This window comes from Callospermophilus lateralis, unplaced genomic scaffold (assembly GCF_048772815.1).
Source record: "Callospermophilus lateralis isolate mCalLat2 unplaced genomic scaffold, mCalLat2.hap1 Scaffold_83, whole genome shotgun sequence".
Classification (NCBI taxonomy): Eukaryota; Metazoa; Chordata; class Mammalia; order Rodentia; family Sciuridae; genus Callospermophilus; species Callospermophilus lateralis.
The window spans coordinates 1,930,570-2,002,658 of NW_027516368.1; the positions used below are offsets into that span (position 1 = coordinate 1,930,570).

Below are 72,089 nucleotides of genomic sequence, written 5' to 3' on the forward strand. Positions count from 1 at the left end.
ATTTTATTCAAATATGAGGGATACTATAAAGTCAGGCTCGCCCATGTCTTGCTCTCTGCTTCTCACTCTTCTACCTAATGACTTCCATTCTCTGCCTCTGCTTTGTGGATCTCTTATTTACTTATTTTGTACTGAATTTACTCTTTTTTTAAAGAGAGAGTGGGAGAGAGAGAGAGAGAGAGAGAGCAAGAGAGAGAGAGAGAGAGAGAATTTTTTAATATTTATTTTTTCGTTCTTGGTGGACACAACATCTTTGTTTGTATGTGGTGCTGAGGACCGAACCCAGGCCGCACGAATGCCAGGTGAGCGCGCCACTGCTTGAGCCACATCCCCAGCCCCCCTGAATTTACTCTTTATTGAGTCAAGACTCCTAAGCTGGGGTGGAATCACCTGAAAAGGATGCTTTCTGGTGCCTGAATGCTACCAAGCTCTCCGGATACCTCCTCCCCATCTGCAATCTTGTGGTATCTTATCTGTGTCCTTCTCCAAATATGGCATATTCTCAGAGCCTGCATTTTTAGATCTGAAGCTTAATTTTGCTATAAATAAAAATCTTGGTTGGAATCCAATTTCTTTTATAGCATGATATATGTTATTCCAGGACCTCCTGGCATTGAGAGTCTGAGTTGAGAAACCAGCTGAAAACTGAATTGATCCCAAACCATATGTATTTTTTCAGGCTTTAAAATTCTATTCTTATTCTGTTTACTATTCACTCTTATTATAATGTGCCTTGGTGTGGTTTTGCTGTAATTTTGTACAGTGGGAGTCTTGTAAGCCTCTTGTAGTGGATTCTCCATTTCATTCTTAAGATTTGGAAAATTTCTCTGACATTATTTTTTAAATAGTTTCTGCATTAATTTAGTTTGCAACTTCAAGCCTTCCTCTGTTTTAATAAATCTTAAATTTGGTCTTTTCAATGTATTTCATATTTCTTAGAAATCTGTTCATGATTTCTTACCATCTTCTTGGTGTGGTTAACTTTATTTTTCAAGAGTATATACTTTGTCTCATTACCTGATATTTTTTTCCTTCTAAGCAGTCTAGTCTGTTGGTGATATTTTTCACTGAAATTTAAATTTGGTTTATTGTTTTCTTCATTTGAGGAATTCTACTTGATTTTTTTCATAATCTCTGCCTCTTTATTAAAGTGATATTTTACTTCTTGTATTTCCTATACTATATCATCCCTCATTTTAAAGTTTGGCCTAATTATGTATCTTCTAAATTCCTTGTCTGACATTTCTTCTACTCTGTCATTTATGGATTCCATTGTTGGAACATGTTGGTTTTTTGAAGCATGTTGATCCCTTGATTTTCATGTTGTTTATGTTTTTTCCCACCTAGCAGTATAACTCTGAGGCAGTAGTTTCTACCCTGTTATCTTATAGCATCCCTGAAGTCTCCAAGTACCTCACCTTCAAAGGAGAGACCAATATTAATAGCAGCCAATGCAAACAATACAACTTTAATTTTAGTAGCTCCTATTAAAGTAGCTTTAGTTTGTCAGAATATACAGAAATAATGTGTTAAATTGTTATCTACAATACAAATAGTAAGTTAGCTGAAAGGGTTCACACTTTCAAATTATGGGCACTGAGGTAACAGAAGCAATGTAAGATGTGTGGTTTTTCAGCGAGAAGGAGAGAATATAGAGATAAAAATTTACAGTAAGAGTGAGAAAAGAATTACTAGAGGTTTGTTTTAGTATGAGAGAAGAGAGAAAGAGAATCCATGGAGACAAAGAGGTGAGAAAAAAAAATATATATATATACACACACATATATATGCATACAGATTTGGAAAAAAGAGAATATATATATATATATATATATATATATATATATATATATATATATATATATATATATATATATATACACAGAGAGAGAGAGATAGATAGATAGATATAGATAGATAGATATAGATAGACAGCAAAATTTTAATATATTATTAAAACATCCCATTCCTCATGGAGAAAAAGAGGTGAGGAAAAAAATATATATATACACACACACACACATACATGCAGATTTTGGAAAAAAGAAATAGATAGATGATAGATAGATAGATATAGAAAGATATAGATAGACAGAAAATCTTTAATATATTACTAAAACATCCCATTCCTCAATAAATTGATAAAAAATTTGCATTCAAATAACATAGAGATATGAGAGAGAGGGGGAAAGAAGGAAAATTTCAATTTATTATTAAATATTACTTTTTATTGGCTTTTGAAATTTTTCTGAACATTCCTTTTTCACCAATAGGTAGAATTTTCTGAAGTTTGATGGTAGCCCCATTCTGGTGGGTTGCAGACAAGGGGGTATGTGAGCAGATAGCAAGATGCTCCTACTCCCTCTTCAAGTCTTTTCACCCATTGTAGACAGCCCTTTCTCTCCCCATGCATTTTAAGACTCACTGAGCTTGGGAGAGCCTGAGTTTCTCTAGTTTCTCCAACTGAGCTCCCTTGAGGAACTGCCCCTAGTCTCTGGCTCTTCACAGCTTGACAGATTCAGACTGGTCCACCCAAACTGAGTTGCAATCAGGTGAACCTGTTTTTCAGCTTCCCCAGATTCAGCTTTGCTGCAGTTCTAAGATTTCAATGCCATTTCATCTTTCAGAGAGACCAGAGGGATGCACTTACACAAAGGAGTGGCCCTGCAAAAAGGCATTCATATGGTGGCCGCTAGCACACCGAGCAGAAAGACCTCAGATGCAACCAGACCCACAAGTACCATGCCAATATATTTTCAGGCCCTTTCCAGTGTCCCCAGACTGAAGTGGCCATGCCTGGAGGTGGCAGTGTTGATGGCAAATGTGTAGTCTCCAGTGGGTATCCCAAGATGATTGTGGTCATGGGTAAACAAAACAGTGGGTACTGTGACAATGGACTTGCATGCATCAGAGGGCAGTGATCAATGATCCAACTACTTTCTGTGAGCAGTCTTCAGACTAACATTGGGTAATCCATGAATGGGTGGCATGTGACACGTGATGCACAGGCAATAGGCAGGTAAATGGGCCTTGACATAGCTTTTTCATGTGTCCAATCTGCTTCATTTCTTCTGTCCTGTTTTGTCCAAGACTGCCAGTGCCCTATTCCGGGATCTCTGCAAAATCTCCTCAAAACTTGTTTCCACCTTGATCTTTGCTACCCATTATCCACAGGGCAACCAGATTTTATTTAAAGAAATCAGATCATAGCACTCTCCTGTTTTAAAACCTTATCCTGCATCTGAAAAAAATCCAAACCTATGCTGAATGACAAAGCCCCAGGTAATCTAGGCCTGTTTCTCTCAACTGTGCCCACCATCCTCAAAGCACTGCAGCCACTCTGGCTTTGTTTCAGGCCTTGAAATTCACCAGACACCTGCTCACCTTAGCTCCTCTGCAAATGATGTGCCAAATGTCTAGCCCCAATGTTTAGTGTAACTGGATCCTTCTTCAAATTTTGTCTTAAATATCTTATCTTTGGAAAAGGCTTCTCTGATCATTTGATTATGTTTATGTGTTTATGCTTTGCTTATTTTTATCATTTTACCTTTATCAGAGTATTAATTTAGTAACATGGACCAGTGAAATGTGACAAAATGAGGCTTCTCATAAGTACTAGTTGAGAAAAAGTGTGGCTTTCCTTTATTCCACAGAACACAGGCCATAAAAGTAAAAAAAAAAATTGGCTCAGTGAAGAATAAGATGGTGGTCATCAAAAGATAAGAGAAAAGAAAAAGAGCTGATTAAGGCCAAAAATGGTGTTAAAAGGCCATGCAGTGTATGTTCATCTGTATTACATCTTCTGAGTGGAAAAATCAATAAGAAAGAAAAATTTATGGTTCCTTTAGCTAGAGAAGAAGTAAGAATGGGAATGGTTACAATTGAGTAAAGGGTTGTCTTTTGGGGTATAGAAGAATTTCTGATAGACAGTGGTGATAGGTGCACAACAGTGTGGATGTGCTAATGCCTAGAACAAGAACTGGGCACTTCACAAGTGAATTTTATTTTGGGTAGAGTACATCTTAATAATGATATTATTTTTGAAAAAGGGTACATGAGATGAACTGCTGTGAAGCTGACATATATTCACACTAATGGAACCACGAGTCCTCAAGAGTCAGTCAATATTATTGATCATTTTGTCTGCAGAACCTAGTACATAGCTGGTACTTACTGCCTGAATAGTGACTGGATACTTGGGACTGTCATTTGGAAGCAAATACTCTAGCCATTAGATCCAGCAAAGCTTTGTTCAGCTCTGATTTCAACAAAGAGTGAGCCCTCATGAGAAATAATTTCACATTAACCAGATGTGAAACTTAGTAATCCACTAAAGACTCCTAAATCTGTGCCAATATTTGATAATTATGTACAAATATAAGGTCCTCTAAGGTTGGAAGGTGCACTCACTATCCCTGAACTCCACATAGAGATAAAAGAAACTAAGCAAAACTTAGCATTCACCTCTGGAACATGGCTGAGTATGATATCACAATTCCAGAGGCTGGGTAAAGTGCCTTCTGCCATATCTTCACTCTCATTGAAAAGTGGAGATAAACTCTGTCACAAGCATTCACAAAAATTACCAGAAAGATACTATTTGAACACTGAGGACCATACTCAGTGTTAGAGCTCCAACTCTGACATATTCTTTGGCTTTAAATAACGTAGTTACTTTTCTTCCCCATCTAGTAATCCACAGAATCTTTGTCATAAGATTTCTGCTATTTCCCTTCATAGTATACCATGAAAACTGTAGAGCAGTCCTGCAGGCAGGTAAGAAAAGTGTTTGCCTCCAAGTCATTTGCATGGGCCTCATGTTTCCCACATCTTCTTCCAGGATATTAGACTCGTCATCAAAGTTAAACACTAAATTGCCAACTCAAATGGAACCAAGTTTTTCTAAGGTTCCACCCTTCTAGGGATGTTCAGTCTGCACAGAAAGTGTTCCTGTCCTACCATACATCACCAGTAGCATCATGGCTTCAGCTTCCTTTAGTCAACAAGAGAAATTTCTAGAGATCTCCATCACTCCAGGTGCACTCAGCAGTGATGCAGACATCAAACTTAACCATGCACCTACTGCCAGGCAGTGCCCATCACCTGGTCTAACACAGTCAGTGAGGCATCCCCTATCATGCCTCCTGAAAAAAAAATGAAAGAAAATATGAAGTTCTCAGAATAATCTTGGTCACAGAGGCTTTCACTATGCACAGTGGGATTTTGTGTAAATCACATAACAGGCAACTGAGTCAACAGGCTGAATTCTATTGCTTGAACCAACATAATACTTTCAACTTTTACTTACCCACTCCCAGGGACATGATTTTTCTCAGAACATTAGTTCAGACTCAACCTGGATGTGGTCACAAGAGAAACAACCAAAAGAACTTTCTGCACTTTAGAAACCAACACTTGGAAAAGCACTAAGAATATTTTACAGGAGCTGAGGCTACTGGGGCAGAGGAACTGTGCCCTAAGCTGAAGCATATCTTTTACACAACCAGTCTGCTATGAGTCACAGAAGACATGTGCACAGCCATGCACAGAAACCCATCTACAGCAACCTCATGTCTACATGCCTAGATATTAGTTTTTTTTATTTTATTTTTTATCTATGGGGGGTGCATACAGCACAGATTTCACTAATTTGGACTCTAGTAGTCAAATTCCTTTCTTGCTTGGCACCTAGTGGTGAATATGACTACTCTATCTCCATACATCATTCTCCATGCTCTGTAAATAAATCTAGAGTGCCCCTACACACATTGCTCTTTGGTGACATTCCAAGCTGCCAGAGAATGGAATCAAATGCTCACAGAGGGAGTTCCAGGAGGTATTTGGAGCACCTTGTCTACCCAGATCAAGCTCCCACGAAAGTCATGAGCAGGCACTAGCCAGCCCTCTTGCCCTTTCTCTATACAAGTCCCAGATAACTTAAAGCCCAGGAAATCTTGAGTTTCTTCTCAGTGCTGTTTCTTCCAAGGCTCCAAATGCTCCTCTTCCCATTCCATTTTTCTATAGCTCCTGATCTTCACATCCCACTTATTATTATACTCACTCTAACACTTGCTTAGGAATGTTAGACTTCCCACTGCTCTTAACTTTTTCCTCTTTACTACCTAAGCACCTTATTATCATGGTCACTCACTAAAATTTGTCAATTCTTCTCAAGTGCCATCCTGAAGTCCAGACTTCAAATACCCCAAAAGTTATTCTATTCCTGGAAAGCATAACCTTTGCAACAGCCTGCACATCAACTGTTTATAGACATGGTCCCAGAACATCAGGAGGAAAGAGTGAACAACTCACAGGGAAACCTCAGGAAGGGACATGGAGCGAAATTTATTTTCTGATACACATGCATTCAATTGTTCTACTTCTTTAAGGGACGAAATTCATCCATTAAAAATTAAACTCTACCATGTTCCTGGATTCCATCATATGAGCTCTTTGAATGGGGGGAGAGGCCCAATTTCTGGAAATGGTTGAGTGGTCTAGGTGAGAACTCAAAGACTAGGCCTATACACCCAATTTCTGCTCTCTGTCCACTGTAACTAATCATTCAATACACAGGTGCTTACAGTCTTCTACCTGTATCATAGTTGTCTAATTGTCATTTCATCAATTATATAACTCAGAGACAATTGATATATTTAACTCCCTTACAAACTTCCTTAACATTTTGTTCCTGACCCCCTTCATCTGAAACTCTTAACTTCACTGGAAAAAAATTTATCTCCATATAGAGTAATTGCATCAGCACTCAATATTTTGCACAAAATAGTGAGTTCCTTTGTTTAATATAGACTCTGGGTGATTATTAACACTTTCACTTCTCTTCCAGTGGCACATGTCACCCAGAACTCAAAAGCTCTTTGCAATATTCAGAGAGACTTCAAGTCCACAAAAAAACCATTGATTTCTCATGAGTACATCTATCAAACAACATACATCCATTCCTGTTTTCTAATTTCTGATCTGTTCAAGTGAAAGTGTCTCTGACTTTATTAAGTGTCTTAAAGCATGACCACATACAGCTATGAGATTGTACACTTCATAGCTCTCAGATCCTGGTCCTCTTCTGGGAATGGCCTAGTCCCTACCCCACATCCACTTCAAAAGAGTTTTGCTCCTCTTATGTATTCATACTCTCTTGAATCTCCATCAGATAATTTTCATTGGCATACAAAAATCATTGATATCCCTCAACTAAAGGGATAATCACTACACTCACCTTCTTGTACCCACTATGGACACTACATTATACTCTGAGTCTATTCACAAGAGTGCCAAGCCGTTACTTTAATTTTCTATCTCCATCTTTTATATACATATATTTAAATTAGTAAAACTTTTCTAATTACAGAAATTAAATGAAGACCAACATTTCTAACACCATATTATATTCTAAATATAGTAAGTTTCCTCAACCTCAATTTTTCAGTAACCTGCTTAGAAATATAAATTTTCAGTCTTATATGAAAATGTATTCATCTTCTCTCTACTTTTGAATGTTGGTTTAACAGGATACAAAATTCTATTCTTACAGTTACATTTCGTGGTTTCCTGAAGGTATTATTACATTACCTTGTCCATTATTGCTGTCTGTTATTTTCTCATTGTTGTTCTTTGTGTGCTGTTTTTAAGATCATCTTTCTTGGACTGGAGATGTAGCTTAATAGTAGAGGGATTGCCTAGCATGTGTTAGGCACTGGGTTCGAACCTCAGCATCACATAATAATAAATAATTAAAATATAAGGGTGGTGTACATCTATAACTAAAATGTATATATTAAAAAGAGATCTTCTTACTTGGAATGCTGGTGAAAGCCTGTAATCCGGGCAGCTCAGGTGGCTTAGGCTCAAGGATAGAAGATCAAAGCCATCCTCAGCAAAAACGAGGATCTAAGCAACACATTGAGACCCTGTCTCTAAATAAGATACAAAATGGGGTTGGGGTGTTACTCAGTGGTTGAGTGACCCTGAGTTCAATACCCAGTACCCACCTCCCCCCCAAAAATATCTTCATTGTTCTTGAAATTCTATACTTAAACTGTAGTATATATGGCTTTCAATTTTTTCCTTGCTTCTTGACTCCAAAGATTCATCATTTTAGGAAATATTGTAGCAATTTTCTCTTTCAACATTATCTAATACCAATTCTCTCCAGTTTTTTTCTGGAAATTTTCTGACATGCCTAGTGATTAACTTCCTATCCTCTTATTTTTTCTTTCATAGTTTTAATATTTCTATTTCAGTGCTTTAGTCAGAGTATTTTCCTCACATCTACCAGAATAACAGTTCTTATGTTAGCTGCATATTGTATGCTTTTTTCACTTAAGTGACTTTTTTAAGCCATAAATGGACACAATACCTTTATTTTATTTGTTTTTATGTGGTGCTGATGATTGAACCCATTTCCTCACATGTGGTAGGCAGGCATTCTCCCTCTGAGCTACAACTCCAGCTTTTAAACGATTTATTAAATGAATGAAGACCTTTTTTTACTTGTGTGACAAAAAAGAGAATTATGCTGAATACAAAATTCAACTTCAAAAAACTACCTACTGCAAGATTTTTCTCATACAAATTCTTGAAATGACGTGACTACCATGCCGGCATGTCGCTGGGCCTGTTCCAGGCATGGGTGGCAGCTCTGCACTACCCCTACTCCAATTAGGGTGACGTGACATGTCTACCATGCCGGCAGGCCGATGGGCCTGTTCCTCCGGGCGGTCGCAGGTCTGCCTACCTTGCGGGCAAGGGCGGCGGCTCTGCTCTGCCCCTATTCCAATTGGGGTGACGGGACTGCCACGCCTGCGGGCCGCTGGGCCTGTTCCGGGCTCGGGAGGCGGCATTCCCTCTAAAATCTGGAACAAGACAGGGATGCCCTCTCTCACCACTTCTGTTCAACAGAGTTCTCAAAACATTGGCCAGAGCAATTAGACAGACGAAAGAAATTAAAGGCATAAAAATAGGAAAAGAAGAACTTAAATTATTACTATTTGCAGATGACATGATTCTGTACTTAGCAGATCCAAAAGGGTATACAAAGAAACTATTAGAGCTAATAAATGAATTCAGCAAAGTGGCAGGATATAAAATCAACACGTATAAATCAAAGGCATTCCTGTATATCAGCGACAAATCCTCTGAAATGGAAATGAGGACAACCACTCCATTCACAATATCCTCAAAAAAAATAAAATACTTGGGAATCAACCTAACAAAAGAGGTGAAAGACTTATACAATGAAAACCACAGAACCCTAAAGAGAGAAATAGAAGAAGATCTTAGAAAATGGAAAAAATATACCCTGTTCATGGATAGGCAGAACTAACATTATCAAAATGGCGATATTACCAAAAGTTCTCTATAGGTTTAATGCAATGCCAATCAAAATCCCAATGGCATTTCTTATAGAAATAGAGAAAGCAATCATGAAATTCATATGAAAAAATAAAAGACCCAGAATAGCAAAAACAATGCTAAGCAGGAAGTGTGAATCAGGCAGTATAGCGATACCAGACTTTAAACTATACTACAGAGCAATAGTAACAAAAACAGCATGGTACTGGTACCAAAACAGGCGGGTGGACCAATGGTACAGAATAGAGGACACAGAAACCAATCCACAAAATTACAACTATCTTATATTTGATAAAGGGGCTAAAAGCATGCAATGGAGGAAGGATAGCATCTTCAATAAATGGTGCTGGAAAAACTGGAGATCCATATGCAAAAAAATGAAACTGAATCCCTTTCTCTTGCCATGCACAAAAGTTAACTCAAAATGGATCAAGGAGCTTGATATCGAATCAGAGACACGGCGTCTGATAGAAGAAAAAGTTGGCTACGATCTACATACTGTGGGGTCGGGCTCCAAATTCCACAATAGGACACCCATAGCACAAGAGTTAATAACTAGAGTCAACAAATGGGACTTACTCAAAGTAAAAAGTTTTTTCTCAGCAAAAGAAAAAATAAGAGAGGTAAATAGGGAGCCTACATCTTGGGAACAAATCTTTACTCCTCACACTTCAGATAGAGCCCTAATATCCAGAGTATACAAAGAACTCAAAAAATTAGACAACAAGATAACAAATAACCCAATCAACAAATGGGCCAAGGACCTGAGCAGACACTTCTCAGAGGAGGACATACAATCAATCAACAAGTACATGAAAAAATGCTCACCATCTCTAGCAGTCAGAGAAATGCAAATCAAAAACACCCTAAGATACCATCTCACTCCAGTAAGATTGGAAGCCATTATGAAGTCAAACAACAACAAGTGCTGGCGAGGATGTGGGGAAAAGGGTACACTTGTTTATTGTTGGTGGGACTGCAAATTGGTGCAGCCAATCTGGAAAGCAGTATGGAGATTTCTTGGAAAGCTGGGAATGGAACCACCATTTGACCCAGCTGTTCCCCTTCTTGGTCTATTCCCTAAAGACCTAAAAAGAGCATGCTACAGGGACACTGCTACATCGATGTTCATAGCAGCACAATTCACAATAGCAAGACTGTGGAACCAACCTAGATGCCCTTCAATAGACGAATGGATAAAAAAATGTGACATTTGTACACAATGGAGTATTACTCTGCATTAAAAAATGACAAAATCATAGAATTTGGAGGGAAATAGATGGCATTAGAGCAGATTATGCTAAGTGAAGCCAGCCAATCCCTAAAAAAACAAATGCCAAATGTCTTCTTTGATATGAGGAGAGTAACTAAGAACAGAGTAGGGATGAAGAGCATGAGAAGAAGATTAACATTAACCAGGGATGAGAGGTGGGAGGGAAAAAGAGGGAGAAGGGAAATTGCATGGAAATGGAAGGAGACCCTCAGGGTTATACAAAATTACATACAAGAAAAAGCTAGGGGAAAGGGAAAAATAATACAAGGGGGAGATATGAACTGCAGTAGAGGGGGTAGAGAGAGAAGAGGGGAAGGGAGGGGAGGGGAGGGGGGATAGTAAAGATAGGAAAGGCAGCAGAATACAACAGACACTAGTATGGCAGTATATAAATCAATGGAAGTGTAACTGATGTGATTCTGCAATCTGTATATGGGGTAAAAATGGGAGTTCATAACCCACTTGAATCAAAGTGTGAAATATGATATATCAAGAACTATGTAATGTTTTGAACAACCAACAATAAAAAAAATTCTTGAAATGACAAAATTATACAAAGAAATAGCAGATTAGTGATTGCCAGGGTTTAGATAGGAGTTGAGGCAAGAGAAAAAAATAATTGCAGCCATTAAAAATGTGGCAGATTATTGTATAAAAAAATATTCTGTATCCTATTTGTATCATTGTAAGTATCCTGATTGTCACACTGTGTTCATTTTTAAAGATGTACAAAAACTGGCTAAAGGAGACAGCATCACCCTGACTTACTTTCTGAAAGTGCATGTGAATTAAATATTATCTCCAAACACTATTTAATTAAAAGTGAAAAATCAGACAAAAATAAAAAATACTATAGAATCTATGTAAATGAGGACCATAGAGCAGAAAATTCATAGTCAGAAAATAGAATGGTGGTTTCCAAGGGTTGATGAGAAAAAGGAACAAAGAATTAATGTTTAATGAGTATCAAGCTTCATTTCTCAATGTTATGGAGATGGATATTAGTAATAACTGCCAGACAATGAATGTATTTAATCCTCTTTTAACTACACATGTTGAAATGGTAATTTTCATGTTATATAGATATTTTACACAATTATTATTTTTTAAAAAACAATCTTTCAAAAAGTTCTAGATTTTAAAAAATAAAATCAATATTCCTTTCTAGATTCTGGGGCCTACAGGGACTCTAATATCTTTGTCCACCCATCTGTCCTGTATGAACACAATTGTCTGGCCATAGATTCTTAGTTTTGTAAATACATACAGCCCTTTCCTGAACCTGCCTGCCTTTATCCTCTACCTAGGTCATGCCTTCACTGGGATGTGCACTGCTAACTTTTAATCACCCTTGAATACCACTCTAATAGCCAGCATAGCACAGAGGGTCAAGTGTATTTTCAGGAATCCAAGTGCACTCTTGCTGCCAGACTCTTTGCCTTTCTTCTCACCAGTAATGTGAGAATCAGCACTGACTAACTGGGCTGTGGTAATGATTAAACAAATTATTATCTGCAAAACACTTAAAACAGTGCCTGGCACTCAAAAATTGTTAATTATTGTTATTACTAATTATCATGTTAGGAATAACACATAAATTATGTTGACTGAGTGAAGTTAGACATAAAGGATTTCATATTCAATGATTCCAATAGTATTAAATTTTAGGATAGGTAATAATTGCTAACCTAGGTAAAAAAAAATAGATTATTGGCAGGGTAGGGCAGAAAGAAATGTAGAGAAAACTCTTACCACTAGCATAGTGAGTTCTTCTAAGAATACAGTTGTTAAAATCCGTCAACCTGCATGTTTGAAATTTGTGCATTTTGTTACAAATTAAATATAAATTCATAAATAGTTTTTTATATGTCACTTCTACAAAGAGGCTATCATTTACACTTAATTTAAAGGATCATCACCCAGCTCAGTGCTCTTTTCCATTACATCCTGCTCATGTCCTCTGAGCCTTCATCCTCACCTTAAAGGAACCTGATTATTAACCTATTTTCTCATGACCAACAATTCATTTTAGCCTTCCGTCTTTTTTTCTATACATAGAAACCCAGAACAGGACCTGGAACTAAGTAAGTGTTCAGTAACTATTCAAAGACTGCATAGAAGAAGGGAAAAAAGTGGGAGAGGCTAAACTTGTCATAAGCTCCCAACATCCATAACAGCATTGTTGCATGTTAACACTGGAAAGAATCTTAGAAGTATTCAGTACACCATCTTCATTTTTGACATGAGTTAATGGGGACAATGGAAAAAACTCAATTTCTCAAGTGGAAGATGGTCTGGAATCCATATCTTCTAGAATATTTATTATTATTGTTCTAACACAATATGACTTAGTTTACACATATAGAAATACTCTATTATTACAATCAGATCTTTATTCAAGCATTAAGTTGTGACTTGTGCTAAATTAAACATATCTATCTTGGGGCACCTGAAATAAAATGTTAATAAGTTAATGTATTTTCAAGTACTTACGCATGGGAAAATATAAATTAGAATGTTTCCCATTCACTTGGGATGCCCATACTTCAAAGTGCAGATCATTACTGGCAAGCCATCTATCAAAATGCTGACTGAAAGTTTGATATATTTAGTCTATATAATTCACAATTCCAGTAAAACTCATGCAAGAATATTTATGTTTTCAGATTCCTGTCATGTATGCTACAGGATGTTATTGAAACACAAGAAAACCTGAAATTATGCAGAAGATTGCCATTGCTCAGACCCAATTTGGTGTCATATTCTGATAACTGGTTGCATTAATTTTCTCACAGGAGTAAGATAAGCATTACTTGACATCAAAGATTGTATTTCATAGTCAGAGTAAGAAAAGGAAATGTATAAAATATAAAGCAAAGCACATACAGAAGAATAATATTTAAAAATAAGACTATATGTATAAAACTCTCTGCATTTTTTCATATGCAATGATAGAAAATTAACTATTTGATTTTAGTAAACCAAGGAAATAAACATGCATTTTTTTATATTATCAGAAAAATATAATCCATTATTACCTAATACATTCTCATTTTTTACATCTTATTCTCATTTTTTTGTAAATATCATTTGCTCGTTCAGGATATTTTTCTGCTCTAAACGCTTTTTGTTTTGAGGTTGGTTACTCTTTTAGTTTTGTTTCTTCTGATGAAGTTTACAGAAAGTACCTGACTTTCTTTCACATCTTTTCATTCATTCAGCTGTACCAGTACTTTATATCTGCTATACACATCAGCAGGCCAAATATAGTTATAAAAAGAAAGATGTTTTAGAGGGTCAAAACCTAGGCTTATGGGCTAGGTAAGATTAGAAAACTATCTGTGCCACGTGTGGTGTCACACATTTATAAACCCAGTGACTCAGCAGGCAAAGGCATGAGAATCACAAAATTGAGGCCAGCCTCAGCAACTTAGTAAGACTCTAATAATAAAAAAATAATAATCAGGGATGTAGATGTAGAATTCCCTGGGTTAAATTTCTGTACCACGAGAGGTGAGTGGGTCAAACAAACAAAAACTAGAAAATACTTATAGATTTAAACAGATTTATTCCAATATAAAATAACCAGGATATTCCAAAAAATAAAAGATTCTTCTCTTACCTCAGAGTTTTAATGAAAATCACAATCTTAGGACAGTAATGTTGTAAGGGGCCAAGAATGCAAATGAGAACAGCTATAAGGTGGGTATGAGGATTCAGTAAGTACCTCTCCTACACACAATACATAAGAAATGCTAAGCCCTTCTCTTTCCAGAGGGCGAAGAGGAAACTTGAGAGAATTAGACCTCTCCCTGTTAGTATATACATAACATACATTGAAATGTGACTCTCAGGGCTAAAGCCTGTGAACAAGATGTTAAAACAAAGAGATTCCAGCATTTGAGTGTGTGCCTGTGTGCCTGATATAGGGTAGATATACTAAATCTTGCAGCATTAACTTGCAGTCTCCCTTTTTGCATTCACTCCTTCTTTCCATCTTTGTCATTTTATCACTGCTTCTTTAACTTTAATTCCCCCTGTTCCATGTAACCTAACACATTCACAATTTTCAGACATTAGGTACTTATGTTTTTGGAAAACCATTTTACTGTTTACTTGCTCTCCTGACAAAATAGCAACCCTTACAACTGCTGAGTCCTCTTCTATTGTTCAGATATACAACTCCCTATATACTCCAAAAATATTTTTAAAAATGTAACCAAAACCAACATTGTGACTCCAAGATAAGAGCATGCCTGATGCAATGGGAGTCCCTGAGCTGGACCTATTGCCTCTCATGTTTTAAAGGTTTGTAAAAAAATCTTTAAATTTTATTAACATGCCAAAATTAACATGGATAACCTTTGCTTACTTTGGATTCAATACATACAATTCTCTAAACATTCACTAAGCAATATATATTTCAAATTTCAAAATGTCCAAAATAAACTGCATACACAACCATCAAAACACACACACACACACACACACACACACACACACAACTTGCATCTCAAAATAAGTAAGTAAGTAAATAAATAAATAAATAAATATAAAAAGGGTCTCATCATTTCAGGAAAAGATCTATCCTAGTAGTTGATCAGGCCAGAAATCCTAACTGTCATCCATGGCTGCTTGCCATTACCATATCAAAAAATATTATTGATTCTAGTTTTGAATTACAGCAATAACTGACACTGCTACACAAACTGAGATTAGTCTAAATAAAACCTACATAACAAGCATAAAAATGTTTTATTTTGCACAATGAACTTTTGGTCAAATGTTTCAGATTTTTTAAAGAAACATCTGGTGGTGCAGAACACAGCTGAAGCCATCTAATATTTGCCTGCAAACCATTTGGGCAGCAGTAAAAGTAAAATGCCTTTCTATCTTTAGCCAAAACTGGATTTTTTTTTTCAAATTGAAAGCCAATCTTCTACACAAAAGAAGAAAAAGAAAAACAATATGAGAAAAAATTATCAAGAGCATGAAAAAAGTTTAGCGAGTAAATTGTAAAGAAGAATTAGGCTGATGCAGAAGAGAGCATGGTGTGTAGACCAGGGTTGGAATCCTAGCTCATCATTTGTGCCCTAGGGTAAGTTATCAGCTCTAATGTGCAGTTGTGAGGATTGTAAGCAAAACTAATTATACTTGCCTCAGAAGCCAATTGGAGGAATTAAAGAAGATATGTTTCAAGAGGTGCTCAATATATAATAGCCACTAAAACGATTAGTAGGCTATTTAAGTAATTTTTCAAGTTGGAAAATAAGACTTACTGTTTCTCTTCAAACTGAAAAATAATTACCTGTAAGCATAAAAGCTCAACATGAGATAACATTAACAAGTAGTAGGAGTGGAGAAGAGGTTCTTCTCCCTGGACAAAAATCTCTCACTCCTGTTGTGTCTGTGAACTGACTGAGGAAGTTTAAAGCTGATGCAATGTTTCAATGTGTAGGAGGCTTCCAGACAAATATTCCTATTGCCATCCAATGGAGTTGGTGACATATGCTGTGTTCACAACTCTGACTATATCAAAAAGTAAGAAAATGGTAAAAGAAGCACATAAGACAAAAAAGTACCATTTCACACTTTGGGATGGCTCTTCAACCTTTAGTTTCCATGGAAAGAGAGACAGCCCCTGGAATTTTTTTATTCTTATATAGGGGAAACACAAGGGGAAGTTCCATGGAACATTTTATCCCAAAAAGTGCAAAGAGATAGAATTCCTAAGGAATAAGAGTGTGTAACTCAACCTCACTGAGTGATTCCCAAAATTGGAACCACACTTCATTATTCGAGTGAGGGTAAAAGGGTAAAATATGTTGTGGGGTGCAATAACCATTCAGTACCCCCTTACTCAGAACTTAATTGTGTGTACTGTCCAGAGTGGTTCCCAACATCTTTCAGGCTAAAAAGCACCTCTGCTGTTACAAAACACATCTGAAGACATATGACTATTGCCTGTCAACAATATGGGCAGGAGCAATGCAGAACTGTCTTTCCATTTCAATTAAAAGCAGAATTTTTATTAGAAATAAAAAGCTATATGTCATTGAGTAACATATAAACTTGTAAAAATGTCATGCATATACTGATTTATAATATCTTACACAGCTGGCCATGGTGGAACATGCCTTTAATCCCAGTGGCTCAGGAGGTTCAGATAGGAGAATCACAATTTCAATGTCAGCCTCAGGAATTACAAGGCACTGAGCAACTCAGTGAGACCCTATCTCTATATAAAATACAAAAATGGGTTTGTTTGTAGCTCAGTGATCGAGTGCCCATGAGTTCAATCTCGAGAAACTCTGAGTGGTATTTGCCAGAACATTTCTATAAAACTCTGCACTGCCATTTTTTCAGCCTAAAAATTTTCTACGGCAATGAGATATTGAGTTTTTCTTTCTTTCTTTCTTTCTTTCTTTCTTTCTTTCTTTCTTTCTTTCTTTCTTTCTTTCTTTCTTTCTGTTTCAACCAAACAAAAAAAGCATCTTTTGAGGCTGGGAATGTGGCTCAAGCAGTAGCACGCTTGTCTGGCATGCATGCAGCCCGGGTTCCATCCTCAGTACCAAATACAAACAAAGATGTTGTGTCTGCCAATAATTAAATAATAAATAAATAAATATTAAAATTCTCTCTCTCTCTCTCTCTCTCTCTCTCTCTCTCTCACACACACACACTCTCTCTCTAAAAAAATTCTATCTCTCACTCTCTCTTTTAAAAAAAGGCATCTCTTATGATTGAATTTGATATAAAGTGTATATCTAAATTACTTTCCATAAAAAATAAAAAGTGATAGCAGTTATCATATTTTCTAAGGTAATTAGTACTTTTAGAATTTTTAAATATGACTTTTACATATATTTCAGGCTTGTTTTCCTGTTTCAATAACCAAAATAGAAATATTTGCTAAATAACCTTAAAAATACTCTAGATTCAAACAGTAGTTGGAGGCCAATGTGGACAAATGACCAAACTGGGCTCAAAGAGAAGATTCCATTGGTGATCCGTTAGGGGAGAAAAAATGTTTATGCCACAGTTACTTTCATAATTTTAATAAAATCTATTCAGAAAATTGTCTTAGGAATATCTGCTTTCAACAACAAAACACAACAAATCTTCTTACACTTACATAAAACTTCTTCACTTTAGGGAAGCTACTTGGCTGCATAAATATATTTTAATCCAAGCTTTTATGATTCTTTTGAAAATTATCATTTTTAAAACCTTTATATTCAGAATATTGTCTTTAGATTAAAAATACAATCTTTTAAAATGTATAACAAATATTCTTGTTAACAACTTAAATCTCGAACTAAAGAAAACTTGTCTGGAAATATAAAACTATCTTGAATGTGAGATAGGCAAGAAAACCTTGAAATAATGCTTAACCAATCACAAAGTGACTATTCTGTAATGGATTACCTCTAATTAGACAAAAGTAAATAAAATTGATAAGACAAAAAATAAAGAGAACTAAGCAGTGATTACTGATTTATCATTACAGAAAGTAATATCAAACACAGCTCAATAAAAAAAAAATACATGGGAAAGCCAACAGCTGTACAAGTAAACAACAGGCCTGGACAAATTAATACTAGAAGCTAGTCACAATTCAGGGGTAAGAGTGACACCAAAACTTCTATTGAAGAACAGAACAATGAGCTGCAAAGAATAATTTTACATGGGCACTGGCTGAAAAATAACCAAGCTATTTTCAAAATAGTTCTTTAATAAAGACTGAGTTAGGACTCTTAAATGAGGATTTTTTTTTCAAATTATTGGTAATTTTAATTGGTTCACTTAATATGCAAATGGTGAAAGCAGGTATAATCAATTGTATTTAAAGCTTTAATGTTTAGAGCAACCTGCTTTCTAAGGACACAGAGAAGCCCAGAAAAATGTCTTGCAAACATGGAGACAGAAGATGGCAATCTACATCTCAAAGAGTGGGTCTCAAAGGAATCATTTCAGCAAGTAACTTGATCTTAAAAATTCAAGAATTCAAATAAATATCTGTGTAACTCCATCTACTCATTGTCTTATGAGATCCCTCTGACACTGATGCAGCCCATTAGGATACACATACACTGTCCCTGCCCCTTAGTTGAATGAATGTACAATTGGATCAAATCACATTCCAACAGCATTGAAAGGCTGATCTGCTGCAAAAATAAATAAATAAATAAATTTCTTACTAGAATATTCTAAAGGCATTCAAGGACATAGCTTCTTACCAGATGGGGCTATAGAGACTTGTTTTCTGGTATGGCACATTCATAAAACAATATAGACTATATTTACCTCTTTTGTTTGTGTAACTCCCACTTCTCTTTGTGTCAAAACTTTCATAATAAGGATGTTCATATATAAGTCTCATAAAGGACTAGAAGGCCAGTGGAGTTGACTGGTACATGGGCTAGTTAAAAAAAAAAACAAAACAGTAGCAACAAAAAAAAATATAAGTGCCCAATAAACACTGACAGCAAAGTGAAAATGATTTCTCTGTAATTTCTCCACGTATATAATCTGATGATTTACATGTATTATGTTGTCAGGGAGAATAATACAATCTAGAATTCTTTTGGAATGGGTAGGTAGATTATTCAAGTGGTAAAATTCTTTGAGTTTAGGAGATTCCTCATCTTGGGTATTTGTTCTGCATATTCTGGCCATCTCCAGCTTTTTTTCTCTTGAAGAGACAATTTTCCAGAAGGCTTAGCTAACCTTACAACACAGATATCACTGTGAGTTTTCTGGTGCACTTCCTCTTTTCCCAGGAGACAGAATAACAAGTAGCTTTATTATGGTCTACAAGGAGCTTGGCAAAAATTTTGTTTTACATGTATGATAATAATCAATACTGGCTATTTCCAAAGATGACATTTCCACTGAAAAAATTTATTTACACATTAGAAATAGATGAAATATAAGCATAGACCTCCACACATTGGATTACAGAATAAGGTCTTTGGATAGTTATTTCAGTAAAAAAAAAAAAAAAAAAAAAAAAAAACTAGAACCCAATACTTAAATAACCACCCTACCACCCATGTCCTGATATAACCTAATTCTGCCATTGAAGGTGCCACTCAATTACTCCACCCCCCCCCACACACACACAGAAGGGGAAGGTCAAAAAACTTTCCAGCTGTGATGCCAGATGAGGACTTGCCTGGATTGGTCTTCTCTAAATTGCTCTCTTTTACCCATAAATGCCTTCTGATAAATAGTCATAGGTCCTGATGTGAAGGCTGAGCCAACATGCAAATGTGCTCTGGACATTTTTGTGCCTAGAACCCTGGAAGGTTTGAATACATCATGAAAACATCTCTTTAACCTGTGCATCTCTCTTTAAATGAGATGAATAATGCACGCTCTCTGGTTACCAGAGTTCTAAGATCTATTTGGTTCTAATGCTAAAAAATTCAAGTTGATTTTAAAGCTTTATTACCTGGGCCACTTTCTATAATAAGACCATCCCAAAGCATTCTTTGGAGTGCTGACTTTTCATTTTTTATATATTTAAACATATGCAAATGAATATGGCCTTTCAGTTTGTTGGAAAGTTGTCAATACATCTTTTAAAACACTGGAAGGCCAGTAGAATTGACTGATACATGGGCTACCTGGGACAGGTAGCTAAAACAAAAACAGTAGAAACAGAAAAGAAGTATTCAGTGCCAAATAAACACATTGCCTTTTGCCCACATTGTTGAGTGCTTCCAGCAGGCTTGACAGGTGCCCATAGTAGACTTGGATGTGGATGTCCGCATTAGAGCCTGATTTTTCTCTGAGTGGTTTAATCTGGAGGCAGAATAAAAAGATCAGCATAGAAGAGACATTGAAGAGCACAGACATGTGTAAAATCCAGCTGTCCCTGGGCTCCCTTGCTCATGGTGAGAATTTTTATGAAAGAAATACCCATGGTGACCACATGATGGCAGGTTTCCACAGAACAAGGCAAACCTGGACAATTTTGGCTCCCACCACTCACCTAGATCCTGGGACCTGGGTGCTTTCCTGCCTTCCTACAACAATCAAAAAGGCCCTGCCAAGGGGTGCATCCATAATTGCAGCTTGACACTCTGTACTTTACAAAGAAAAAAAAAACAGTATTACTAACTTCTCACCTCTTCCTGCTTATTTTGATATGATTCGAAAGAGAGCTCTGTATCTTCCTCCCCAAATATCAGGGGTGCAAAAAGTCATATAATACAGACAAGACTTATTGTTAGAAGAGGGTCAAGGATTTCTTTCTTCAAGGAAAAAATGGTTTCATTGTAAATCCAGGAAAACTAATTCCATATTTTTTTATAATTTTATATGTATCTCCATGTATGTGCCATTAAATTAATATATAATCAAGCACCTTGCTCCTCTCTGCTCTAGTTAAACATGGGGGGGGGGGCTTGAGATTATCGTATTTGTATCCCTTCACCTGTATATCAATGCAGCAGGGGTGCAGTCCCTTCTTCTTCTCTTTACAGCATCATGAACTTCTACTTTTCTTTCAGGCCTGAATACCTTTGGCAGACTCCACATAGGAATAGATTCAGAAAATTCTGAAATGAACCTAAAGACATTTAATCATCAGACTTTTATTCTATCGATTTTGTTTCATGTTCCTATTCACTATTTATTAATTTATTTTAGTTGTTTTTCTTAAGTTTACATGGAATAGAATCCATTTTGGTAAAATTATACAAGCATAGAAACTCTTATTTATAATTCATAATTATTTTGAGCTTGGGATATAGTACCTTGGTAAAGTGCTTGCCTCACATGTAAAGATCTGGTTCAATTCTCAGCACCAGAAAAATAAATAATGATATTTTGTCCAGTTAAAACAATAATTTATAATTATTCTAATTATTCATTCTAATGTCTTTCCTATTCCTATCTATTCTACCTTTCTTGAAGGCTTCTTTGGATAATATACTGAACTTCTTCACTTTTTCTCTCTCATTTATTGTGGTTTAGCCTCCACATATCAGAAAAAACATTCCACCTATATTTCTTTGTTTTTTTTATTTTCTTGTTTCGCTTACAATAAGAGTCTCCATATCCATTTAACTACTGGGCTATGTCATAGAGTCATTCTTCTTTATGGGTAAGTAATATTTTATTGTTTATATATTCAACAATTTATTCATTTATCAGTTGATGAGCATCTAGCTTTGTCCCATAGCTCAAATCTTGTGAATTGTTTTGCTATAAACATTGATGTGACTTTGTCACTGTATTATGCTGATATCAAGTCATATATATATACTGAAGAATTTGATAATTGGTTCAAAGTGGGGGGTTTAAATACTAGGCTTATCTTATTTTGAATCTCTACAATGCATTCCAGAGAGGTTACACAATTTTGCAGTCTCACCACAATGTTTGAATGTTTTCTTTTTTTCCACATCCTCACCCAAGTTTGCTTTTACTTATATTCCTGATAATTGGCATTATAATTGGAATGAGATGGTAGCTCAGTGTAGTTTTAATTTACATTTCTCTAATTGCTAGAGGTGCTGTCTTCTCAGTGTTTTTGACTTTTGCTTTTTGGTAGCAGCATCTATGGCATTTTGGGAACCAGTTTTGCTATATTAATGAAGTGTGGACAAGATTTCACTTGAAGGATTGACTCTGAAGCTTAAGACACATGACCATGAGTCCATGAATGACTTTTACACTATTGTCATTACCATGGTTATGGAAAAAAATGAATATAGGGTGAGAAGATGGAAAAGAGTAGGGAGCAAGAAAGAAATGAAACATATTGGGGCCAAAAAATACACCCTCCTCAATTAAGTGTAAGTGAATCCAAACCAGGCATGGTCCTCAGATGTTTAGGAGAGGGATGGACCATTTCTCCAAAGACCAGTTCCTTAGCTAAGCCAAGCTGTGACTGGTAGCAATGTGTCCAAGACGCTCCCAGCAATGGTGTGCCATGTATCTCTGGAAATCACAACTTGAGGTAAGTACCCTCTTGAATTTTCAAGGTTAAAATAATGCAACCACCCCTTTGGGGCACATTGGTCAAAGAGCTGAGATTAATGCTGGCACAGAGTCTTGGTATTGGCAGACATGACCCATACTCTCCTTGTATTTTCTGACCAATAGAGGTAGTAGCCCCAACAAGGAAGCTCTAGTTTCATCCCAGTGTAAACAAGTGGCATGCCAAATATGGCTTTACACAGTGCTGATGAAGGAAATACCTGTGGGATCCTGCTAAAAAAGGTGGGAAGCAAGAAGAGAGACAGAGAAACAGACAAAGAGAACTGTGGTTGTGGCACTTGACAGGTACTAGTGACCTTGAGTTCTCTTACAATACTGGAAAAGGAGCAAGACCTGTGAATAGTCATCCTGAATTGTAAACCCCCTGAGGTTAGGGTCAGGGCTCAACCCTCAAGCAACACTGACACATTCATTCTCATAGGAAAGTCCATTCCAAGCCTTAAATATTTTTAAAAAAATATTTCCTCAAGACCACATGCACTCTGCAAAATACAGTGTCATTCTTTTTGGTGTGGCACCTTCTATGAAGCAGGAGAGGTTTGGTACCTGGATGAGCTTCCTAGCATAAATTCTTAGGGACAGCTCTATATTGCATGCAGGCCAGAGTTGGGTAACCCTGGCCACTATGAGGCACTGAGTGGAAACAGGGATTATACTTCAGTCACGTATTTCCATATTTGTATGCACTAGCCCAGAAGTTTACTAGGACCACTATAGTTGTATATGGGTTGAAACATTTTGCTCAAGAAATGCAGCATCAACTACCACAGTAGTAATCTCATCACACATGCAATTGACAATTTTTTACATATAAACATTATCTGAATTAAACCATCCATACTATTAAACCATCATTCTTAGGTCTGCATGAGAGTTGTAGAATAGTTGCACCATGAATACCCAGCCATATTGCTATCTTGGGTGGATACCCAGCCATATTGCTATCTTAGGTGATTGGGTTTTAGCCATTCTAAAAATAATCATAATAAACATCTTACACCAAATAATAAAACAAGAAGTGATTTTAGAGGAAATATTCTTTATTGAGGAATGATTTCTGTTCTCTTCCATCCCTTTTCAACACGACCACACTTTCTTGGATGTCGAGGCTTTTGGGAGAATATCTGTCCTTAAATTGTTTGGAGCTCAACTCCTTAGACTCTTTGTGTCTCTCACCCATACTCAGCTATCTTTCTGGTGTAGTTGCACAGATTTTGAGCAGGTGGGATGAATTGACCTCCTAAGAATGACCCTTACCAGCACTGAGAGAGGAGCCAGACTGAAACCCAGTTGTGAAACAGGGCTGAGCAGAAGGGAGCTGAGTGGCCAATTGTGAGAGAAAAGACTTCAAGCCACAACTACTTCATATTGCTTTATGAGACAGAGGAAATGCACTTTATGTGCACCCTCCTGGTTTATGCAATCACATGAAGCTTTCTCCATCCACAGGATGAAATGTCTTGGAGTCTTCAGGATGAGGGAAGGTGTGGTGGGGCTCTCTAGATCCTTTTGTTTTTCCAAGTTTTTTTTAAAATTTCTATTTCTATAGGATCATTAGTCTCTAGGAGGTCACGTGGTTCATCTCCTAGGTGAGAGAAAGTAATTATGACTACCTGGCTATTCCACAGAGACTAGACAATTTTAGAATGAGAATTTTGCATACTCTATCCTTAGAGAAAGGAGATCAATGTCATTTGGGATAGAAATAATCTCAGCTGAATAAAAGAAAACCTTGTGCAAGAAATCAGAAGATACTGATCAAGTACAGCTCTGTCCCCGCTATTTGTGCAAAATAATTAGACCAGGTCCCTGAGGACTGACTTTTTTCTCTTCACAGTGATTGGTATTTGTTTTTACTCTCAAAGGCCCTTCTTTATTCTGGGGTTGGTTGCCTCTGTGTCTTCCCCTGAAAATTGGTCTAAGACAGACGTTTGTGCAGCAGCTAGGCAGAAGAAAAGTGGGAAAAGATGTGCATGGCCTAGCACTGCCTGGCTTCCTGGATACACCTTGCAAACCTGGTGACTTCTTCTCAGGGCACATAAAGAAATAATCCCACTAATGATAAAATGGGAGTTATTCTATTCTATACCAATCTCGAAGAGAAAAGTAGAGTCAATATTTTCTTCTCCTGAAAAGTATACTCTGGTTTTAATGAACACCCAGAATACATGGACAGCGTTTTTGTTGTTGTTGTTGATGCTTTAAAGTGTTTATAAGGAAGGTAAATAAGAAGATTGGAAGATATCTCGAATTTGAATCCAAGCCTAGCTCTACTCTGGACTATTGTGGACTTTATCTGCTAATGTACCACTTCTGCAACCCACGTTTACAACAATGGTGGAAGAGACTGCATGCAACAGGAACAGTGCCTGCACAATTCCCACATTCCAGGTGTAGAGCCCTTCCTTTCCTCCCACCTCTGGAAGACTTTTGTGTTCCCCAGCACTAAGATGGGGAAGGCATAACAGAAAGGAGGGGCTTCGGTGTCTCCTCATGACCAAGTCCAAGTGGCACAGGTTACAGATGGAGTTGCTCTGGCCCTTTTGAGGAGATTTATAGATTTCCCATTGTCATAATAGTGTTTAGGGTTTGTTTTAATCATATATAGGAGATGCAAATGAACACATGCACTGTCAGAGAGAGTTAGAGTTTTCTATAAACAGTAGTGAAGAACCATTTGGGAAGCTCCAGGGTTGGTCAGGAGATGAGGGTGTGGGAAGTGATAGAGACCATGTAAAAGAGACTTTCTTCTATTCATGCAGGAAGAAAAGATGATACAGCATAAGTGGATTTAGGGTTATTATGTTATTATAATTTCAGTGAACTTTAGGGGGCATGAGCCATCTCTGTTATTCTGGTAACTGAACATGCCATGATTTGGTCAGACAAAAACTGACTTTGGATGCTGGGAGCATAATAGGAAGGATATTGGTAGTATGAAAATTATATTAGTTAATTTTCACATGAACAACATGGGAAGATGGCTGACTATCTCTAAAAATTAGCTCTCTTCAGAAGGTCATGACTGGGTAAAGTGGTCCATGCCTATTAATCAAGTGATTCAGGGGACCAATGCTGGTGGATTGTAAGTTCAGGGTCAGCCTGAATAATTTAGTGAGATCCTGGCTCATGGTAAAATTTTAAAATGGACTCTATCCAGCCTTGTGTGTGACTGTGGAGCAGCAGGACTCTTTGTTTTAATAGAGTGTCTTACACTGAGCCTTAAATGTTGGCCAGCAGAGCAGAGAATTCTGATGCCTGTCAACAGTCTCTCCTCTGTCTTTGATCCTCTATTTGTCAGCAGGTGATACCTGCCTGGGGAAAACTCAGGATGTATGGGACAAAGGCAGACTACTCAGATACAGAGAGGATGACAGTGGCAAGGCTTTGAATCTCACTTTAGCTTTTTTTCTCTTGGATAGCATCTTGGAAAGGGAAAGTGAAACACTGCACAGAAAATTCTGAAATGTGCAGGAGCAGAAGTCAAAGGTTTTTCTTGTAGATGTCAAGATAATGTCCCAAGTAACCAGATCCAGCATTGTGTTGCAGAATCTGAAGGCTTGAAAAATAATTTGTGTGTGTGTGTGTGTGTGTGTGTGTGTGTGTGTTTGTGTGCACAAGAATGCAGGTGAAGTTCTCAATGACTCACTATTCATTATTGGAAAAGAAGAGGTGGAATGACTGCTTACTCAATGGGGTTTCTGCTAAAAAAGGATCTTGTCTGTTATTCAAGTAGGGGCATCTGGCTTGATACTGACAACTGACATGAGACTGGTAAGGTGTGGGAAGGATGGTAGAACTCTTTGACAGAGAGTTTGTAGCAACACAATCAGGCCCAAATTAATAATTCTCCTGTCTGCAGGCTTTAGGTTTCTTCTGATAATATGCTGTGTGTCTCCTTCTGCTCCTTCTCTTGTTTCTTTCCTACCTTCCTCATTACTGGGAGACAATCATTGTGCTTAAAGCACTGGGAGAAAAAATAAATTAGAAAAATACCAGTTTTTTTTTAGCATGTATGATCTACCCTGAGCCTCAACATGGTAAAACGTAGAGACCAAAGGCTTGTTTTTGGTAAGAGGCTTGACCATCATGATGATGATTAGTAATCCTATTCCCTACTTGAAAATAAAAATGCCTCTATAATGCCCAGTGTCCACTGCGTGTATCCACTGCCAGTATGAGTTCTCTGATGTTGAATAAGGCATAAACTTTTCTTAAAAGCTTTGCCACCTTCTTTACATTTGTATGGGTTTTCTCCAGTATGAATTCTCTGGTGTTGAGTAAGCCATGATTTTTGAGTCTGAATTAATGAAACTTTCAGGGGTTACGTGCACACCTGTTGTGAGAGAGTAATTGAACAGAGGCTACCAAATGAATCCCTGCATCAACAGAGGCATCATCTTAATATTGTGGGATTCTTATGGAGGTATTTCTGTGACAGTAAAAGTTAGTGGAGGTATCTGTGCTTTATAGTACTATGGTGATCACTAAGTAACTATAGCTAATATAATTTAAAAAAAATTAAATAATGCAATTGTTCAGACTTATGTACTTCATAAACTGACTCTGATGACCACAAAACCTGAGCCTCTTTGTCTTTTTTTTTTTTTTGTACTAGGGATCAAACCAAAGTGCTCTCTACCACTAAGCCACATTCCCAAATCTTTTTATTTATAGTTAGGATCTTCCTAAGTTGCTTAGATTCATGTGAAATTGCTGAGGCTGGTTTTGGAACTGTGATTCTCCTTCCATGAACTCCCCTGCTGCTTGGATGAAAAGTGTGTACCAGTGTGCCCAGCTGAAGTTTGAGTCTTCCAGAATACTGAAAGAACCTGAAGTACTGCAGTAGAAGAGATTTGCTTATACTTTATTAACCGTTAAAAACAACATTACTTGGTTGAAGCAACTTGAAGAACCGAGGATGGGTCCAGGGAAATATGTAACTTTCTGAGATTTCACAGTGTGGCTTGGGACAGACCTGCCTTTTCCTGGGTGACGCAACTGTATCCTTGTAAGTGCTACTGGAAGGATGGACTCATCAGTTCAAATGCTTTTCATTGACACAATTATTTAACCATTCTTATTTTTTTTCAACTGTAACAAAATTGTTTTAAAAATGTGCAGGGCTGTGGTTTTCTATTAAGAGAAAAAAGGGCAACTATGTTTCATTAGGTATATATGACATCTGTTTTAAAGAACATCAGTGTTCTCTAAAACAGATGTCATATATATGCAAGTAGAGCCACACTTTGGTACAAAGACACACAGTTCTTCCTCTGGTGTGTCTAGTAAATGCAATAGTATGTTTAAGCGTGGGAAAAGGTAGTATGCTTCACTCTCATTTTTGCAGACCCTTTGAAGGCTCAGGGGCTCAAAGTCTGAATGGAGGCTCAGGACTCTCAGAGGTCATGGACAGGCCTCTTGATGTCTATTTAGTGTTAGCATTTATAGCCACTACATGTGTGGATTTAACCACGCCATGTTTTGCATTTTGCTGTTCAATATCTTTGTTTCTCCACCATCTGGTTTCAAACTTTTGAACTCTGCATTTGATGTAGAAAACTAAGATGTATCATGCAGGACATTTTAAAAGCCAGAATCTGATGCCTGAAGTGTGACAAAACCATCTTTTGAATGCTTTTTATGGACATAAAACCCTGAGTAAAAATTTTTTAATTAACTACAAAGCAAAAGACAATGATTTCTGGGTTCAGGGATGCATGCCTTGCATCCAAGTAGTGCAGGAGGCTGAGGCAGGAGAACCACAAGATCAAATCCAGTCTTAGTAGTAAAAGTGATACCCTAAGCAACTCAGTGAAATTGTGTCTCTAAATAAATACAAAATAGGGCTGGGATGTGACTTAGTCGATGAGTGCACCTGAATTTAATCCTCGGTATACCCCAAAAATAAAATAAAATAAATAAATAAGACATTGACATAGGACCATTGTGTCCAGCTGAGATTATGGAAAAAAAATTGATGTGATCATAGAATTCAGGCATAAGATAATTTTATTAATGAGTTGGTTTGGTACAAGTAGTACAAATATAGCTTTTGAAAAAAAAAAAAGATGATTTGAATTCAATCAATACAGAGAAACTGAGGAAATGACAATTGAACCTAGAGAGGTCCACAGAAGGAAAGAAACCAGATCATCCAATCATGCTTCCTGCCCACTTCCATGGGCTAATGAGTAATGGCCAGAAGGGCAAGGGTTGGAATTTTATGGAGTCAGTACTGCGGAGCTATCTCTGGGCAATGGTAATTTTTCTTTCCAGTATGAACTTTCTGGTGACCAATGAGGTTTCATCTTACAGGAAATGACTTTTACAGTCTATGTATTTGTGAGAATTGTTGCAAGTATGAATGATCTGTTTCTTGTTAACACTTGAAGCATACTGAAAATTTGCCACATTTTTAACATTTACATGGCTCTTATCCAGTATGAATATTTGGTGAACAACAATACTTTCCATAATAGAATAGCTTTGCCATATTCTTTGCATTTGTATGGTTTCTCCCCAGTATGAATTCTCTGGTGTTCAGAAATGTGTGATCTTTGATAAAAAGCTTTGCCATATCCTTTAAACTTGTATGACTTTTTCCTAGTATTAATTCTCTGGTGTCAAATAAGTTACGATATTTGATTAAAAGCTTTCCCACATTCTCCAAATTTCTATGTTTTTTCTCTGATATGAAGCCTCTGGTGTTGACTAAGGAGTGACCTTCAATTAGAAGATTTGCTACATTAGAGATATTTGTATGGTTTCTCCCCAGTATCAATTCTCTGGTGTTGAGGAAGGCATGATTTTTGATTCAAAGCTTTGCAACATTCTTTACATTTGTATGGTATTTCTCCAGTATGAAGTCTCTGGTGTCGAGTAAGGTGTGATTTTCTATTAAAAGCTTTGCCACATTCTTTACATTTGTATGGCTTTTCTCCTGTATGAATTCTCTGGTGTTGAGTAAGGCATGATTTTTTATTAAAAGCTTTGCCACATTCTTTACACTTGTATGGCATTTCTCCAGTATGAATTCTCTGGTGTTGAGTAAGGCAAGATTTTTGATTAAAAGCTTTGCAACATTCTTTACATTTGTATGGCATTTCTCCAGTATGAAGTCTCTGGTGTCGAGTAAGGTGTGATTTTCGATTAAAAGCTTTGCCACATTCTTTACATTTGTATGGCTTTTCTCCAGTATGAATTCTCTGGTGTTGAGTAAGACAGGATTTTGTATTAAAAGCTTTGCCACATTCATTACATTTGTATGGCTTTTCTCCTATATGAATCCTCTGGTGTCGAGTAAGACATGATTTTTTATTAAAAGCTTTCCCACATTCTTTACATTTGTATGGCTTTTCTCCTGAATGAATTCTCTGGTGTTGAGTAAGACAGGATTTTGTATTAAAAGCTTTGCCACATTCTTTACATTTGTATGGCTTTTCTCCAGTATGAATTCTCTGGTGTTGAGTAAGACAGGATTTTGTATTAAAAGCTTTGCCACATTCTTTACATTTGTATGGCTTTTCTCCTGTATGAATTCTCTGGTGTTGAGTAAGACAGGATTTTGTATTAAAAGCTTTGCCACATTCATTACATTTGTATGGCTTTTCTCCAATATGAAGTCTTTGGTGTTCAGTAAGGTGTGATTTTCGATTACAAGCATTGCCACATTCTTTACATTTGTAAGGCTTTTCTCCAGTATGAAGTCTCTGGTGTTCAGTCAGGTGTGAATTTCGATTAAAAGCCTTTTCACATTCTTTACATTTGTATGGCTTTTCTCCAGTATGAATTTTCTGGTGTCGAATAAGGCATGATTTTTGATTAAAAGCTTTTTTACATTCTTTACATTTGTATGGCTTTTCTCCAGTATGAATCTTCTGATATCGAATAAGGCATGATTTTTGATTAAAAGCTTTTTTACATTCTTCACATTTGTATAGCTTTTGTCCAGTATGAATCTTCTGATGTTGAATAAGGCATGATTTTCGATCAAAAGTTTTTTTACATTCTTTACATTTGTATGGCTTTTGGCCAGTATAAATTTTCTGCTGTTCAGGAAGGTGTAATTTTTTATTAAAAGCTTTGACACTTTCTTTACTTTTCCAGATTTTCTCTCCAGTATGATTACTGTAGTGTTTAAAGAGGTTTGAGCAACACTTAAAGACATTTTCACATTTCTTCAATTTGTAAGGTTTATCTCCATTGTAAAGACTATTGTTTTTAGTAACACATAGAATTTGAGTAAAATATTTTTCACATTCTTTACTTATGGAGGATTTATCACTGCTCTGATAAAAAACTGAGTTATTTTTAAATGCTTTTACATATTTTTTTAACTTGTAGAGCTTCCCACCAATATTAATTCTCTGGAGTTCAGGAATTCTTGTAGTTTTATTAAAAATGATTTCACATGCCTTATAGCTGTAATTTGTCTCTTGATTATAAAAGCTTGGATAAATAAATTTTGGGTATGGATTAAAAACTTTTTTACTTTTGTCACTGAAAAGCTCTTTTAAAGGATCACATGGGTGATTTCTAAGATTTAAAAAAAGAAGACAATTTTAATGACTTTCACAGAATTTACATTGTTTTACACCAAATCTATTATGCTTTGAATTACCTAGGGTATAGACAGTCTACAGGTCCTAAAAGATTTATCATAAATATAGTTCTCTTTGAGTATCACTGAGGGTGTTTTTAAAATTCTTTCTACTTTTAAATAAAGCAATATTAGGAAAGTACAATTACTCCCACATTCATTATAATTCCATGCATTGCCACAAGGAGAAACTGTTAATTTCATCATATTTGTAAAGTAATTATCAGGGAGACTACTAAAACTCAGAAATTTCTTCTTCTCCTTCTCTTTCTCCTTCTTTTTAATCTAAATTGTCTAAAGAAATCTTTGTGGATATTTACTCAATGGTGAATTTTAAATTATTCCAGTGACTAACTATAGCATGAAATAGACTCCATTGCAAATTTTTTATTTTTTAGAGGAATGGTATAATTACAAATGCTGTTCAAATATATTCACAAGCACCCACAGGTCCTCAAATATGACTGCCATATGTGTTGTTGTCTCTCTCCAGCTTAGCCAATGTCCCACATCCCTACAGATCCACGTTGCCTCCAACACACTATTGTCTAGTTTTAATTTGTGGGGAATCCTGCAGGCACTGGGACATAATCATTGTCCTGATGTGTCAGAGTATTCTTCATTAAGCCAAAGAACAAACTTCATCTGAGCTGGGCTGCTCAACTTTCCAGCAAAAATATCTATCATTGAGGGTGTTTTTAAAATTCTTTCTATGTAACTAGCTCACTGAAATAAGTTAGAGAATACTTTTGATTTGTCAAAAACATATTCCTTTAGATGCACAGATAAGTAGTCTTAGGGCCTCAGAAAAATCTAATAGCAACAGGATTCACTAGGGACATGTATAGGATCCAGGAAGTCTCTGTTTCTCACACTTGGAAAATATTTTTCCCATTCCACCCAAAATCACAAAAATGCATAGATCTTTTGGGATATTCACTAGGAGTCTGGTCAAAATACCTGTTGATATGAAAGATGAAGCAGTGCATGTCAGATAGAGCTCCTGAAAGATATCTATAAACTGTCATTAAATTAAAAAAAGAAGCATGGAAGTCTTTAGGGAAAAAAGTCTGGTATCTCTGAACTCACAGTTGAAATCCAGCTGGGTTGAGACTATCCAGTACATGTTATATACTACCTAGTTTTGTCTAAATTCAGCATGGCACTGGAGATGGTATCAACCATTGGAGCCATATAGCCACTTAGCATCACAGAGATGGGTGAGACATGTCAGAATGCCAATCAACCTGTCTCAAGAAAGATTCTTCCTGTTGAAATCTTATTCCTATTTTGATGCACACTCCCTTAAATAAAGAACTGGAAAAACTATCTAGCAATTGTTTCTCAGAACTTATGTGGTCTAGAGAATCTATAAGATGTTTTACCTCTTTTAACATAAGTTCTTGCCAGGTCTTATATTCCTTTACTAATTATTTCAGATACTTATTTTTTTTTCAGATGGCTCATCACCTTCCAAAAAACAAATTACTCAGGTGGGATGCTTGATGTCCCATGACATGGAGTAATTATGCTACCTTTTTTTTTTTTTTTTTTTTTTGAGAGAGAGAGAGAGAGAGAGAGAGAGAGAGTATTTTAATTTTTTTTTTTTTTAGTTTTTCAGCGGACACAACATCTTTGTTTGTATGTGGTGCTGAGGATTGAACCCAGGCTACACGCATGCCAGGCAAGCATGCTACCGCTTGAGCCACATCCCCAGCCCTAATTATGCTAACCTATGAGCCATAAATACATTGGTAACTACACAAAGACTGCTTCAATTTGAATTAAAATTATAAGTAAATATTTACAAGCACCTTTGACTCAAACTACCAAGTTTCAGGGAGAAAGTTGTACAGAAGTGGGCTTCTGCAATGGTAGACAGAATTATGAAATGAAAAAGGCATTATAGATCTTTTTTTCTTACAGAGGAGAAGTTTAATTGTAAGCCATTCCTCATTCAAAGGTTGTCTTAAATCACCACTGTGGCTGCTTTACTTTTCTCAAAGGGTTATACAATTATTAGCTTAAGCCCTTCATTGTTCTTAATTTGCCCCACAACATCCCTACTACTTCTATTCCAGGCATGTTTTATACCTCTTAGCACAATCCCAGAAAAGTGTCAGAAGACTTTCACAATTCTCACAAGACCCTCATGTCTGCTTTTGGGGTGTTATGCATTCCTACAAGCCATTTGGGCTATGGGTTTTCTGGGAGACTGTGCTAAAAGTTCCTGAGACTTTTCTGTGTTTCGATTGTCATACAAAACAGATGAGCTGTATGCTTATTTGATGTGTTTTAGAAAGATTCAACTGCTTCTCTTCTCCTTTTTTTACTTAATTATTATTGCATCTAAAAAGCAATACCTACCAAACTTTCACTGTAAACACATTTAATTGCTGAATTGTTCTTTTCAACACAAATATCTTAGAAAGGCTTGTTGCAGCATTTCTTGATCTGCATGTTTTTCTTTTCTTTAAGTAGAAATACTACACACGTGTTTAAATTAAAAGACAATTTGTCTATACTGTTTAGAAAATCTCCTTCTTATTACTTTGTAAAAAAGACAGATTAGAATGCTGCAACTTTAAATTAATGATCTGTACACTTTTCTCTAACCTGCACTTATGTAGAGATCATCAAAACTTTTCAAAATGTAAATGATAATAAGCATTTTATAACTTTTTGAGTTTTTCATTATAATGCCTATTTCTATTCTAATCCTATTTAAAAGCTGAGCAAACTGGTTTAGTCTTTATTTTTCTAAAGATATTTTTAAGATACAGCTTCATAATGCCCTGTAAACGTTGTGTAAATGTAATTTGATACATATTTTTGCAATTTAAAATTTTGTGTATTGCAAGTGGTTTTACACAAAATACTGAGTAGTAAATATTTTAGAATTACAAAAAAGTAATTTAAAGTTTAACCAAATAAAAACTGAATGGCACTAGTTGAGCAGTCAGTCTTTTTAGATGTTTGTAATAATATAAACTGATGAACTTGTAATTTTATGAATAAATAATTTTCATGTTTTTTCCACTCATTCAGACAAATTTTCTGAACTTCCCTCTCTTTCAATTTAAATTTCTTGTTTAAAACCAAGTATTAACTGTCCTGCTTTCCATACCTTTGCTTTTTCAAGTTTTGCAAAGAATATTTTATTTCTTGCTCTCCTGAAAATTCTTGGTTTTGATTAGAAGTCATACCTAAAAAAATAATAGGAAGTTATTTCACTTACTATGGTGAATAACTCTGCAATTATATAAAACTTTATCAAAGTGGGGGGGAACAGCAAGAGAAAAGTATGATTCAAGGCCATTATTACTCAAAAAATATATAGATTTTATTACAATATGATGACAAAAGCTTTGAGAATTTTGAAAATTACCATAAGAAATTATACCACCACAGATGAGGACAAAATGCAAATTGACTAATATTACTACAACAATTTCAAATCATAGCCCTTAACTTCAACATATTCAGACTCCACCTGTGACTCAAATATTTCAGGAAATGTATATCTCTTTTTTGTTTATTTATATTTTTATCTTTGGGGGGATTTTTTCATAAGAGAACACAGGGGTATTCTATCACCAAACTAGATCCACAGGCATTTCTGTATTTCTATATATCTATTTCTATATTTCTATATCTATATCTATATACTTTTTCAATGATAGTTTATCAAAAAGATGCTGAAATTTATTTTAAACTGGCATTCCACTGTCGCAGCTTTCTAGTTTTATGGAATTATATTTATATATCATTGCACATCACCTTTTTTTCTTTACTTTGAAATTTCAAATATTTTACAAAATGACTATAATGATCTAGTTGAACCAATTTTGAATAGAAAAATACCAATGAAAATAATAGCTCACACAATAAAGAGTATATTCAACCCACACAAAATAAAAAAATCATCATAAAATTTATGAAATACAAATTAAGACAGTTTTTTATAGTAGATAAATTTATAAATATCAACAAAATTTGAAATCTAGAGAAATAAGTTCTTTCTCATCAGTAATTTATGTAGAAATAACCTAATTTGAAAACAAGTAATCAGAAAACAATGTGATTAAAAGAATATATTAAAATAAAATAAAAATATATTAACTATGTCAGATGCAAATCTACATAAAGTTCTCTTAAAATATAAGGTAACAAAAAGACTAAAAACAAAATGATATAATATTACATTCAAAATTGCAAAGGTGATAATAATTAAATAAATGAGATACAAAGTAGAATATCATATAAAGATAAATATGACTAATCACTGGAATACAATCATAGTAGAAACATTTATAACTCAAATCATATTTTTATAGAAAGAAATCACAGAAAAACAATTCTAGAAAGAAATCACAGAAAAAAATTCAACAGCATAAAAAAACAACACAGTAATAGTAGGATACATCAATCCCCAGTTGATGCAAATAAAAAAATATGATTGCATTACGACCCAGAGAATGAAAAAACTTCAGAAAACATTAAAAACTAATTAGGTTTACAGAGTCAATCTTTTTTATAGTGTATGGAATATTGTTCCAAAAAGATCAGGTTAAAAATATAAAAAAAATTAAGATATTAAAATATTGAAGTTGCTTTGTAACATAAAATAATAAGTTGGAAGGAAAAAATGAAAGTGATATTCAAAATTTATGAATATGAGTTTAAAGCCAAATTCAGCAATTAAGCAAGGCCCTACGCAACTTACCTAGTCACTATCACAAAATAAAATATAAAAATAGCTACCAGCTAGGCACAGTAATATACACCTGTAATTCAAGCAGCTTGGGAGTCTGAAACAGCAGGATTGTGAGTTCAAAGCCAGCCTCATCAACAGAAATGTGATAAGCAAATCAAGGAGACCATGATTCTATGTAAAATAAAAAATGGTGCTTGCGATGTAGCTCAGTGGACAAGTGTCCCTGAGGTCAATCCCCAGTACCCTTCCCCAAAAAGAGCTATTGATGTGGCTCAGTGGTTAAGCACCTGTTCTAAAAAATAAGTGCCAGTAGCATCCCCCAAAATCGAAGAAGTATATGTAACACCAAACAATCAATATTATTTTTGTGTAAACAAAATAAGTTATTTGAACAATTCTTTAGAATATTATTAATAAAAAAAATTCTTTAGAATATTATTAATAAAAAATTAATAATGCTTCCTGATATAAAATAATAAAAGCTACAATATTCAATGGAATGAGGTTAAATGAGAAAGCCATGAGTAATAAAATTGAAAGTATATCAATTAGCCCTCAACTTGATGGTCAAGTCAAAATATATTTACAGACATATTCTCATTAAACAACATTCAAAAGAGATCAATATGGCAAGCCAATCAAATATCATTTCAAATGGCTACATGAAGGCAATTTTGAATGAAAAAGTTAGAAATCTTTTCAAAGATAATAAATTATATAATATCTACAATGATCAACATTTAGGAGAATATATTAAGTAAAAGAGTAATTCACACCCCCCCCCCTAAAAAAGAAATACCAGTTAATTCTACTTCTGAGAGATATCTACTATAGCCAAATATGAAAACCAAAAGGAATTGTATTAGGGATGAAAAAGTAAGGAAAAGGAGAACTTGTTTGAAGAAAAAATGTGATACAAATTCTCTAGAAAAAAAAAAGTTACAAAAAATTTTGAATGAACAGAACTGACCAGTATATTTAAAATATGTAAGATAATAAGTTCAGCAAAGATATACAGTTTTGACCACAATTACATATTTGACAAATGTATAAAAGATAAAAGAATTGTAAACATCTTCATGGTACCTTTAAAAAGCTAAAGTCTTACTCCTAGACAAAAGAACAGATTTATATATGTAGAGATGATGAATATGCCATTAATTCTAGCTACTTGGAAGGCTTAAACATGGAAATACAATTCCAACTTTTGCCACTTAGCAAGAGTCTATTTCAAACTAAAAGTCAAAAGGGGGTGATGACGTAGCTCAATATTACAAGAACCTCTGTGTTCAATCTGCTGTATGTGTATGTGTATGTGTGTGTTTGTATGTATGTATGTATGTGTATGTATGTATGTGTGTGTGTGTGTGTGTGTGTGTGTTTATATATATAACAAAATTTGGATACATTACATGATCAAGCACAAAAGCAGAGTAAATAATCAAGACAATATACAATCATATATAAAACAGGGGTAATATTTATACTTGTAAGTAAAAGCATAGAAAACTTGATTGAAAATTGGCATATGGGTCACATGCAGTTTAATTTTACCTAATGTTGTCCCAAAGTGACAAGTCATGATAATTTCTATTCAATTATTACATATAGATATAAAAACAAAAACAGTATCATTAATGTGAGAAAACATAATGAACAACACTGAAGCTCTCTAAAGTGTGAGAGTCAAAAAAGACACAAGAATTAGAGAATTTTTACCTATAATATTATGAATAATTGTAATACAATAGAAATCTTTCTTTTAAATTTTTGTAGCTATAGATGCATATAATGCATTTATTTCATCCATTTATTTTTATGTAGTGCTAAAGATAAAACACAATGCCCTACATGTGTGAGGCAAGCCCTCTGTCACTAAACTACAGCCCCAGCCCTGAAAATTATTCTTTAAACCACATTGATCAGCTATACTTACATAACCACTAGGAGCAGGTATTGTGAAATACTGCTATCCGTTACATGGTAAAAAAAAAACTTTACAGAATATTCAATATAAGCATTCATATAAAGTTCTAATGAGAAAAATTTGAATGAATAAATATTTAAATTATATTAAAGAAACTCTCCTCTAATATTAATATCTTACAATGGTTTGCCTAGAGATATTTGGAAATGAGCAGATTTTCTAGGGAGCCTCCAAATGCAAATAAACGCCAGGTTATGCATATCCTCACAGTCATTGTGGAATAATTTGTAGGGGTGACAATTTTTTGTTTCCCTGCCTTAGAATGCCCTGCAATTTTCCCTAGGAACTAGTCAAGTAATTAAATACATGTGCAATGTAAAGCTGCTATGGCAGTGCCCTGCTTGAAAAGGCTCTGCACAAGAGTGTTTTCAGCCTGAAACATAATCTCTGGCACACAACTCCTTGGAATAAAAAAAACTCTCTTTTTAGACAAGCACAATGGTTCACTGAATCTAAACCTGTCCATAAAACAGTAACTTTATACAATGGACTTTCTTGAGAGCTAAACAAAACTCCTAACACTGCACATTGCAACTTAGTATATAACTGAGAAATAAGCTGCATAATGTTGTTAAGTTTGTAATCTGCCTAGTAATAAAGTGAACAATATGTACTAGTGATGCCAATGACCTAAATTAACCTGTTGATATAAATAAAGCTTGGCAGTTCGGCCTCTCTGTCACTATGCCACATTTTCTGTCACTTGTCTGTGTCTTTCGTTGATTTTCTTTTTTTAAAAAAGAGAGAGAAAGTGGGAGGGAGGGAGGGAGGGAGAGAGAGAGAGAGAGAGAGAGAGAGAGAGAGAGAGAGAGAGAGAATGAATTATTTTTTTTGGTGGACACAACATCTTTGTTTGTATGTGGTGCTGAGGATCGAACCCAGGGTGCATGCCTGCCAGGAAACCGAGCTACCACTTGAGCCACATCCCCAGCCACTTTTCTTTTGATTTTCCTACAATATTTTGTTAATTTAAATGTAGGGAGATCACTGAAGAACAAGAGGGAGCTTAAATAACTGATATGCATGGTAAATAGAGACCATGAAGTAACCTTTAATGATTACAACTGAAACAAACCTAGGCTTGAAAAAAATATTTTCTGTCAGATTTTAACTTATCAATTAACATTTTTAAATGTGAATTCCTCTTTAATTTTGGACCTCTTGTTTGTATTCTTTGCTTCATTGATTTCTACCCAACTTGACATGTCTACTGTCACTTCTCTTCGAATCTCAAGGTTATTTCGTTGGAGACCACGTGGTGACCAAAGATTACATAGAGACATCAATACATTTTTGATGGAATATGTCATGTTTTGTTATTTTCTTGGTAACTAAAGAAGTCTTTTTAGTGTTACCCTCATTAGGAAAAAAAGAAAGAGTAAATATCCTATAAGAGTCTACAAAATTATTTTCTCAAACATTTTTTTGTCTAGACAAAGACACTAAAATACTTTGAAATCATTTTCGTTCTCTACATTGTGAGCACTACTTAGAAAAGATAGGTTAAACATAAAAAGAAAAAAATTAACATTTTCTTTTCCACATAAACAAATGCTCAATCTTTGTACTAAAAACAAGATTCAAACTTTTTAATGCAGAATAGAAGCTACCATAAGATACTCTGTAAAGTTAAAAAAATAAATATTGGTTTCAATTAAAAATTCTGATTGAAATTTAGACTCACCAATAAAGAGTAGGTTTTTACAGATCTCTAACATCACATCTCCATACAAAGTCTGCTGAGAGGGGTCCAGGAATTTCCATTCCTCTTCCGAAAATTCAATGATCACATCTTTTAATGTCAATGGCTCCTGAAATAAAAATAAAGAAATACATATTACATAAACCATATGATTAATGACATAGTACTTAATTTCATACAAATATTAATGAGAGTTGAAAGAGTTGGCTTTCATATATGGTAGTGATGTCAACCATTCAGTAAGATACTTTTTTTTGTGGTGCCCGAGACTAAACCCAAGGCTTTTTGCATGAAAGGCAAGCATTCTACCAACTGAGCTATATCCCCAGCCCCAATAATTCATTATAAGAAGTAAAATTGGTGGCTAATTTTGTTATAATGAAACCCAGGGAGCAGCACATGTGAAGCAAAACACTGAAGCACAAAAAGTGGGAAAAAATCCAACATAATTCCAAAGGATAAATAATAGTTGCAATTAGTTATTGAATATTCAAAAGAAGCACAACCAAACAAAGCAATGATACTTGAGATATGCTTAACAAAATTATAAGTAATAACAATACTCAAATGATGGTGGTTACCTTAGTGTGTCGAAGACATTAGATATCACTAAAGACACACCAAAACTTTCAACAGTCAACATAATTATTTGAATGTTTATCTCCAAAGTTGTCTATCTTCTCATTACTTAAATATAACATAAATCTACAGTGTATTTAAAAAATTACTTTTTCAACATCACAACTCACTTCTAAAACAAAAGAATAAAAATTTTAACTATCAAACTATTACAAAACACTCAGGTACTTGGGTCAACTTGAATCACATGGCACAAAGTTATAACAACAAAAAATAAATAAAAAAGCAAATTAAGTGAATAGACTGTTAATCTCTCAGTTCATAAGGAAACTGACACATCAGGTTTAACATTCCCAGATTCATAAAAGTACTCTCACTGTGAAACTGAATCCTCACTTGGCTCATTTCAAAGGAGAAAGTGAGAAAATACTAAGCCATTAAGAAAAAAATTCTGAAAGGCTCTGGCACCCTAAATGCCTCTCTGATAGCTTGGAAATACTCCTTTTACCAGGGTCTCAGTTATCACTAGTGAACAAACACATACATGAAGTTAGTTTAACATTCAGATCTGTGATGTCTTTCTTCTGAAACAGCATTTTTATAAAATTAGAGATTTAATCCAGGGGCATTCTACACCTGAAACGCATTTCAAAAAAAATTGATGTTTTTTAATTGTGACAAATGGGCTTACAATGTTGCTTAGGGTCTCTAAATTACTGAGTCTTGAATCATATTTACTTTCTTGCAACCTAATTTTTCCACATCACATGATTACAAGTTTGTGCAACGTTTCCTGACTCTGCAACCACTTTTGATACCAAATGTGCAAACTTGAACAACAACCAATATTTCAACAACTAGTAGTCCAATAATTCGGTTCTGATACCATCTAGTACAGATCCCACAAGTTTGGTGTTCACTACTATCAAATTTTACTAACTTATGTACCAGTTTCAAGCCCCAGAATAGAACAATATTAATATTTATAATTAATTTCCTATAAATAAGGGGTCTCTACATTTACTCACTCAAGTTACTTATTCTGATAAAAAAAGAACACGCTTATGTATACCAGCTTGTTATAAATTATATAAATCTGGAAGTTGACAGTTGAATCCTTGCATAGAATCTAAAAAAATGTTAGAGGAAAATGGGACACAATATAGGACATTTTTGAAAATAATTGGTTGAAGATATTACCTCCAATTTTTATGTTCTGCCATAGAAGAGCCCCTTTCCCAATAAGATTTAGAAGATCCTCACTATTTTAAATATGCTGATTCAGATTCTTATTCTGAATATTCCCATTGTTTTACATAATATAATATTAAATGAACACTTTTACATTCAGGGGTCAGAACAAGATATTTGTTAAAAAAAGAGGTTGGTATTCTTTAGATAATTTCCTTTATATGAAACTCTAAGAATACTGAGCCATCTCATAGCGGCCCAAACCAACATACACACAATTTTCTTAAAACTCCTAAGTATTCATTGGCTTCAGGGTAAAGGATACTTCATTTGGAATTTTGATTTTTTTTTTTGGTACAGTGGTATTCTACAACTAAGATATATTCTAGACCTTTTAGTTATTTTTTTTGAGACAGTCTCTCACTAAGTTGCTACACTAAGCTTCAGTTTTGATCTTTCATCCTCAACCTCCAGGTTGTTGTGATTTCTGGCATGTCACAATATGTCCAGAAAGATATGAATGCTCTAACTTCCTTTGGTCCATTTTCATTTCACCTTATTTATTTGCTATTTCTTCTGTTATATTTAAAGCTTTGTCCCAGGGTCTCATAAACTGACTTCCAGACCACTCATATATAATCGAATCAAGCCTTTATTGAAGCACACCGGTGGCGGCTGACCAGAACATGAAGCTGTTCCCCTGATCAGCCCCACACAATTGCAAAGGCACTCCTTATAAGCCTGAAAACTGCAAAAGGGATGTTCAGGGGGTCTAGCCAATGCAAGCAAGCCAGGTTACAGAAGCGGGACACTGCAGTCAAGCGGAGGGAAGTCTAACCAATCACAGTTAGCCCAGTCACCCGAGTTACAGAAACAGAGCCCCGTTACCCTAGCTATAGAAACAATACCCCATTAGTTAGTTCCATGTTCTTAAAGGTTTCTATAGCAAAAAGAAAAGAACATCTTGCTCCAGTCATGACTCTTCTATTTGGCATGGTTGTTTTACAGGATGAAGTCATAAAACAAAATGGAGTCACATTTGTTCCTACTATCACATTCCCCACTGGTTTTAGTAGGTTTGATGTCAATCTTGCACATCATAGGCCTCAGATTTTTTTTCCTTCTGTGTCTAAAGGACTATACTGGGCTCACAAGACCATAAGTCTTACCTCATCTACATTCTTTTGTAAGAGGCAGGGTCCTACAATAATACCAATCAGGAGAAGGACTAGGGGCTGAACTTTGGCTGAAATGATGATAGCCAACCAAGGGGACCATGAGAATAGGTTTTGGATTCAATTGCCAGAAGCTTCTAGTGCTTCATCTCTTTCCTTTAACCTGTTTCTCACAAGCGCCCAATTGTCCTTTATTATCCCAGAATGGTTTGCATATAAACAAGTTTCTCCTGGAGCCATACAATGTCCTCCTTGTTTCAGAAAGAGACCATCTAGACCTCATCTGTTTTGTAAGACTACTTCTGTCAGAGAGTCTAGTGAAACCTCTAGTTTGGAGATTGACCTTTCTAATTTTCCTGAATCTATATTTATTTGATGGCTGAGGGACTTAAAATTTTTAGAGCTTGTGACAAGACCTGCAGTTCCTAAAGCAGTAGATCCAGCTATTCCCAAAACAGTTAGTAGGGGAACTAAAATGGGGGCAGCCAGTCTATGTTGATAAATCAGTGGGGCCTGGCCTTTTAATAAGTCCAGGTGTTCTTTTCCCTTTTCTCCATCAAAATAGTAGGTTACATAGTTCAGAGTTATTGACAGTTTGGAGATTTAGTCAAGGAGTTCAAAGTGGGACAGGAAGCACAATCTTTGGTGAATAGGGAGTTTTTCCACTTATAAGTTGGTTTGTAGAAGCAAGTGTCTCTTTTTGGTAGATCACCTAGGGTGATCTTGGAAGCAGTTTTCCAGGTACATCTTCCTGAGCTAGACATATTGGTGAACATCTATATTGACCATATTTTTTCCTCTAATATTAGGGACCTCCAACTGCCGTAAGGGAAAAGGGCCATGACCGTTCTTGCAACTTCTAGCTGAAAGGGGGGCGTTGTGCAGTGGGCAAACAGTTTAGAGTCCCTTTCTAGAAACTGAGTGGGTCAAGGAGTCTATGGTAAAAATCTGGTTCAGGAAGAACAAGGTGAAAAGTCACCATGGGTGGGCACTTCTATGAGAGAAACAAAAATACATGAGTGCTGAAGTAAGATTAATTCAAAATAGCAGTGGTAGCATCTGGAACCTGTCCATGAATATCATGAAAATGAAAGAAATTAATAATTGTTTACCAGGAGGCAGAAGACCTGAGAAAATGTCCCCATAACAAGGCCTACCAAAGACTAATAAGGCTCTTTTTTAGGGAACATAAATCTTTAACATTGTCAGAATTATCAGGAATGTAGACACAACATTTAGTTAAATTAGTTAATGTCATCTGATTTTTGTAAAAATACCTTTTTTACATGACACTCTTTTCAGTAAAGATCCTTTTGTTAATTAAGGCTAGATAATTATATTAATAAATATTAATTACATCTATCTGTGTAGGAAGTTAGGAAGATCTGTAGGCCTTGAACTGACTAAAAACTTCTGGCAGTTTTTTTATTGGTAGTTATCAGGCATTTTTGCCTAAGAATTTTTCTGAGTTGCCTCCAGTCTTTCTTATTTTGGGAGATGCTAACACTAGTGTACATTTTAAGTTACATTAAAATAATTGTTGTTTCTTTTTAAATGTCCAGGAATGGCTGTGCTTTGGTTTTAACTGTTTTTGCTAGGTGTTTAAGACCAAGCTGGACAAACTGACCTTGTTCCTATCTCTTGGTAAGAGTCAGCTGAGTTTCCTTGGAGGACACTCTTGGGGAACATGTGAGCAGCATTTTAGCTATGTTACTGTCATCTGCATTAGGATGGTCTTGCTGACCATATGGCTTCCCTTGGAAGCATCAGGCACGTCTCCTTTTTAAATGACCCTCCTGTTTTGCAGCATGTACACTCATTGGCTTTCTGTTCTCCCTTGGTCTCATTAATCTCCCTTATTGGGAGGTTATGTGGCCCGAATTTGCAAAGCTTTTTCCCCTGTCCTGGGTTCAGGCTGACTTAGAGGGCAAGAGCCGAATATTGGTTTCTTCGGCTTTTTTATCTTACCCTTAATTTTTAAGTTTGGCCTTAAACATCTAGCAAGTCAGTTTTATCAGATTTAAAGTAAGAATGCTGGGCTTTGACTTTAATCTTTATAACTTTTCAGTTAATTTTTAACATAACACAATATCCTTATTTTATTTATTAATTTACATAATGCTGAAGATCTGCCTGAAGGCAGAAGATGACACCTTAGAATCTACTGTATGATCTAATCACTGTACACCAACAAGGCAGCTTGCAGATACAGAGAGTCCATTAGATTTTGACTATAAAAACTCTCTCTTGCCAGGTCATTCTCTCTTACTCTCTCCTTTTTCTCTCACTTTCTCTCTCATTCTCCCTTTTTCTCTCTTTTGCAGTTCTCTCTCTCTCTCTCTCTCTCTCTCTCTCTCTCTCTCTCTTTGTGTTAATCAGACTGTCACAGTAAAGGTCTCTTGGTTGCTCTTAGTGTAGTGGTCACATTTTTTAGTTATAATGAGAATACAAAGTGAAATTAACAACAGTAAAAACATATTTAGCTTGTATACAATTTTGAACCATGGCTGAGTTACACATTATATTTTTTATTAGAGATCACAGTAATTTTTGTAATCAAATTAATCTTTGAGTATAACTTTAAATTAACTAAAATCTGGCCTACTTTGAAGTTATTTTGACATGCTGTAAGGTGGGAGGCAGAGCCTTATCTCAGGTAAGGCAGGGCTTTTTACAAATCTTAGTGTTTTAGTGCTAAAGCTGATCTTTGTTTCTCTTTTTAGATCTAGTTTTATAAAGTTTACACATATTGTTTTGTGACTCTTTATGAATGTTAGCTAGCACAATATGACATACATCTAAAACATTAATTAAGGAAAGACTGAGAACACTTAACATTTTTTTTAATGTGGAAAAGTGGCAGAATGTTTTATAATATTTAACCTTTAAATAGATTAGGCTCTCATTACTTTTTAAATTTAGGGTAAAAGGTAACATAAGATTTGGTTGCACAATATCAATTGATATAAATAAATTTCCAATAAAATCTATTATCTCTATAAGTTTAAATTACCAATACAGACAATTTTAGTTTGGAGAATACCACCTTGATAAAATGTTTTCTTAAACCTTTTACCGTAAAGACTTGTATACCTGAGAGATATGAAGACACTTAATCTGTAAAAAAGAAAAATGTACCACACTTTTATTGATGTTTTTATATTAACCAAGGTTAGCTTTTAAAGGAAAATCTAGACTTTGTAAAGTAAGACAATACTTTAAAATAACAGTTGCTGTTTAGCCACAGATGTACAAACCTTAATTTTTCCAAGATTACTTGTTCTAGGGGATAAAACTTAACAGACATAATGTAATTAATTAATAAAAATTAATATTTTTAGAAGTTTTTTTATCAATTTAACATACAAATATAGCAGTACATTATTATTTGTCCTTAGGGAACAACCTTGAATAGTTTTAAATATTTGTGTTACATATATATAACCAACTTAGTTACATATAAACTGTTTAATATTTGTCTTTTATTATAGAGCTTTATATTACTTAATTAGACCCTTTTGTTGTTTACTTAGATGTATTATAATTTTACTTTTCCACATAAACTTTTAACCTGGAAAGATTTTTCAGTAAATATATTTTTATATTTAGAACTTTTTAAATAATCTTTTAACCCATTGGTCCTTTTTTTGTACCTTGAAATAACCCTTATATTTTTTTGAACTTAGATAAATTAATCCCTTTTAAAAATATGAAATATTTGTTACAGTACTTTAATTGAAATACAATTGAAGAATCTTGACTCTTTGTATGTAGAATTATACCTGTTGGGACTTTCTAATTTATAGTAACCTTGTTTTTATAATAACACAAAATAATTTTAAACTTTCTTTATGTTTACCAATTTATGAAAACACCAACATTCTTTAAATATTTTACCTTATGGAATTTAAAGAGTTAAGAGTATTTGATATTATATTTAACAGTTAGCATTTTAACTTTGTACCAATTAGATGTCTTTAACAAACAGATCCATGATTAATCTTATATACTTTTAGATGAAATTTACATATCTTCTTTTTAAAACAATGTATCAGAAAAGTGCATTGAATAGTATTAGTAATCTTTTGTTGTTGTTGTTGTTGTTGAATAAAAACCCTAGAGACAATGAATATCAGACACTTTATAGACATTAACATTTTAACAGCTCTTTAAACATCTAGAAACAAAACTGTGCATTAGTAACTTTAAAGACATTTGTACTTTTATCTATTTTTCCAATTTAAATTGAATCTTTTAAATTATATTAACCAAAAGTATTTGGATCCATTTTTTAAAATTTTAATTTATGAGCTCATATGTCAATTTTTTTTGTACCAAATATATGTAGACATGGAAATACACATATAGACAGACAGTACACTGGTGCACCCACACAAAGCAAACAGACAAAAAAAGCCTTGTAGCTTATTTTTTTAAAACCTATTAGAATGAGAGTTAACCCTTGTAAATTGGACTCAGAATAAAGCAGAGGGTAATCAGAAAAACATATTAAACTAGGCATATAACAAATATAGAATTTTAAATATTTTCTGACCTTTTTCCTGAGGGGGTCTTTTTCATGAAGGCTGAAAAGAGTTGAGGTAACATAGACCAATGAAGGGGGTTTATTTTTCCCTGGAGGAACTTCCCAAAGATGCAGCTTCATTGGTCTCCTTGGGAGAGTCTCCCAGGTTGGGGTTCCATTCTAAACTGGTTTTTCTGGTTTCTTGGATAGCGGCCAACAACTTTTAGCCTGACATTGAAGAATCTTTAGACCATTTTTTAATAGTTGGGAATTATTCATGCTTGTAAATACTGAGAGACAAAAGTCAAATTTCCTAGACAAAATTATGCTTTTTCTTATACACTTTAGCAATAATAATTTTATAAAACACTTTAGTTTTAATCTGTCTTGTATAGGACAGTAAGATTTGCAGCCATTAGGAAGTCAAACAACAACAAGTGCTGGCGAGGATGTGGGGAAAAGGGTTCACTTGCACATTGCTGGTGGGACTGCAAATTGGTGCGGCCAATTTGGAAAGCAGTATGGAGATTTCTTGGAAAGTGCGGAATGGAACCACCATTTGACCCAGCTATTCCCCTACTCGGTCTATTCCCTAAAGACCTAAAAAGAGCACACTATAGGGACACTCTTTGTATGTAGAATTATACCTGTTGGGACTTTGTAATTTATAGTAACCTTGTTTTTATAATAACACAAAATAATTTTGTGTTATTATAAAAACACTGCTACATCCATGTTCATAGCAGCACAATTCACAATAGCAAGACTCTGGAACCAACCTAGATGTCCTTCAATAGACGAATGGATTTAAAAAAATGTGGCATTTATACACAATGGAGTATTACTCTGCATTAAAAAATGACAAAATCATAGAATTTGCAGGGAAATGGAAGGCATTAGAGCAGATTATGCTAAGTGAAGCTAGCCAATCCCTTAAAAACAAATGCCAAATGTCTTCTTTGATATAAGGAGAGTAACTAAGAACAGAGTAGGGACAAAGAGCATGAGAAGAAGATTAACATTAAACAGTGATGAAAGGTGGGAGGGAAAGGGAGAGAGAAGGGTAATTGCATGGAAATGGAAGGAGACCCTCAGGGGTATACAAAATTACATACAAGAGGAAGTGAGGGGAAAGGGGACAAAAATATAAGGGGGAGAAATGAATTACAGTAGAGGGGGTAGAGAGAGAAGAGGGGAGGGGAGGGGGGAGGGGGATAGTAGAGGATAGGAAAGACAGCAGAATACAACAGACACTAGTATGGCAATTTGTAAATCAATGGATGTGCAACTGATGTGATTCTGCAATCTGTATATGGGGTAAAAATGGGAGTTCATAATCCACTTGAATCAAAGTGTGAAATGTGATATATCAAGAAGTAGGTAATGTTTTGAACAACCAACAATAAAAATTAATTAAAAAAATAAAATAAACTACTATCAATTAAAAAACAAAAAGAAAATAAACCTTAAATATATGGACTATTATTGAGCAATTATTCAAACCAGAGTGCCAGTATTATATTATTGATATCCTTTGCATACACTGATCATTGAGATTCATTTTGCCAATTTAACTCAGTTAAAAACTTACTGGGAATACACCAGGCACAGTTTTAAGTGCCTTGATTACGAACATATCATTTTATCAAATAATTTAAATGGAGAAAATTATTAAAAAAATGTGTTAAGCCATGTGTTGTACTGCATGCCAATAATCCTAGAAATAAATGTGCATTATGCTTTTGGATTGCAAGTTCAGTGACTGAATATTTTACCAGTGAATGTGTGTGTGTGTATGTGTGTGTGTATATATCTCCCCACTGGTGTGTGTGTGTGTGTGTGTGTGTGTGTGTATTTGGTGATACTTCCTTCCATCCTCTGTACTGAGGGAAAAAAATGAATAAAAACAATAATGTTTACCAAATGGTTGCTGAATTAAATAAATAAATAAAGTTATGTCCAAGTGTTCGAACATGGGTAAATGCTTGAGAATGATAAAATATTAAAATAGAAAGATAACCAATTTGAGATTCATACCAAATCATAAATTGTTACTAGTATTCTGAGAAATATAATTATTTCAGAAACATATCTTTTAAAATTTTCATTAAAGTATGATGCACATGTAAAACGACAAAAAAAAAACACATTTATGTAAAGATTCAGAAGTTATTCAAAAGTAAACACATTTTGAATCAGCCTTGCTCAGGACAGTCTAAATCAGTTTTTTCATCTACTATCCCAAAGAGCAAAAAGGTTCTTAATAACTAGCATTAGAATTTTTTATTACATAAATGTAAAATGTACCTTAAAAAAGTAAATATTTTACCAGTTACCCAGATTTAATACCTGCCTATTATATGCCATTTCTATTTTTTGTATGCTTCTACCCATTTCACAACAAAGGCCAGCCATCCTCCTTGTATATTTATTTTTTGGTGATGTCCTATGTACATATTTTGAATGTCATAGAAATACATTATACAGTTTTAACAAATTAGAATGTTAAAAATATTCACTAGTCTTAAGCACAGAGTATTTACATCATTGCCCCCCCCCCAATTTTTTTTTTCTTTTACATGCAACTTTGCTTTCCCCAGAAGGATGTTACTGTAATGTATTATAAAAACTATAATTTTATTTTGCCTGGCATAATGCAATATAATTTTAAATTCAGCTGCTGTAAGAGTCAATAAACATGTGTGCTTCAGTAAAGTGTTCCTTTATATTGATAACTGATTTTGTATTTCATGGATGCGCTACAAATAGTTCATTTCAACATTCAAGAACATTTGAGTAATTTCTTATTTTGGACCATTAGGATGAGTGGTGCCATCAATAATTTTAGACAAATAATTATTCCACTTAGCTTATTCTTTCCTAGTATTTCAATGACACTATATTTCATTTTTACTGGTTGCTAAGAAAATTATAATTTCCATCTTATCATCTCAATTTAATTATAGCCAATATTATATGAGTTTACTAAATACAAAATAAATACCTTACCACAGACTGTTTATTTTCTTGTACACTTCGTGCAAATACTATAAATGTTTATGTTCACATTATACATTCCAAAATACATTGCATAATTTTTGTACAAAATAACCATAGGTTATTATAAAACAAAAAGAAACAAGTGTCAATCTTAAGGTTGCTAATATATGTTAGACATGGTGGTACACACCTATAATTCCAGTGACTTGGGAGGATGAGGCAGGATGATCACAAGGTCAAATAGTGCCTCTGCTACTTAGCAAGGCTCTAAGTAATTCAGCAAAACACTGTCTCTAATAAAAATATAAAAAGGGCATGGGAGCACAGGATTTGTCTCAGTGCTTAAGTGTACCTAGGTTCAATCAATGGTACCAAAAAAAGAGAAGATTTCTAATATATTACAAAATGTAGGCAGTGTGGTAAAACTTTGACAATAATAAAGCACATACAGAATTTAATAGATAATACTGAGAAATTATAAAATGTTATTAGTGACATTTTGGCTGGAATATTAATAGGTATGCAGTTTTTGGTAAATTTTCTTTGCTATGTGCACATATTTCTAAGTATATATTTTTAATATCACTATTTATAGGTTGAGATACCATTTAAACAACAGAATATACTATTCTTATATACAATTATTTTATGTTTTACAAGACACTTTTTCTCAGATTTTTAAAGTTTTCAGGAAAGTGAATTCATAAACAGTTTCAAAGTCAGTGAACACTACACAATAAGGAGTATAGTGATCCTTTAATACCCCTGGTAAAAACTCTAAGACACATTAGAGATGAAAAGCAATTCTATGTGACCATTTAGAATTTAAGTCTTCACTCTGAAATTTTTATGTACACAATGACAGCACACATTAGATAACATTCAGCCAGAAATTCACCACATTACTCAGAAGCCCAAGTGCATATATTTTGTTGACTTTTCCATTTTATCTAATTTTTTTTCTGTTTTTACACACTTCCTTTATGGTAACCTTGAAAATATCTACTTTTTATCTCTGTTATAACTCATTTGTTGAAAAAACAAAATTAAATAGCAAGAGATACAATTAAGCTACTTGGTATATATCTTATTTTACCATATTAAAAACATTGGTTTGAATCTCAAAAATCTACAATTCAGATACAAAACAAAACAAAACAAAACAAAACAAAAAAAAAAAAACAAGACCACCAAAGAGACACAAATATATCCACTCAGTGAAAAAGTGAAAGAAACATGAACCAGTAAATTTTCTGTTCTCAATTAAGTAGATGACAGAAGCAATAAAGAATCCCTTCCATTTTTAAAAATAAAAACATATTTTCAGGAAATTTGTCAGAATCAGCCCTACACTTTTGAAAACTGCAAAAATAAAATATATTAAAAAGTATTTTAGAACAAAATATTTTATAAAGAATGAGAAGTTATATAAAAGATAGAGTCAAATCTACAGTAAGCAGCAGGTAAGATGTTAAATAAATAGATAAATAAATAGATAGATGGATAAATAGATAGATAAATGAAAGGCTGAGGAATTTGCCTAACCAAGCTCATTCTGATTCTGAAAATATGCTAGGCAGCTTTCAATTAAACTTGCAAATATATATAAACAACCTGGACAACCAGGATTTATATTTGATACCTACCACTTTAGGAGGATTCAGTTTGGTTACATTGTCAATTAAACTTGCAAAAAAAATCCCTAGATTCCTATTGCTACTAAAGGAAATAATCACAAATATAACAGCTTAAAATAATAAAAACTCATTATTTTATAGTAATGGATGTTTTTATTATCAAGACAGAGGATTAATAACAATTTTTAGCAAAGATACACTCCTTCCGAAACTCTGGAATAAAATCATTCCAGCTTTTAATGGCTATTCTATTTTTTCTGTGGTTACAAATGTTTCCCTTCTCTTAGTAGTGATACAGTCTTCAAAAGAATAAAGAGCGACCACATACACACACACACACACACACACAGAGAGAGAGAGAGAGAGAGAGAGAGAGAGAGAGAGAGAGAGAGAGAGAATGGTGCTGTCATAACAAGTTACAACATTCAAGCCTCATAGAATCTGAAAACTATAGCAACATAGATGTTAGATCCTCCATTGAGCTTATTTTTATTGTTTTAAGAGAGTATTTGACAGAATCACAAAAAATAAAATTTCATGCACAGTGGATGAAGGAAGAGAGGTGACACTGATCCAGGAGAATGTAGCAAGACAGGTTAATTATGCACAAAACTGACTATGACAGATTAAAACGTGACATCATACACTGTCTCCAGATGCAGAGCAGAGGACATAGCTGGGTACAGAGTGGAAGTCTTATTTATTTTTTCTTGAAACCCTGTAAACCACTCAATAACATGGAGCTTTGGATTATTTCAACCAATACCCTATTTATACTTTCTCCCTGTCCTTGGTCATCCTCTTAAAATGATTGTGCATGGAACTTATTTGAATACTGGGAAAAGAGAAATTATATCAGTGATCTATATTACTCAAACTTTAAGATGCTTTCCTGTTTATTTTCATGGATTTATGTATGTGAAGGCCAATTTTTAATATTGTAGATAAGGAACACTCAGGTATTCAAGATAAAATATAAAGTGAGAGAAAATACTTGCAAAGTACATGTGTAGCAAAAAGTTGATATGACAGAATAAAAGTGGTTTATATTTGTGAGGAGAAGAAGGCATACCAAAAGAGTATGTTACAGTCAAAATATTTCTAAATTCACTTAATTAAAGAGGAAATATTAAACCATTATGTAAATTTACAAAAAGGAGTATAAAACATGACTATAGAGACAAGTTTACAAAAACCAAATTCACTATTGCATAACCATCATGGAGGAGAACATGAAGTAGAAAGGTAAAAAATAAATAACTGAAATTACAAGCCTTGTGGAAAATTGATTTGGTACTGCCTACATAGGTATACCTCAATGGGTCATCAGTTCTACTCTTGGACACCAAAATATTCTGAATTTTCCAACAGATTACTGCCACTGCTGTTTTCATAATGAAAATACACTGCTTCTGCCACCATCTTTCACTGTCCAGGTTTTCTAAGTCAGGGCCCTGGTTACCAAGATTCCCATGAACTCATGCCCAGTCTCACAACAATGTCAGAGTAAAGCATAAAAAATGTGGCATCTTTGAGAATCAAGGATCTGAATGTGGACACAATGAAAGAAAAAGCAAATTGGAACAAGTAGAAAAAAAATGGTGAATGAATTAAAGAATGGATCTAAGGAGGATGAATAAAATGCTAACTGTGTATTATATAAGAAAAGAGGCTGATCCCATGGGAAAGAAGACAGGAAATGTTGTGGCAGCAGGATACTTACCCTAGTCGCCTTATATTTTGACATTCCTGAAAACCAGAATGCTGTAATCAATCAAGTATGCCACACACCTGGCTTCCTGATCATAGAGCTTTACCAGAAATGTCACTCTCCTTTCCTTCCAAGACTTCAAATTTATCCCTCTCCAGGCACTGCTCATCCAACTTAAATCTGCTGGTCCTCTACTTCTGAACCTGCTCCATCTGACCTCCCTCAGATTGTCTCCATTAACTCATACCTAAGCTTTTTTTTTTCTTTTTCTTCAAACAATCCCACAATCCTTATACTCAGGTAACCTGTCATAAATAAACTCTTCATGCTCCATCCCTGATATTTTGAGCTACCCCTCTTTTTGATGACTCCTGGATCACCCTCCTATTTGCTCCACCAGAAAAGCTTCAGGTATAATTTGTGTAAGATATTGTTTCCTACACAATGAGATACATATTTTACTCAATTCTTGTACAATTAATTAAATAAATAATTGGTCACAATTGTTTTTTGTTTGTTTGTTTTTTTGTTTAAATTATAATACTTTAAAATAACTAGTTGAAACAAAAAAGTTGAAGTTACCACTAGGGTGACTGGAGTGTATAGTGAAAGCAAGAGGACACGAAGCTGTTCTCTGTAGCATCATTAATGTTCTATTTCTTAACAGAAATAGTAGTCACATAGTATGTTCCACTTGTAAATAATTCAGTGATCGGTAGACTGTGATGATGATCAAGTATTTGCATTGTTAAATATAATCAATTAATTTTATAAAAGTTGGTGAGGAAGAGCATAAGGGAGACAAAAAAATTAAGGTACTAGAAATTACACTACTAAATGATTAATTCAAAATAAAAGTAAGAATTAATTCAATAAATATCAGTCTCAATATTTTGAGAAAGGCAATTTTTATAGGTAGAGTGTATAGGAAAAATACTAACAAAAGAGTAATATTTGAAGATATTAACAGTGAATACAGCATAAAAAGTATCAGTAATTTCAAATGTTGCATTGAGAACACAACTAAAATTAAAAGAGCTCTGGTAAATTTTATAAGTAAGATTTTTATATTATTTATATATTATATACTTGTATAATGTATGGTATGTATAATGATGCATCATTTAATTATGTGGATACATTATAGAAAATGCACCATAAGGTAATTCTGTTATTTTACTAATGATGCAGGGTACTTACTTAATTCTACATGGTATATACCACTACACACCTAGGTTATAATTTAGCCATTAGAGTCCATAAAGTCCGTCATTAATGAAAACATTGTGCTACATATGACTATTGGATTTAACACTATAGGAGTCAATATAGATATCATGATGAGGTGAGTTATTAGCACTGTGCAACTAAAGACAGAATACTTAAGAAGACTCTGGCCATTTAGACAATGATATAACACAGAAACAGAACTATCATAAAGGAGAAAAAAAAGATAAACTTTCCAAAAAAATCTGTTTGGAGTATATGCATAATAAAAAAATGCAATTGTATCATTTCCTGGTATTATTTAATAAATCATTCACTGGTAAAATATACCTTAATATAAAAGAAAAATATAAGATATTCCAAAGTTTTTACAAGAAAGAAATTTATTCAGTGTACATAATGGTTGGTGATTGTAATACCAGCTACTTGGAAGAAACAGAAATATTGCAAAATTAAGATCAGCTTAAGCATTTTAGTGAGATGCTTACTCAAAATAAACTTTAAAAATGGCTGTGGATGTGTCTGAGTAGTATGACACACATTTTTTTAATCATGAAGAATAATAAAATAATAATAACATTAAGAGACAGAAATATGGTTGTTTATTTTCAAAGTGAAATGATACCTTTATTTTTTTGAGAGAGAGAGAGAGAGAGAATTTTTGTAGTATTTAATTTTCAGTTTTTGGAGGACAAAAAATCTTTATTTTATTTTTTTATGTGGTGCTGAGGATCAAACCAGGCACCCCGTGGATGCCACGTGAGCGTGCTATGGCTTCAGCCACATCCCCAGCAACTAAATGATACCTTTATAACAAAGCAGGAAAATACTTAAATGCAAATCATATTTATAATATGATACCATTAAAGGGTACAAATTGAAGTAACGAATTGGGGAAAAAACTAATTGCCTCACATATGACAAAATGTATGCCTCACATAAGAAAAAGGTGTAACAGAAGCTAGGGCAAGAGGATTCCAAGCCTTAGAAACACATCCAAGCCCATAAGCAAATTAGAGACCCTGTCTTAAACTTAAAAAATAAAATAAAAATATTAGGGGATGTTGCACAGTAGTTAAGAATCCCTGATTTTAAAACTGGGCACCAAAATAGTAAATAAAAATGGAAAGAATATTAAACACAGAGACTCCAAAATAGAGAAAGTAAGAGCTATGATTGGTGGCATATTTTTATACTCCCAGTAGCTCAGGATACACAGAAAAGAGAATTGTGAGTCCAAACCCAGTCTCAGAAGTTTTGTAAGGGCCTAAGCAATCAAGTGAGACCATGTATCAAAAGAAAATATTTTAAAAAATCTAGGATGTTGTTCAGGGGTTACGTGCCTCTGAATTTAATGCTCGGTGCCAATAAAAGGAAGGGAAGAGACTTCAATAGCCACCTTTGAAAAGGAAACATATTGTTCAATAAATAAAATAATAGCACAATAGCTTTAAAAAATTGAAAATGGTAATTAAAATCATATCTGTGGCACAAAAATAAAATAGTATAAGTAAAAACATGGAGCAAGTAAATTGTCAGGAACTAAAGAAAGAGTAAAAATTTTAATTACTTTTAAGAAATGGCTATTGAAAATACATGTCTATTCCCCAGCAGAAGCATATGCTCATTAAAATTACAGCATATCTGAATCATGATAACATATAAGGATATGGCCATATTGGTCCAAACAGCTGAAATCCAGGACATGGAGAAAAGGCAATGTACATTGAGAAAGATATAACAAGAATAGTGTTAGAAAGGCAAAGGGAATACAGTGAGAAAATGATTTTCAAAACCCATTTTCATCAAAATACATCCAGTTTGACAAATATGTGAGTCATCACATAATTTTATGTAGATGTCACATGTATGTGTTATTTTGCATTCATGCATGTATAAAAATATGTAGAGTTTGTGAAAATAAAAATATACAAAAGAACATAAAAGACTTTATCATACACATCATTGTGTACATGATAAAACTCATCATTACCAAGATGTAAAATTTCCCCTAAATCTATAATATCACTTCATTAAAATATTAGCATATTTTACTTTTAACGAGAGAAGTGACCAGAGAAAAAATTCTAAAATTCATCCAGAATGTTATATGTTATATATGAAACCAGCAACCCAAAAATTCTGAATTTAAAGAAGAACTTATTTTACAATAATAAAAAACAAAATCCATAGATGAATGTATATGTATATAAAACGTTATGTATACTTAATAGGAATTTAAAGGTCAACATAAATCAAAACACCTCAAGAACAACATCACATGTGAATGGTTAACAAGGTCAACCTGAAGGAAGATCGACATGGGGGCAGAATTCACTGGCATAGTTTGTGTAAAATCTGCAAAACACAGCATTACAATAATAGCCCAATGATAAAAGGCATACATTAAGTGAGGGCACTGTTGGGAATACAAATAAGTAGTAGCTCCTGACTCACATTCCATTAGTGAATACATTAAATTGAAATATTATATTTCAAGTTCCTCTTAGGCAAAGTAAAAAAAAATGAATTGAAAAATTTATGAAAACTGTACAATTTGGAAAATGTCTACCCTTTGATGATCTTAAAAAGCTAGTGTAGGCTTGGATCTCAGTCCAGCCTTAGGCAATGTGCTGTGTAATTGCAACAGAATTACCAACAGCTAGTGAAACCCCAAGAAGAGGAAGATTGGGACTATATATTTAACACCCTAACTCTAAACTGTTTTCTGTGCTTTAGATCTTAATTTTGCTTGAGCTGAAGAAGGATCTGCACATTAATACCACTAAGAATACAGAAAAAAATAATAGTTATCTATGTTCTTCCAAGGGCTTCCATGGGCTTAAGACCCTGGGATTGGGAAAGAGAAGTTAAATCAGAAATAAATTGGTTTATGCATTTAAGGGTGTTCAGCACACAAAGAACTCTAGTCTTCAGCTTGCCCCTCTAAAAATTTCATGACAGCAAATTTTTCCCAGCAGGAAAATTTTTCTTTATTGAGTGATTTAATATCTCAACATCTTCCATTCAATTGAAGAAACTCATTACCTCACATATAAGAAAACACTCTAGAGAAAGAAAAGTAGGAGGCTTAGGCAGAGGACCCCAAATAAAAAGCCATTCCATATGCTCAAGTTCTGGGAATAAAGCTTACTGATTATAGGCAAATCTACCCTAGATAACAAAATATTTGGTTACTATTGATTTGCAAGCATCTAAATGGGTTTATATAATCCCATGCAGTAGTTCAGATAAGGGGTTATAAAGCACATATATTTGTTAATTCCCAGAGAAGGTTTCCACACACTCTCTCTGTGAATACTTGACAAACTGGGCTCCACAATCTTCCTTGACATATTTGATAAGCAAGTCAAATAGTGGACAATTGTATACTGAACACAGGTGTTAGAGTAGCTTTTGTCACCAGTCACAGTTGCGCATTCCTGTAATCCTGGCAGCTTGGAAAGTTGAGAAAGGAGGGCCTTGAGTTCAATGCCCAGACTCAGAAAAAGTGAGGCTTTAAGCAACTCAGTTAGATGCTGTCTCTAAATAAAATACAAAAGAGGACTGGGGGTGTGCATCTTAGTTAAATCCCAAGTGCCTACCCCCCAAAAAAGAGAATAGTTTTGTCAATAATCTAATACCAAACAAAGAGTAAAGAAACTATGGATATGGAAAAAAGAAAACCCTTGCACTCTGTTGGTGAAAATGTAAGTATAAAAAAGTCACTTGTGAAAATAATGTAAACTCCTTAAACTATTTAAAACAGAAATAACATATAACATGGTTAAATTAATTCTGGATATAAATTCAAGGAGTTAAAATGAGTAAGTAAAAGAAATGACTGCATGCCCATTATCATGTAGCTGTATTGCCAATAGTCAAAGAAAAAAAAAGAATTAAGTGAAGGGTGTCTCAAGAGATTTATATCAGGTGCAGGGCATCCAACTACTCTCCAGATAATCTCCACACAATATTTCAGAGTGCTTCTCCCTTTCCAGTGTACAGATACGGTCTCAATACCCTGCACATTAACTATTGCCTGGCTTTCAGGGTGACTTGCATTTTCCCAATAGATTTTATTATGATCTAGGAGGAAGGAGAACCTCAGTCTCCTGAGCACTGTGAAGAAAGCCTAGAAATGAATCTGAAAGAATGACAAGCTCCAGGAATTAAAAGTTGATCAGATAGTGTAAGGCATAGTTTTTGTACTTATCATATGTTGGATTAAACAATTATCATCCAAGAGCACCTGATTGGAAACTGCTTCTCTCCTAGTCTGAATCCACTGAGCCTACAATAATAACAGTAGATGGCATCAACTCCAGGAATGAATGAGGCCAGAATGAGTCAAGATAGGCATGTTCTTGTGTGCATTTACTTCATTATTTAAAGGTGATTATAATTGAGTACAGACAGCAGCTTTTTTAAAAGGCAAGTTTATTTAAAAGTTATGGAGTCTATTCTGGCAATAGGATATTTACATTAAGCCTTTTATATAGCATAATATCAATGTATGAATTAAATGCATACACATTGTTAATTACTGAAAACTATACAATGGGCAATATTTTATTTATTAAAGTCTCTTGATCTAATTTCTAAAAAGACACTTAGAGCTCTCAACTGGGAAGCACTCCCCTAATCTCCAACTACAAATAATATGTTAGGCACAGGTGTAGATTTAACTATTTTAGTATATAAAATAAAAAAAGACATAGTTGAAATTTATTTTAATCACAAAACTGAATTTATCTACAGTATTCTTATTATGAGAAAAATATAAAATTACTAATAAAGAATATATATGTATTTAGAACTCGATCCTGACAACTCTCTCAATTTTAATGCTCTAGCACAACTTAATTCATAATGATCACATTCCATTTTGAGAATATGGCTTCCCTGTCTTTGGGGAATCAAAGTGCCTGGACCACTGAATTCCATACAGGAGATATGAGAATACACTTTCTAATAAATACTTTTCCACAAAATCAAAGAGCAGTAGTGGCACTGCCCTCAGAAAGAGAATGAAGACCAAAAGACAAGGTATAAAAGATAATAATTTTTTTCTATGTGATGCTGGACACAGAATCATTCCCATTTCAGATGTCAGAGAGCATAACAGAGAGTTCCAAGAGTTAGATGTCTCATTTTGATATATCTTTTCACAGCCTTGACTAAAACTTAAATATATTAAACACAAACATCTAATTTTGTAACTTATCCTTCGACCTAATGCCTACCTAGGCTGTGGTATTGTTTCCTCAGTTTGTTTGAGGTATTGTGACAGTTTTTGCATCAATCTGATGTATACATGTCTGCATAAGCTAATAGCACCTCAATAATGGTCAAGACTTAACTTAGGGAAAAAGGAAAAGAGTACCAATAAGGCAACTGCTGTTTTCCACAGAATTTTCTCCAAGTATGTGACAGAATCTTGGTTTCCAATTATAAATGGTGAATGATTCACTCTAAAGCTTATTAGATTATGATTTGGCTGCCTTATTATTTTAAGCTGGGCTTATCTGGGTTTTTCTGGTAGAAAAAGTTAGCTGATGGCTGGTGAACTTCAGAGGGTTAGGTATCATCCACACAAGCAGCACAATGATTCTCTGCTTTGATAATTCCTCCACTAATGTAGGCTTGTTATTTTGGACACAACAGGATTTGAAAAGTAAAATCAAAAGAAATCAAGATCTTCTGAGTGTACGTACTATACTATTCACTTTCATCTTTACTGGTTCCTATGAGCCACAATAAATTTAAAAAAAAGCAAATAACAGTGGTGGGTGCCTGAACAAAATACAAGAGTCTCAGGAGACTCTGGCAGGAGAATACTTAAAAAAATTTCTTTAAACTGAACCTCAGCAATGTTGAGAGACTAAGAAACTCAGTGAGACCCTGTCTATAATAAACTACAAAATAGGGCTGTGGATGTGGCTCAGTAGCCAAGTGCCACTGACATCAATTCCCGGTACTCCACCCCCACTCCAATAAAAAAAAAGAAAGAAAAAAAAAGGAAAAAAAAAATATTAGATAGACTTAGGAATAGATTCTGCATTTTAAGAGGTGAAGATGAAAAGCACAATATGTAGTTTATAAAGGCAGAAAATAAGAAAGAATTGCTGATATCAAGCACTCTATATCATTCAACCCTACTTTATACATGAAGCTTATATAATGGTTTGAAGGAAAGAATGTGTTTGTATATCCACAGCTATTAAGCAGAAAAAGTAGAATTCAGAATCAACTATGCATACTCCAAATCCCAAAGATTTCCACTAAACCACATACTACATGCAAATTTGCTTACTCTCTGAGGTTTTAGACTGAGACATACCAAAAAGAGCAAGATCTGTATCCATATTGTGTACATCATCAGTGGGGATAAGATACTCAAGAGTGTTCTTCTCAGCTTTCTAAAAGGAACTTGGAATAATTTTGAGTAATGGCTGATGTCTCAATTTAAAAAAAATCAGTAATCAACAATATATTCTTAATTTCTTACCATGTGAGAAATATGAAAATACTACAATGCATTCTATAGGCATGGCATTAAAATATTGTATGGAAATTTTAGAAAAAGAATACATAATCTGTGTCCCAAAAGTGCTAAAAATGAAAATTTAAAAACCCATGAAAGAGTGTAGAAGAACACAGCACTTTTAAACAAGATACCACAGAATACACTAGAATTCCATGATGAGATTATTATCTGTGACTTTCTATATAAGAACATAAAGCTACATGGAACTTGTGTCAATACAAAAGGATTTCAAATAAACATAATTGGGAAATGCATTTCATGATTATGATATATATGCATTGATAGAGCAGTATTTTAAATTTAATTGCAAGAATTATTTTAAATATCATAAGAGAAATCTATATATGAGTTAGAGTAAAAAATAATACAAATGAATAGAAAACAAATAATAATTTAAATAAAAATCAATTCTAAAATAAACCTGAGGTACATAAACCCCCCTCTGTCACAAGAGTAATCCCTGGTATACAAATAAAAATTCAGTTCCAGCTATTAACTAAAGAGGCCACATTTATCCTAAAGTTTTCTGATTATTAACACTTCTGTTAATAAGTGAGAATGATTTTCAATAATGCAAGTAAACAATATTTCATCTTTATAAAATACAAAAACTAACAAAACATGCTGGCACATATCTGAAATCCCAGTGTCTCAAGAGGTAGAGGTAGAAAAATAATAAATTTAAAGTTAGCATCAGCAACTTAGTGAGGCTGTACACATCTTTGATGGGTTCTGTCTCTAAATAAATATTAAAAGGTATGGGGATGTGAATTAGTGGTGAAGTGCCTCTGGTTCAATCCAAGGTAAAAAAAAAAGTGTGTTTTTTTTTTTTCTAAAAATGTTGTGCTTCAATTTCTTTTCACTAGTTGTATTTGTTAATGTCTCATAAAATTAAGTAAAAATCTTCTGTCATTACATAGTATATCTTACTGACATTGACATATCCTATTACCTTAATCATTATAATTATTTGAATATTCAGGTAGTATATATACAAATAAGATTGAACAACACAACAATGGAAGAAAACTAGAAGTCTATAAGTAAACTCCAAACCTCTGGTCAATTTAATTTTGAAAATTGTGTCAGAGAAATTAAATGGAGAATAAGTAGTCTCTTCTTTAATGTAGATTGATATAAATGCATGTTTATGTTTTAAGTAATGTTATTGGATTTTACATGAGATTATGTACAATATTTAACATAAAATGTGTTTTACACTAGAATATAAGAACTAAAACTATAAAAAATTAAGAAGAAAACAATTACATATTTATATCAGATTCAGCTGTGGAGTCTTCCTTATGCTTCCAAAGTAAAAATAAGAATTAAGAAATTGAACTTGAAAAAACTGCTGTACAAAAATAACCTCACCATGAAAGTGAAGACATAATTATCAAGTTTTCCTTTTTGTTTTCAAAAACCTATCTTTTCCAAGTTTTTAGCCTTGGTTAGAGGGCAGTCATTCCTCATTATTGAGAGGCTGATTGAGCTGAGAGCCCAAATAATCACCTTTTAAGGCTCTCATACTCCAGTGCCAAAATGCACCCTTCATAATTACCTAAGAATAAGGGTCTAAACCATTGAAAAAAATGTTATATATCCCAGAGACCACAAATTTTTTAAGCTGTTAAGTCAATGATAATTACTAAAATCTAGATTACTTCATAGTACATAGTATACGATAAAGATTACATAAAACTGCTACCACAGTTCTAATATGTCTTTGTTATACCTTTGAATGAACAATTATTTGTTTATTTTTGACATTATTCTTTTGTTCCTTTTACCTATCCAAAGCAACTGTTTTATATTATGTAAAAAAATTATAAATATTTCAAAAATACCCTAAAATAAAACAATATGGAAAATTAAAAAATGTAAATATGCAGAATATTGAAAATTCCATGCCTCTCTGATACAAAAGTAAAATTACATTGATGGTTTCTTGGTAAAATAAAGAATTACTAGATGAAAAATCATTTATTTCAGAAATATACCAAAAGTAACTAAAAATGTATTGAGACTGTCATGCATATAGGAATATTAATTACTGAACTATTCATAAGAACCTATATGTAAAATCAATGCAAGGTAAATAGATAAATGGAAACATGTAAATCCTCACAGTAAACTGTTGATCAGGAATATTATATTTGTGTTGCTAGAAATTGAACTCTGGGCCTCACACAGGCTAGGAAAGCACTCTACCTCTGAGTTATTATTCCAGCCACATTGAGCAAGTAGGATTCATGAGAGCACTAAATGTTATAATGAATGTGTACAAGAAAACCTTTAGCTAATTGAAAGTAAGAATAGAAACTGTAATGTGATTTACAATTAATATTATATTTAAGTTTTTGCACAAGTAAATTCATGAATCCAAAACACATATAAGTCATTGCCTAGAGCTATGTGAAAAATAAAAAAAGGAAAGACTGCTAGTGGACACTAATTTCTTTTCATCTAGATTACTTTCTGAAACTAAATGCTGGGGATGGTAAACATGTGAATATACTAAATGATAAAGAATCACACCCTGAAAATATTTATAAAGTTAATTTTAAGTTCACATGTGCTTTCTAGAAATGAAAAGACAAATAATTTATGGAATTCATAAAGCAGCCAAAATTAAAGCCTGTAAAATAGGAAAATAAAAATGTAACTTATTACTGTTAAAAAAACCCACTGAGTTTTCATTATGAGATCCACTTACATTTATGTGAATATACTGTGACTTTTTTAATTTTCATTTTTACTTTATAATTTGTAATAAGTAAATAAGAAAATTAGGTCTATACATCAACCACTATTGTAAAGTAGTCAAGTTTTAATATTCTTAAATGAATTAATATTCATTTTTGTGTGTGTGTGTGTGTGTGCATGCACCAATGGAGATCAAACCCAAGTTCTTGCACAAGCATGGCAGGTGTTTGACTTTTTTGCCACAACCCTTTAAAATGTATATTTTTAATCTTGGTTGTCTCTCTCTCTCTCTCTCTCTCTCTCTCTCTCTCTCTCTCTCTCTGCCTTTCCTTCTGTCTCTCTTTGTCTCTCTCTTAGACCCTCACTCTCTATCTTTCTCTCATTCTTTCTGTTTTGTATTTTTGGTCAGAGAGGGCACCCTGGGGTCATTTACCAGTGCACTATATCCCTAGTCCTTTTGTTTTTTTGGCAGACAGTTTTTTTCTAAGTATATTAGGCTGGCCTCTAATTTATAGTCCTGGGATTACAGGCATGTCTTGTAATATCTGTCTATTTATCTCTTTTTGAAAAGATATCTAATGTCAATTTTCAACTGTATTATATATATATATATATATATATATATATATATATATATATATATATATATATATTCTTATTGTAAAAGTGAATATTTATTATGTTCTAATTAACATTCTGCTAATTATTTATTGTTTTTGCTCTTTAATGAGCAAAAAAAAAATTCACATGATTAACTAGTATATTCTAATACTTCACATATATGCTTTCTTGTATTGCCTATTTATTTTATGTAGAATATAAACTTGATCTCCCTGATGATTAGTGTGCTCAGTCTCACACAATCCTCAGTTCTCTGGACTCCTCAGCCTCCTCACTCCTGCTTTTGCTCTAGTTCAGTGTCGGCAATCTCTCTTACCTATGCTCTTGCATATGTCATGGGTCTTACTCTAACATAGCAGGGAAAAAGTCTGCATTAACAAAGCCAAAAATCATCTATAACTCATAGCCATGTTTTCAGACAGAAGAAACTATGCATAGGGACAGTCAGATTTATGAAAAAGGAGTCACAAGGCTTTTACTAAAAGACCAAATGAAACCTGAGAAATAACATCCTGAGCATAAAGTTTCCTGACATGTTATTTACACATAAGTTACATGAGTAATTCACAAAGATGCAAATTACACAATTTATCATACATTGGTAAAACTGTCAATTTTGGAGGCTGAGGTCAGAGGATTACAAATACAAAGCAAACTAAGCAAGGTCATTCAATTTCCAATAATTCTTTCTTAAAATCTAATAAATTTAGGGGGCAATGGAACACTCCTGTAATCACAGAAATGTTGAAGGTTGAGTCAGGAGGATTGCAAGTAGGAGCCTAACTTCAACAACTTAGTGAGGTCCTATGCAACATAGAGAGACCATGTCTTAAAATTGAAAATTCTTAGGCTGTGACTCATTGGTAAAGTGTCAATGGGGTCAATCACCACAGCCCTTAAAATGACTAATATCTGAAATTTACTAAAAATGAATTAATTATCTAATAGTTATTTAAATTACAAAATTAGCACTTAGGTGAAACAAATATGGCCTACAAGTTTTTTAGCCTCTACTTTAATTTCTATTTGAAGGAGATAACTAACAGTTGCAAATCAAAGGAAAAAGATATACATTGTAAATAACTGATGAACTGTAATCTCCTGAGACCAAAACATATACATTACTTCTAGTTCATTATCCAGTTTTATAAAGCCTAATTATAATAGTATGGATTTAATAAACAATTTTATTAACAAATATTAATTTAGTAATGAAATAAAAAACAAATGTGAAGTATGAATGTTGCTGTGCATGGACTTTTAATTTTTATTTATTTATGTATATGTGATCCTTAGAATTGAACCCACTACCTCAATTTTGCTCAGCAAGCACCAGGCATGATGGTGTACATCTATAATTTTAGTAAGTTTTGATGGTGAGGCCAAACAAATAATTACAAGATTCGTTGTTATGATGGTGAACTTCTGTAATACCATAGCTCAGAAGGAAAAAGCAGGTAATTCTCAAGGTTAAAGGCAACCTCAGAAATTTAACCAAGAAAAAAAAGTTTTTCAAGTAACTCAGTGGTTAAGTTCCTCTGGGTTTAATTCCTGATACTAATGAAAGTACAAGACTAATTGTGAAACTTAGGCAGAGATGATTTTGCTCAATTATAAAGCACTGCTAAATTTTATCCCCAGTACAAAGAAGAGCAAAAATAAGAAGAATAAAATAAAGAGCCTCATATTTACTAAAGTCAATACCACAGTAAAATTAAAAATTAATTAATTAATTAATCAGGGCCTTTTGAGTACTGATTTACATTGGTGAATAACTAATTTGGCACTAAGTACATGCTAGACTAGAAGATACACATCCTGAAACTTTTTGTTGCACTCTGAAAAAAAAATGCGAATTAGTAGAATTAAACAAGGATTTTTGTACCAAGCCAAATGTATGTGTGTGGGTGATGAAAAAAAATATTAAACACTTCAGTCTGAAGACACTCTCTATTTTTTACATGTTTTTCTTAAGAAATCTCAAAATATGTGTCAAACAATATAAAGAAGAATACTAAGAATGCTTACCACATAGTGAGAGGGGTTTTTTTGTTTGTTTTTGTCTTTGTTTTTATTTTTCAGGTTAGGCTTTTTGAGGAACTAGGGACATATATTCTAAATACGCAGTTTTATATTTTGCTTTCAATATCCATTAAGAAAGTAGAAAATGTGTATTTCTATTGCCTTTTATACTTTTGTTTATACCTTTAGTTGTCTATTTTCTTGAGCTACTTTTCTGGACCAGCAATTATAAATAGTTGGAATTTTTTTTTCTGTTCACTAGTTCTGCTGGGCTAACCTTTCATGACTGTCTTCATTCTGTCATGCTAAAGGTCCCTCAAAATATCATATTTTAATGAATGTACACTGAGTAAATTATGAGCTGTTTCTAATGGACACATTGTGGTAAAATATTAACTACTAAAACAACTCACAATCACCTATTAAGTAGTCACACTACTATTTTCTTTAAAGAATTATCAGATGTGATGATAATCTGAATAAATACAATTAAATATTTATATTTTGAAGGAAACTAAATTTTGTCATGGCCTATTAATCATAAAATGACAAATTTGAGTACAAACAGTAAAAAGTGTGTCTGAAATTAGCTACATTGGAGTCATATAAGATTGAAGAAATATGAGCTTATTCATTTTTAGTTACTACATAGCAACAAAAATATTAAATGCTGTAAAACACTGTCATTAACATGACATTAACATGATATATTCTTAATTTAATAAGTACAACAGAAAAAATTATAGAGAAACATTACCGCCCCCCAAAAAATTCTTACCACAATAATGAATGGAAATATATTTCTGTAACTGCAACATACTTGTATTTGCAAGTTTAAAATGACATCAAATTACAACATGCAAGATCTAGCTGGGTAAGGTGGATTAAGCCTGGAATCCTAGTAGCTCTGGAGACTGAGGATGGAGGATTTGAATGTCAAAGCTATCCTCAGCAACAAGGCACTAAGCAAATCTGTGAGGCCCTGCCACAGAATCAAATACAAAAAAGGTCTGGGTGTGAGGCTCAGTACTCCAGTAGCCCTGAGTTTAGTTTCAAGGTATTCCCACCACCAATCAGAGAGATTGATGGGAAAGTTTGAAGAAACCAATATCAATGAGGTAGAAAAGTAGAGAATGGGACAATAAATTGATCAAACTACATTCACTTGATGAAACAAATGATAGGAAACTAGCCAACAAATTGACCAAGTTTAAATTGAGTAGGTTAAAAAGCTGAAAATAAAACAGCCAATCTCCAAAATATAAAACTAGAATGATCAGAATATATATATAACAGTAGAAAAGCTCCTTTTATGAAAAGCAGTTTTTCTAGTTCCAAATAATAAAATGTATCCCTTTTAGGTTCATAAGAAAATAATAGTTAAGGTAGAAGTTATCAAAAGTAACTAAAAGCAAAGAGAACATGTGAGTATCTAACATGAAGAGAATGGTTTAGCAAAGACCACCAATAAGTTAAATCACAAAAGAACAGGTCTCTCTCTCTCTCTCTCTTTCTCTCTCTCTCTCTCTCTCTCTCTCTCTCTCTCTCTCTCTGGCTCTCTCTCTCTGGCTCTCTTTTTGTGTGTGTGTGTGCTAGGGATTGAACTCAGGGCCTTATGCATGCAAGGAAAGCACTCTACCAACTGAGCTATATCCTCAGCCCTGGAAACTAGTACTGAAAAAAATGAATCACAAATAAACTTACATACTATTCAGAAATTTGACATTGCTTTATCAACCTGATTTTTACACTCAAAATGGCAGGGAAGCTTCAATCATGTTTTAAAGCAACATTGTTCAATGTTCTCTTAATTCCTACTTAATTCTGATCACATTATCATGATGGAAATTTGAATACATAGATTTAATTTTCAGTAATTTCTGATTTTTAATATAGCTAAAAAATTAAGTCACTTATAGGAATGAAATAACCAGAAATTATTTTTTACAATTATGGATTATTTAAATACAAGACTTTCATAGTGTGAATGACTGTGAGTACATAAATTTTTATCAAATTGATGAAATAGCCATACTGCCTATAAAAGTCTAAGAGAAAATTATTTCTTGCATTTTATCAAATCTTATAGCTTAAAGTGTTCTTTAGCTTGTGACCACGAATACTTCTCTTCTGAGTTGGTGGGATACAAAAGATAGATAAGCCTTCTGACAGGGAAGATGATAGTATAACAGCAGGGAACTACCCTCAGTTCCCACAGGGTCTGAGAACCATATTATATGATATGGAAGACCCTCCTATAGACTGACTATTCCAAACATTTTTTGCAAAGATGTAAAAGAGTCAGTTTGTTGAACAAAATGAGTGAAGTGGGTTTGTGCCACTGCAGATGAGAATAAGTTTTTAAAAAGCAACAAAAGTGAGTTCAGGACTGGGCATTCCAAGACTTAGCTGATAAAATACCCACCTAAGCTTATTTGAGAGAATCAAATTCAGATGAACAGCAGAGGAAAGAGGCATACCCAAAGGGATATAAGAGTATCTATTTTTATTAAATTTTTATTATTATTCCCCACAATTATAGAGTTCTGAATCACCTCAATTACGTTCCATCATTACTCTATACATACAACTCATGCTATTATCATTACCTTATATATACAACTCATGTACACTGAATTTACCCTTGCATTTATGAGCTTATCATTTATCTTTTTCTCTGTATAACAGTATATGTATGTGTATAATATTATCTAACATTTCCAGGGTTCTTCCATTAAAATTTCTTTGATACCACCTCCATGAAATGCATTTTTGTCACTTCAGTTTAGTACATCTAAATGTTCTATTCCATGTTGTTGGAAAAGATGGGGCTATTGCAAGGTCTTTCTTAGTTTTCTAATTATCCACTAGAATTAAAGATCAACCTTGTTGCCTCCAGAGGATTTAATTCTCATTCACCTTTTTTATACACATAGTGTTTTATTTTTTATGGAAGCAGCAATAACTGTATTTAAAAGGTGAATAAAAGATTCTGATATGGACATGGTGCTTTAGAGGTCCCCAAATCCCTAGGGTGGTGTTCTGACACCACCTTACCACTGAAGAATCTTGATTGCATTCTACCTTGGACACTGGTATTATGGTTCCACTGAAAGTGATTCATTAATTATGAATATTGTTCTTTTTCTGCTCTCAATACTCTTGGAAATGTTGGGATTCATGATAGGTTTAGAATCATAATTTTCAACACACTTATCATAGACCCATTTGATAACAAGAGACCACACATATCTGAGAAGAAGAAAGAAGAGAAAGAAGACCATTTATCAATCCTAAAGAGGTAACAGAATAAACTCTGGGAATAAAATAATAGTCATCGAATACATTTGTTTAAAAAAATATTTTAGATGGTCATATATTACTGCCTTAGAAAAGAGTGATGTAAATGCAATTTCAATTATTAGAGTAGTGACTGATTATTTTAAAGAGAGTATCAAAAGCTGTGTGCAGTTGTGCATTCCTGTAATTCTAGAGTCTTCTGAGGTTGTGGGTGAAAGATTGCTAGTTCAAAGCCAGCCATCCTCAGCAACTTAGTGAGGCTCTAAGAAACCCCACAAAACCCTTTTTCTATATAAAACATTTTATAAAGGGCTGAGGATGTTTCTTAGCAGAAAAGCATTCCTGGGTTCAATCTGTAATATGAGACAGAAAGAGAGAGAGAGAGAGAGAGAGAGAGAGAGAGAGAGAGAGAGAGAGAGAGAGAGAGAGATATGAAGGGGTAATCAGAGAAACTTTCAGGGTCAAGGATATAAACAATTAAAAAACAATAGTGGGTTTGTTGATGAAAACTCATCTATATTTATTAAATGCTGCATTGAGAAATTAGTATGTTCTCAAACATATACAAGTGAGAGAGGAGTCATACTGTAATGTGGAAATAGGAACAAAGAAAAGATTTCACACAGCTTTAAACTGACCCAGATGCCCACTTTAATTTGTGATTGGAATTATGTTCAGGAGATAGATCGTTCAGGTGTTTAAAATAATGCGTTTTTATCAAGTATTTATAAAACAAGATTAAGATATAATATAAATTAGGCTTGGCAAAAGGGAAATTGTTCAAATAATAAATATATACATAAACACATAAACCAACATTAAAGAAGTTAACAATCGGGATATTTATACCATTATATAATCACTAGTAATGTAAACACAATGACAAGAAAAAGTGGTAAATAAAGAAACAAATAAATAAGTGAATCAATGAATGAATAACTAAAAAGTACAAAGATTTAATGTGACTGCAATTGTAAAAGAGAGCTTGTAGCCTTGAAAAAGTGTAAAGGTACTTCGATATGGTGTTCAACTACATACTGAGGCATACCTCATGAACTGTCAATTCCACATATAGATGGGAAGAGTTAAAAACAGAACCCACTCAACTGGCTCTCTCACTTGGGAATAGTGCAACAGTTACCTTTTTCTTTCTTCCCAAATTTTATTTCTGCTTCCAAGAACACTACCCCTCTAACCTCATGATGCCATTGTAGTCTTCTTGCATCTGAACCCTTCTGCTGCTCAAGTTTTTTTTTTCTTTCATTGATCTTTTTCTCCCTACCCCCATATATTCCACAATTTTTAATGTGTTTATTTTCAGTTGTAGTTTAACACAATATCTTTATTTTATTTATTTATTTTTATGTGGTGCTGATGATCAAGCAGAGGGCCTCTTATGCGTTTATGTCCAGAAATCTGGAGCTGAGCCCAGCCCCTCCACCAATACTTTTTAAAAAATAATGTCACCTACATACTTAGCATCCACCAGTCTTACATTCTGATCCATCCATTTCCTGCTTTTTGCATGAATAATTTTGAGATTTTTTTTCATTCAGACATCAATAGTCCAGAGTGCTCAGAATTGGAAGTACATTTTACAGAATATTAGAGGTCAATTTCAGAACATTAAAACTTTATATAATAAGATGCACCTAAAGCTGAGAATAAAAAGAAAATCTACAGACTTCACTAGTTAAAATAAAAGGTCAAAAATTCAGGAAAATGAATAATTTTGAAATGACAATTTCATAAAAAGGAGAGTAAAGGGCAGAATATACAAGCAAAAACAAAATTTTCACACCACACAAAAATGTCCATCTGCATAGAGTGTCATGTATGGGTGCTTCCATAAGAGAAATTAAATTGAAAGAGATATGATTAATTTGAGATGTAGCAATAAAATATTAATTGTATATAATAGTAATATATATGTACCTGAACCAAATATCCTCATTTAATAATAGGTATATATTACAATAAATAAACTCTAACCTTTTTAACCTTTTTTTTTTAAATTTATCTTATTCATTTTTATATGTCATAGTGAATACTGACATCTAGAATTTTTTATTGCAAAATGCTCAGGCTACATATTATATTTACTTGAAGTATATCACTGAACAATAGATGAATTTTACCACACATGGTTGCACAATATGAACTCATGGAAATAAGTA

At 34.0% G+C, this 72,089-nt stretch overlaps 1 protein-coding gene across 1 annotated transcript; it reads right to left on the reverse strand.

The window, feature by feature from the left end:
- Nucleotides 1-26,768: 26,768 nt before the first annotated feature.
- Nucleotides 26,769-47,279, reverse strand: LOC143388053 (uncharacterized). The gene is made up of 5 exons (XM_076842058.1): nt 47,169-47,279; nt 39,651-39,777; nt 34,390-34,468; nt 29,464-30,790; nt 26,769-26,945 (listed from the first exon to the last, which is right to left on the reverse strand). Exons 1-5 carry the CDS (start codon nt 47,277-47,279, stop codon nt 26,769-26,771), a joined length of 1,821 nt encoding a protein of 606 aa, XP_076698173.1.
- Between the last annotated feature and the right edge of the window lie 24,810 nt (nt 47,280-72,089).

Coding starts and splice junctions, on each gene's coding strand:
- LOC143388053 (XM_076842058.1), bottom strand. CDS start 47,279: ATGAAGCTGCATCTTTGGGAAGTTCCTCCAGGGAAAAATAAACCCCCT. Junction 30,791..34,389: donor CAAAACTTGAAAAAGCAAAG/GTATGGAAAGCA, acceptor TAAACACTACAG/TAATCATACTGGAGAGAAAA. Junction 26,946..29,463: donor CTTTGAATCAAAAATCATGC/CTTCCTCAACAC, acceptor CAAAAATCATGG/CTTACTCAACACCAGAGAAT.